Source organism: Sceloporus occidentalis, unplaced genomic scaffold (genome assembly GCF_023333645.1).
Source record: "Sceloporus occidentalis isolate IW3139 unplaced genomic scaffold, rSceOcc1.0.p SCAF_197, whole genome shotgun sequence".
NCBI lineage: Eukaryota > Metazoa > Chordata > Lepidosauria > Squamata > Phrynosomatidae > Sceloporus > Sceloporus occidentalis.
Window position 1 is genome coordinate 1,230,491 of NW_028317177.1, and position 55,709 is coordinate 1,286,199.

General features: G+C 41.3%; 2 protein-coding genes across 2 annotated transcripts; one reads left to right on the forward strand and one right to left on the reverse strand.

Moving 5' to 3' along the window:
• The first annotated feature begins 214 nt into the window (after nucleotides 1-214).
• Nucleotides 215-37,115, forward strand: LOC149278239 (trafficking protein particle complex subunit 12-like). Its single transcript, XM_089502176.1, has 11 exons — nucleotides 215-1,417; nucleotides 5,408-5,524; nucleotides 14,503-14,616; nucleotides 15,414-15,552; nucleotides 19,391-19,503; nucleotides 22,019-22,091; nucleotides 26,796-26,869; nucleotides 31,949-32,047; nucleotides 35,857-35,966; nucleotides 36,382-36,469; nucleotides 36,873-37,115. Exons 1-11 carry the CDS (start codon nucleotides 215-217, stop codon nucleotides 37,113-37,115), a joined length of 2,373 nt encoding a protein of 790 aa, XP_089358302.1.
• Nucleotides 37,116-41,989: 4,874 nt separating this feature from the next.
• Nucleotides 41,990-48,267, reverse strand: LOC149278240 (acireductone dioxygenase). Its single transcript, XM_089502193.1, has 4 exons — nucleotides 48,148-48,267; nucleotides 43,340-43,459; nucleotides 42,718-42,897; nucleotides 41,990-42,109 (listed from the first exon to the last, which is right to left on the reverse strand). Exons 1-4 carry the CDS (start codon nucleotides 48,265-48,267, stop codon nucleotides 41,990-41,992), a joined length of 540 nt encoding a protein of 179 aa, XP_089358319.1.
• Between the last annotated feature and the right edge of the window lie 7,442 nt (nucleotides 48,268-55,709).

A 55,709-nucleotide genomic window follows, 5' to 3' on the forward strand; every position in this document is an offset into this window, starting at 1 on the left:
TGTGTTTACATGAGATACATAAACATACCGAATATAATATTTTGAAACGAGGACTTTGTAAATGTCCTGATCAGGGCCCTTGGCTACTGTTGCCTTAGACCGTGTAAAAAAAAAAAGTGATTATTTTCAACATTAAAAAATAGATAAAATTGTTAAAAAGTTTTTTTTAAAAAGTGGTTGTAATTCCATTGGTGTTTTTTATCGCGCAGGAGCAATGGAGAACACGGATACCGGTAATGATGAGGAAGTTCAAACAAATCCGGTTGGTACAAACAAAGGTGATTCTGCTGCGATTACTGGGCTGAACCAAGACCCAGCTCAAGATGAACAGGAGGAAATACTCTTTAACGAAGAAACCATTGACCTTGACGCGGATACGTTTGGGTCTGAAGAAAACGTCACCCTCTCCGAAGATTCTGGAAACCTGCTGGATAAGCTGAACGAGCAAATGATGGAAAGCGTTATCATTTCCGATTCTCCCAACGTTAGTGAAGACGATGCAGGAGATCTGGGTTGCCTGCAGGATATTGTTGATGAAATTGAAAGCAATGATGCTGCAGGACAAGATACAGATAAACCATTCAATATAAGTCCTAATATAGAAAGCAGCTCCGAGCACGATGTCACCCCCGAAAGGTCTACTTCCAAGGAACTGCCTGCTGGGAATACTCTTCCCAGTACTCCTGACGGAACGGATCCAGAACCCGACAAAATTAAGACAAATAAACCAACAGCCAGCAGCCCTCATGAGGAAGAATTAGTTACTCCACCTAGTAAACCGCCCCGAGCAGATGAGAGCATCCCTGTTTGTACAATATTTAGTAAAATGGATACACAACAACCTTTTCTATTCAGTGATGGCTTTGAACCTCAAATGGTCAAATCGCCTAGTTTTGGGACTGAAATTAAAAGTGTTGTGAAGACTGGTGCTCAGGTGGTTCAGCCCAGTCCAAGTCTAAGCAACTTTTTCTCCGAGAACGTCATCACTCATTCGCCGGCCTCCGAGTTCTTTGATTCCTTCACAACGCCTTCCTCGTTTATCTCCGTCAGCAATCCGAACGCAGCTCCAGAACGTAGCCCCTCATCGGGTACCTCACAAACAGTAGCTCCCCATGACCCATCTCCTGTACCGTTCTTTGTGGGGGACAAGACGCTTGACTCTAGTGGGTCACCAACTTCTGCAGAGATACCGCAATCTCCCAAACTGTTCTCTCAGATTCACAGCGTGTTTGCTGGGAGCGATGACTCTTTTGCCACAGCCCTAAACATGAGTGAAATGGACAGGAGGAACGATGCATGGCTGCCTTCAGAAGACACCAGAAACATTCTCATTTCTGTAGCCACACAGCAGTATAGCACAGTGTTTATTGAAAAGGAGAAGCTCACCATGCCTGGTTTAAAGTTTGACAATATTCAGGTAAGGGGGATCGGTTATTGTGTGAAACAAACTATTTTACCCCTTCAATCCTCATTCAAATCTAGATAAGATGTAGAGCATTTAATGCCATTATGTTGGTTTAGGATGTCATGTCAGTTTTACACCATCTGTATATTGCTTAATTCAATAGGTCACTGAATAAACTATACATTATACTGGACCGGCCAAGCTATTCTGCAGCAGAAGCTCTCTGAGGTTGAACCTTCATAATGTATTCTATTGTCAAGTTGAGACCTCAACTTTCACCCCTTCAGTCCCCTATAGACGTACTGGTACGTCCAAAAAACGCATCTAAAGAAACCCCCATGGACGGACCGGTATGTCCTGACCTCCTTGCAGCGGCAGGGACACATCGTTTGACGCTGTGTGCAGGGGCACGCCTGGAAAGTCCTGCCGTGAATTTCAGCTGGAGCACTTTCCTGCCACTGATTCATTGCTTCAAGCAGCCAATCAGTGGCACAAATAGCCTAACCATGGTGGAGAAGGGAAGCGTCTTCTGTGTCAAATAAGCTTTATTATTTTTGTTCGGTTTTTTTTTTCCTTTGAAAGAAAGCTTTTTAATGTACTCACGGGGTACTCTAAATTCTGATATAGTGGGTGTATCTGGGCCACCATACTGTCCTTTTAAAAATTGTCATTGAACTGCAGTAAAGAAGATCATTCTGAATGGCCCTATGGGTCCTAAGTTTGGGCTCCCCCAGTGGCCGTCTCTGGCATTGTTCACGGTAGCCATTAACACTGAACATGCCAGATTGTTGAGAATGTTATTTGTGGCTAGCCTGTACTAGACAGCTTAAGAGTGAATTATTACATCAGACAGACTGCTGCAGGGAAACCCGTGACATCTTACTGCACATAATGCAGGGCTTGACAAATTTGTTGTGAATCTAGGCGCCAGCTAAAAAAGTTATGAGCCAGGATTTTTTTTTTTAAACTAACAGTTGGTCAGGAGTGATCTGATCATCAGCCCACTTACTAAACTCACAGCATTTGACCTGGAAGCACCCTGGACTTTCAGGTCAGTGCTGTTTTGTTTTTTTTTAAATTATTATATTTTGGGGGGGGGGGGGTTTACTCTTTCAATGCTGATGTTCCATTGGAGCACAGCATTGCATGATATTTAGTCCCCACAAGCTTGTGGGGACAAATGTTAACCCCTGCAATGCCACGAATGTGCATACACAATTGTGGCATTGAAGGGGTTAATGCTGCTCTTTCAGGGAGCGATCAGGCAGCAGGGGGGGTGTTGGGGCTGGTCTCCACACTCATGTGGAGACCGAAGAACCCTCTCCCCTGTCCCTGAAGCTGCCTCCTGAAGCTGGGATGCAATTGCTGGTCTATAGACCAGCCATTGCAGGGGGAGTCTCTTTGATGACTGCTGTAGGCTTCCATGCCTACAGGAGTCATCAAAGGGCTTGTGGGGGCTCGTTTTTGCTGTTGCTGGTCTGCCTGGCTTCCAGGCAGACCACCAGCAGCAGAGCCCCGTACAAAACGGGAATTAACCCCTAAATGCCGTGATCGCGGCATTGAAGGGGTTAACGCTGCACTGTCACTCTCATGGAGCGATCAGGCAGAAGGGGGATGTTGTGTCGGGTACCCCCAACACATCACCCCCTTCCCTGAAGCTGCCTGTGGCAGCTGAAAACGCAATTGCTGGTTTTCCTGCAACCGCGTTTTCAGCCTACAGGATCACTCCGTGGGAGTGATCTCAGGCTTGGGGGCGGGCTCTGAGTGGCTGTGCTGTCTGCCCAGACTCCAGATTCGCAATTTTTTGTGAATGTAACAGGCTGACAAACACCTAGGCGCCAGGACAAAATTCTCTGTCACCATGGCGACCTGGCGCCTGGGATTTGTCGAGCCCTGACATAATGGATTGTTTTAAGCTTGAAAAGGATGATTTCTGCTAACCCCTACCTTACATTGACTAATTAATGGCTATATAAAAAAATATATTTTTTTGGGAGATTGGGCTAAGCAAATTGATTTTCACTTAGGGTTTTTGTCCATAAAAGATTTGAAGAGCTGAATTATATTGTGTACTCCAAATACTAAAACTAGATTCTAAGTACCTGTCTGCTTCTACTGGCTGCTATGCTGTTGTGCAAAAGTTTCTTTGTTGGGAGATTCATTGGTTTAGCAGCTCGTAGACCCTGGGGCTAAAAATGTTAATACTTATCGCTGAAATTTATATACACAAGTCGACAAATTTGGTTTGGATCATGTTTTTATTTTCATATATCACCGAACCTGGTGCTTGGGGTTTGTCAGACTTAGCCATACAGACGCATTTACACACTCTAACCCTATACAGTAACAGACACGCTAACGCGCTACAGCAACACACACGTTGGCATTTATTTACATGAGCACAGAATGTTAATACCATTTACTTACGCGTACACTCTAACACTATATGCCAACATACACACTCATGCTAATTTTCTACTGGAACATAAACACCACCATGTTCGGAAGCACCAAACTCTTATATACACACTATGCATATATAAAAATGCTATGGACACATACATTGAATCTGGCACTACAATACGGAAGACAAACTCACTGTGGTACTGTACATTTACACACACGCTCACTGACTCTAGCACTATACATATAGCACACATACACACTGATACAGTATACACACACACACAGAGTCCAGCGCTACACCTATGCACACTGGCCCCAGCACTACACATACCATTTCTATATATATATATATATGTGTGTGTGTCTGTGTGTGTGTATTTATATTTCTGAATTTAAATTCTTGGAATTCTTGTATTCAAAACATATTGTGAATATGACTGGCAGCAGCCCATAATGCTCTATAACAGATTCTTTGCACAGCCACGTTGGTCTTTTGATATTGCCGTCCCATTAATTACAGATATAAATATTGTTAATAGGAAACTGTTCATCGAACCCCCTTTTTGCTGGTAAGTTGGCTGGCTCGTTGTACGGATGAGCTACAGAGAGCCTGATGAGCCACGATATATATTTTTGATGATAGTGGGGAAGTCCCAATGAAAATGGAACATTTTTGTGTACAGGGCTCTAGAATTTAGCAGCGAGGGAAAACTTGTTTTTTATTTCATTTTTTCCCAATAAATATCTGCAGACCTGAAAGCTGCCATTGTCGTCATCGGTCAAGGGATATTTTGGATAACTTTGCTCAAATACTTGTCTGATTCTTTATAGCACTGCTAATGAAGTCATGCTTGTATGTCCTGCTGGGTTATTCAGACTGAGCCATTCTGTTGTTTACCAAAAGGATAAATATATTCTGGGTAGAGTATACGGATGGACTGCTAAAATTGTGAATGGGTTGCTGGGTATAAATTATGGGGAACAACTAAGGATCTCCATATGTATAACATACAGGAGATGTGATAGAAACATTTAAATACTTAATAGCTTTAAACAAAGTACAGGAGGGAAGCTTATTTCAATGCAGGAGAAAAGATAGAACAAGAGTCCATAGTCTAAAGCTGCAGGGACAGAGGCTTACAAGTTATGTCCGGAAGCTTTACTTTGCTGAGAGGGTGGTAAATAAGTGGAACCGCCTCACAGCAGAATCGGTAGAGGCTAAAACACTGTTTACTCATGCATGGGGTAGGCATAAAGCCTGAATCTAAGTCGAGACCAAGGACTGATTTAAGGTCCAAGTCTTTACTCTTTTTAAAGAAAAGCACAATATTAAAAGAAAAAAAAACATGACTGACCTACGCATTTAACAACCACAAGATAAAGGGTCAGAAATAAAGCAGTGACACATTAGGTGGTTTTATTTTTTGATTATATATAAAATCACAATTTATTTGCGCTTCACTGCTTTGAATATCCTCCATTACTTCTGTACTGATGTGTTTATATGGAAGGGCTTCCTATAGATTATTTTCTTTTCTTTGTAGTGGTTTTAAAAAAAAAAAAAAGTCATCCGTAGTTTTTTTCTTCTATTTCCAGGGGGATGCGGTTCGAGATCTAATGCTTCGTTTCTTGGGAGAGCAGGCAGCAATGAAGAGACAAGTCCTAACAGCCAACTCGGTAGAGCAAACCTTTGTGGGATTGAAGCAGCTCATTGTAAGTATCATTGCTGGCATCGTGTTTGCAGATGACCCGGCCCACCCCTTGCACCCCCAACTCTTTAGCCTTTTCGGCTGTCACTGCACCCACATGGTATCCTGCACAAAGTGGGATCGCTTTCCTGCTGATTCCATTGCTGGCTTATTTAAGCAGCTAGCATTGGAACAAAAATGGGACAACGGGTGGGCAGAGTGTAAATTTTGAAGTATGAATATTAACCCATTAACAGTCTTAGGGTGTATTATTAAGTCATATGCAGAATGATCTAGATGGCCATTAGGACGTAATAATACGTCCTAAGTTTTATGCACTGTCAGGGACCATACCAGTACATGGGAGATCAGGCTGACCGATCCAGTGTAATGACGGACTCCAGGGCGGATTCCATTCAAGCTCAGCCAGTGTGTCTGTGTGGTATGCTCACCGCCAGCTAGCTCAAGTGTGACTATGTTAATTGGGAATTAGTATGGCGCCATCAGAGATTCCACAAAGATGTACAAAGGCTAGAGAGGATGTGACAATTAGTATATAACACAACAAGAAAACATGCAAAAACAGGTGACGAGGGCTCAAATGAGCTTACAATCTAGAGGGAATGATGTGTGTCCAATCATATATATTTATCATTCATTGGATAATAAGCACTGGCAGTAATGTGCTAGGTGTTTATAAATATAAACATGTTCCCTGGCTGAAATTACCGATATAAATATTTTCAAATCATCCTTTCTGTATGCCAGCGGGAGCAGCCACTCTAATGACTTGTCACAAAACTTGCGTGATTATTCCTCCCCAGTAAGTTATTCCTCCCTTTTGTTCACTGTGTCACAAGAAGTAATGAGGAGACTGAGGGCAGAGGAGTAATTAGACAGCTTTTATCCCATGCAAAGAATCAACGCCTTGATGAGTGCCAAGTCCTTAACTTTCAAACCCAAAAATCCCCGGGCGAGAGGTTGTTAATAGGAGTGCGTTTAATGATGCTGAACGTGAGGCAGGTCACAGGTACATCTTAAACTTCAGACGCCATCTCTTAACGTGAATTGTTTGTATGTGTTTGTGTGCTTCTGTGTCGCACGCTTCCTGAAATCGGCAAAGGGGGGGAAAAAAAGTTAATGACCGGAAACTAGATGCAGTGATATAAATATAAGATTGGGTTCTTCCTTTTAATCATACGGGGAAATCATCATAGAAAATAAGCATTACTTTTTGTCATTTAAAACTAGCGCTGCAAGAACTAATCGATAAAATCGATAATGAAAATCGTTGCCAACGAATTTCATTATCGATTAGTTGAATCGATTTTATTGAATATAAGATGAGGGTTTTTCAGAGCAAATGCACTGAAAATACCCCCTGTTTTATAATCCGACCTCAAATGGGGCGGGTGGTATATAGGGGGTTATAAGGCATATCAGGGGGCAGAGTGGCATATAGTGGGTTATAAGGCATATCAGGGGGGCACAGTGGTATATCAGAGGGCACTATGGCATATGGGGGGAATAAGGCATATCTGGGTGGCAGGGTGGCATATCTGGGGATATAAGGCATATCTGGGGAGGGCAGAGTGGCATATCAGGGTATATAAGGCATATGTGGAGAGGTCAGAGTGGTGTATCTGGGGGTATAAGGCATATGTGGGAGGCAGTGTGGCATATGTGGGAGGCAGTGTGGCAATCCTGGGCTTAAATGTGCATAACTGGGGGGGGGGTAGGTTGGGAAATAAAAACAAGAAATCCATTTTTCTCAGTTTTTTTTATTGTGCTGTTTGTTTTTAACAACTGTTTGTTAAATTATTTAAAATAACTTTACATTTTTTTATACGATTAATTGATAAAATAATCGGCCAACTAATCGATTATGAAAATAGGTGTTAGTTGCAGCCCTATTTAAAACCCACCGGCACGTCGACTCGTTAGTTCCACTTCTATCGGGCGACGGGGCGAGTGAAATATTAAGCGTGCGGCTTTGAGTCGTGAGCGCGGCCGGGTATACCGTGACCTGCTTTTCATGTTTACCGTGTCACTGCGAGGAAGACCGCTGTGGATAAGCAGCGTCCGTTTATTACTCTCATGCCCTATATTTGATATATTGTGTGCACAGAACCCCTGCTGCTTTTTGTGTAATCATTCATAACACAGAAGACTTTTGCAGGGAGGATTTTGAAATAACATTATTATTTCTTGGAGCCTGTTGCTCTCTTTATATATATATTTTTTTTTATTACAATGCAGGTATTTAAGATCCAATCATCACTGCGTAATAAATGTGATCGTGTGTGTGTGTGTATGTATGTGTATCTAACAAAACACCTAGTAGTTATATAGCGCCTTTCTCCCAGCGGGACTGGAAGCGCCTTTTAGCGCACGCTCTTATAATTAACCGAACCGGCAGCTGACTATGGTCTGCAGTAGGGCTGCAACTAACGATTATTTTAATAATCGATTAGTTGGCCGATTATTTTTTCGATTAATCGGATAAAAAAATGCAATTTTTTTTTCAATTTAAAATAATGTCATAAAAAACGTACAATTTACACTTTCATCTCTTTATTGCAATGGCCTCTCTCTCTCTGTTCACCTTCTTATTTTACTGACATAATAATAAAAACTACAAGAACCCAAACACAGTGTTTCTCAAACTAGGTTTTAATACAAAGTTATTAGTAAATATTAATTCATATGTTAACTATTTTTCATATTTAATAAAAACTATGAGAAAAAAGCCTTGTTTAAATTTTTTTTTATTTATCAAACTGCCCCCGGTTATGCACATCTGGCCCCCAGCTTGCCACTCTGCCCCCATATATGCCTTATACCTCCTAAATGCCAGATTCCACTGTGCCCCTGATATGCCTTATACTCCTTATATGCCAGTGATATGCAACTGAGCCCCCTGATATACCTTTTACCCCCAGATATGTTTTATGCCCCCCCTGATATGCCTAATATCGATATGTCTAATAGCCCCTTTATGCCACTGAGCCCCCTGATATACCTTTTACCCCCAGATATGTTTTATGCCCCCCTGATATACCTAATATCGATATGCCTTATACCCCCTATATGCCCTGAAATTCATAATACCCCCCATACACCACTATAACTCACCCATACACCACTCTGGCTCCTCCCCCTCCCATACACCACTCTGCCTCCTCCACCCTCCCATACTCCACTCTGCCTCCTCCCCCCTCCCATACTCCACTCTGCCTCCTCCCCCCTCGCATACACCACTTTGCCTCCTCCCCCTCCCATAATCCACTCTGCCTCCTCCCCCCTCCCATACACCACTCTGGCTCCTCCCCCCTCCCATACACCACTTTGGCTCCTCCCCCTCCCATACACCACTTTGGCTCCTCCCCCCTCCCATATTCCACTCTGCCTCCTGTCAGCAACGGAGGTTCACAAGACACCAGGGAGCCGGGTAGAGAGGCAGAGTGGCGTATGGGAGGGGGAGGAGCCAGAGTGGTGTGTGGGAGGGTGGCTCCCATACACCCCTCTGACTCCTCCCCCCTCCCATACACCGCTCTGCCTCTCTACCCGGCTCCGTTACTGACAGTAACGGAGGAGTCAGAGGGGTGTATGGGAGGGGGGAGAGAGACGGAAGTGAGAGACCGGCCGACAGTGAGGGGAATCCAGGTCCCCTGCAGCGTTGCGGGGGATCTGGATTCTAGTATTATAATCCGATCTCTGTTTGAGGTCGGATTATATAAGGAGAGGAGTTTTTCAGAGCATTTGCTCTGAAAAAAACCTCTTTTTATAATCGATAAAAATCGATTCGATTAATCGATAATGAAAATCGTTGACAATGATTTTTATTATCGATTTTATCGATTAGTTGTTTTAGCCCTAGTCTGCAGTCGGGGGCATTTACCATCTGAGCTATCTCACTGGCATATATACATTATATAATATATGGTTAGAATCGTCCACTGAGTGACAATTCTAATAGCGTTCTTCTTTTTTTAATGTGTTATTGTTATTGTTTTATATGTGATGTTGTATGTAATAATCATTTATTTTATTTTTTTTAAATGTGTTTTGCCACTCTTGGCTATATTTTTCACCCAGATAATGATTACCCGATAATTTACATATATATTCCTGCTATCCCTTGTAAGAAATATTGTTGTTTTTATAGATATGCAATCCATTTTTGTTTTAAAACTACAATTTTTCTTAAAAAAAAATGATAAATCGTGTGTGGTGTGTATGGATGAGTGTTTTTTTGTGTGACACATATTGCACCTCCCTCTCTCTCACCTTTTGTTGATTTCAGACCCCAGGATCCCTGCCTTAACACCCACCCCATCCTCTACTTGGCATATAAATGAGAGAGTATTAGCATACCTGGGTACTATCTGGGTTTGACCGCCCATTTCCCCTTTAAATGGGGGTGTTTCCCATGACCTCAGCGGGACCGCCCAGTGACATCAGTGGAATGCCCTGGCCGTGTCTTGGATAGGTAGGCTTTGGGTAGCCTAGAGCCCAGAAGTTCCAAGTAATCAATATTGGAGTTTAAAACAAACAAAAAAGTACTGTATTTATAAGATGACCCTGATTATAAGATGACCCCCCAAAATCTGAGTATTAATTTAAGAAAAAAAAGAAAAAGCCTGAATATAAGACGACCCTATAGGAAAAAAGTTTTACTAGTAAATGTTACTTCATGTAACCAATTTTTTTTTTAATAAACCAATATATTTTTTTGTTTTTATTTCCTTTTATTTTCCAACCTGCCCCCCAGTTATGCACATCTGCCCCCAGAAGTGCCTTATACCCTCATATGCCACTCTGCCTCCCTGATATGCCTTATACCCTCCTACATGCCACTGTGCCCCATGATATGCCTTTTAACCCTCTATATGCCACTGTGCCCCATGATACGCCTTTTAACCCCCTATGTGCCACTCTGCCTCCAGAAATGCCTTATACCCCTATATGCCACTCTGGCATTTAGGGGGTTAAAGGCATATTATGGGGCAGTGGCATATAGGGAGGTGTAAGGCATTTCAGGAGGCAGAGTGGCGTATAGAGGGTTAAAAGGTATTTCTGGAGGCAGACAACCCCCGCTGCTAACGGCACCTCCTTCTGGCTGCAGCGGAAGATGCCTACGCGAATCGCGTAGACGTCTACACACTGCCCCGACAACAGAAGAACCAGCAGCGGAGGTTACCAGACAGGAGGATCCAGGTCCCCTGCAGGTCATAGTCAGACCTCTATTTTAGACGACCCTGATTATAAAACGAGAGATTTTTTTTTAGAGCATTTGCTCTGAAAAAAACCTTGTCTTATAATCGAGCAAATACGGTAATTAAAATCCAAGCCCTCCATTTGGCATGGAAACTATTGAGGATGAAATCTTTTGCGAAGCATTATGTATTACTGTATTGGTAAATGTTTCTCGTCCATCATCCCATATATTGACAGCGAAGGCAGGTGTGTAGGTTCATGAGATACTGTCGCTGATAGGTGGCACCTCAGCTCCGTACGGTTTACTTTTTATATATTTGTGTTTATTTTTACGAATGATAAGGTACAAGCCAAGCTCGGGGATTAATGTTTCATACTGTAGGTCCGAAGACGTCTCTGAAGATTTCAGACACCTAATGTCACTCCAGATCATGTGTTAATCACCCAGAAAAGTATTCGTCAAGGACAACAAGACCAATTAATGTGTCTGAGACACGCAGGAGACACCTTGCAGAAAAGCTTTTACTGATCTAATGTATAATCTCCCTGCGCTCGTTTCCGTGGCAAAGGCGGACCCCGGCAAGGGTTAATAAATGCGTTTTCCAAAGCTGTACCAGTGTGTTACAGCAATGTAATTTATGATGAGAAAGAATGTCATAGCTAGTGGAGGAGGACATTTTAATCACTTTAATGGTGTCACACGTAGAGTTAATGGCCCCCTTTGAGTCTTTGTTTCAGAGGAGGAAAAGGCCTGTGTGCGCTATTAGCAGCGTCTCCGCTAGATTCCCACCTATAGTCAAATGAAAAGCTTTTTACATGTAATGCCATGTTTTTACATATTTTTTCAGTAAAGAGCTGTTTGTCTCTTCGTATCCTGACATTGATTGCCTTTTTCCTTTGTCCTACTCCCTGTTTTTGCAGATGTAGAGTGTTACAGGTTCCCGACGTGTTCCTCACCGCTCTCCTGTTATGACCTTTTAGAGCTTTCGTTCTGTGCATAGATTTACGAGGCTGGCTCTTTCTGGAGCCCTGTTCAGGAGGGTATCACACACCATCTTTTAGGAGCTGGAATCCATTGCTTATCCAGCAGTCTCTTAAGTATTCACTCATTTTTCACTAGCACCTGGATTTAGGCTAGAAAGCCACGTCACTGTAACTGTAATACAGTCCGGGGCACCTCTAGGTCTACCTACTCCTTACAGGGCAGAGACCTCCTTTCCTACCTTCTGTACCCCGGATCAAAGTATCTGTATGGGAGGAGCACACGAGTTATGTATGTCCACGCTTGGCATTGTAATTGTAAAATGAAAAAGTAAATGTGCAGTTTTAGGGCAGCAAAAGGGGCTTCTTGGTCAAGGACGGGCCATGGCCATGTTCTAGAACTTTCTGGGTTGGATAATATGCAGATTTAACTTTAGAATCGATTTATTTGGTGTTCTCTTCTTACTTCTCTGTTATTAATAACTTTAATTTATAAAGAGTATGGAGTGGTTAACAAGAACATAATGGGGGGGGGGGCAATTATACGTTTAGATACTAGAGTTGAAGACCCTGCCCATGAGTCCCTAAAACATGGGTACTTTGGACTTAAACCGGTCAGCAGGCATTTTTGTTTGGCTAAAGTAGCGAGTAAAAGATGAGCCCGGAGTAAACTGAGTGTGGGCACTCAATAGCTTGCCGAAGTGTCGATCTTGCCCATAACATGAGATTAGTTAGTCCGTTCTTGTTAAGATCTACGATATTCTGAGGGTTGGGGTCCTTCTCCCTTACCTCTCTGACTTTATTAGAAGGCAGCGGTTACCATCGTTAATTACTTAGCATGTCAACAACCATTAAAGGCAAGACCAAAAGATTCACAATTACAGCTAAGGTCGGGAGGGTATTTGTCTCCGAAATGATCTGTATCGTCTGTATTTTTTGTTTTGATTAGTAGCTTAGATGTTTTACAATTTCGTTATTTCCTTGTATCTGAAACAAAGCAGGAAGAACGAGAACTTGATATGACCTCATTGTGTCTGTTTTGAAATCTGTTCTTTGCACCTTTACTTTAGCGCTTCAGTTGACAGAACAGAATCCCCATTTGAAATAAGAATGTCCCGAAGGAAGTGTGGAATATTTAAATTTGTGTGAAATAAACAGTAGCCCAATATTTCCTCTTACTTCATTTGCAGGGAAAATGCTGTTGTAGATATTGAAAGCTTTTCATGTTATAAAGCGTCGGTAACAGTGGTCTTGGCATGAGATGAGCCCGGTCATGACGCAGCATGCCGCAGCATGCCGCTTATGATATGGGCTGGCCCACGTTCGGAGACCCAGGTACCAGTGCACAGCCTTACACGCGTGTTAAGGCCCAATGATGGAGTGGTTGGAAGAGCCTAAGCCGGAGCTAGTTAAATGATAACCTTTTCTAGTTGTGATAAACTGCCATGTAGAATTCTGATGCTTATATTATGGAGAAAAGTTGACATCTTTTGTTGGACCAACAATCAAAAAGAATTTACAAGAGCCTTCAGAACCTCATTGCTTCACCGAATTCTCGCTCTATGGGGAATGTTTCCTTTAGTGTAGTTGATAACACAACACAAATACTAGTTGGGATTAGTAGTCTTAATCAATGTTTTGCTCTCCCCTCTGGTATGCAAAATAAACGGCAGAAAAAAACCTACAGTGAGCAGTTTAGCAAATCGCATACAAGTCAGATTTGGGAATCTCGTATATAAACCGTGATGATATAATAAAGAAATAACAGCTAAAAGGCTTTACATGCCAGTCTCCAGGGTTTTGTATGGGAAAGATAACAATAAGCATCAGATCTATAAATACGTTTATAAAAAGAAATAACACACACAACAAACATTGTGTTGCTGTCATAGATATGAAATGTGACTATATGTTATAATATATATGTGTGTGTGTGTGTTTGTGAAACTGCTTTGTTATACTTGTCTAATATGAAATCCTTCCATTCTGAATAATGAGTCCTCTCTGTAGTGTCAGTACGAGGCCATCATGATTTAATGTCGCTTATAACTTCTTTCGATGTAAACGTTTCCCAGGGCAGCATGGATTAGACTGGCTGGTAGAAGACCGCGTCCCTTGGCTTTCTGCACACACTCTAATGGGTTCAGTAACTCGGGCATAGCAGACACCTTATACGCCTCTAGAATGTAAACCTGTCCTTCATGCTTGTTTAGTGTTTCCCGCAAGCCGTATAGCTGTGTGGGAATTTTGCAAATGAAATCAAACCTTCAGCTGAATAATTTTGAACTTGGGATTGGGTGTTATAAGGTTACGGAGTTATTTATTAGCTGGCATCAACTATTTGGTGCACTCAGTGCATGCTGTACGGCAAACTCGCCTCGATGAGATGAACAGATGCACAAAGGACTCTACCAGCGTTCCTTGAAGCTCCAACAGATCTGATTATTTGACAGTAAAGGGTTATATTCTTCTAACGCATACAAACAACAACAAAAATCCTGAAATCTAAGAGTATGTGTGCTGAATAAGATATAAGCCATTAACATCGGGGGAAATTGATTTTGTTGTGCTTGTAACACTGCTGGTGTCTTCAGACAGGCGTACGCTGAGCCCCATGCATGGCTTCACTTACTGCCTAATTATACACATGGCTTTGACAAATGACATGCCTGCCATTTGTGGCCATCTTTACTGACCTTGTCATCATTACTGATGACTAGATAGAGGTGCTTCAAGCAAATTATCCAGCCGAGTGTTTTTATTGCGATCATTTGTTTACCTTCCCGGCTTTTCTTCCAACAGAGCAGCAAGAACTGGAGGGCGGCAGTTGACCTGAGCGGGAGGCTCTTGACTGCCCATGGACAAGGGTATGGCAAGAGTGGTCAACCAACAAACCACACCACAGATTCTCTGCAGGTGGGACGCGTCGTCTTGTATTGTACCAAACCTTAACCTGGATAATAATGTTAGATGTATGGAGAATTGTTTCGGAATGTTCTGCCCACTAAATAAACTTGTATAACGGTGTAAGCAATGTATTCATTAGAAACTCAGCATGTGTGTAAAAAAGGAGAGAAGTCATATTAATGTCCTGTTCTCAGGCTCTGCGTGATTATCCCCCTATTAGGTTATTTCTGCCCCATTAAGTTGCTGATTGTTATTGATTGGTTCAGACGGTTGCAACTAAGTTGAAATGTATAAAGGAATGGATAGCACACATCAAGTAGGGTAAAAAAAAAATAAACAATACTTTCTCTCTAATTCTTCAAATATAAATTTCTCGGGGGGAAAAACACAGAACAATAAAATAGCAGTGGATGTAAATGAGAGAGTCTCTTATCATACCCGGAGCAGGCGCTGCTCTAACATGCAGGCACAGAATAACCCTCAAGGGTATGGCTGGAAGTGTTTTGTGATCCATCCGATTCAGAACTGATAACAGTACAGTGAAGAAGGCAGACACCACGATTAGGATACATTATGTTGCCTTAGTGAATGATATCCATTCTTACATGGAGGTTCCAGGTCTGGAGTTAGAGTGGTGGTAAGTTCAAGCCATTCAGATCGCGGCAGCACTACATTGATCTTCCGAATCGCTTGGACTTTAAAATACTGGTATATTCGGAGGAGATTGTATAAAATGCATGGTTTCTATTGAAAGTAGGTGATCCTGGTAATATGGCTTCTAATGCTGCTGTATGCGTTTTTCTCAGCTGTGGTTCGTGAGGCTGTCATTACTGGTGAAACTGGGACTCTTCCAGAATGCGGAAATGGAATTTGAGCCATTTAGAAAGCTCGATCAGCCCGACCTCTACTATGAATATTACCCTCACGTATATCCTGGACGCAGAGGTAAGAACCTCTGTTTGTTTACATTTTTATCTCTGTTGGGCGTTCAAAGCTTCTCGCTTTAATTTGCATGCCAGCGTGTTTCATTTTGAGCCCAGCGTTATTCCGCACATCCTCATGTCACTCGTAGGCACGTGTTTTACAGATTTTTTTTTTACAGGTTTTACTTTGTTTCAAGAAATATCCTTAATTTTTTTTGTCTTGCCTTTGGTGTCCCAAGGAGCCTCCTAAAGAAGCAATGCATATGCAAGTACGGGCAAAGGGTCAAAAGCATATGGAGGATACTGCATACATTTAAAGCACCTGTCGGCTACCGTGTGCATTAAAGTGCATATGATGGCTGGCGTGTCCTTTAAATGCATATATATATATATATATATATATATATATATATATATATATATATATATATATATGTGTGTGTATATATATGTTGTGGTTACCCGAGATGTCTTCCAGCTTTTCTGGTACTAAAATTCTCATGATTCTCATCCAGTAAGCTGTCCAGCCAGAATGTAAATGTAGATCATAGGGGCCCATGCAGGCAGCCTATTTTTTGTATTGTATACACACTATAATGTCCCAACATAGATCCCAAACAGATGCTTGTGTTTGGAAATAATAGCTTTGATTCAGTTAACCTTCTGACCCACTGTCTCTTGGGCAAAACATGTCTTACTTACAACTCATGGTTTTGACACTTTATAATTAATTTTTATATTATGGAAGTGTTTACATTGACCATAGCCTTTATTCCTTCATTTTAATAATGGTAAAAATGGAAAATATATTAATCAAAGCTCTAATACCTAAAATTATATTGTAAAAATTTTGTCTGTAAGCACCAGTTTAGATACCAATTTCCATACAATTTTGTCTTTAAATTTAGTAAATTTGGCCATTGGGACTTACATAGATCTATTCACACTACGATCCCAGGATCCCTATGTATTTATGGTCTTTACACATGAGAAATTACTTTAGATCCCTTTTTGATAAATTAAATTTTTTCCTCCCTCGGTATGTCTCCCTTACCACCATTTAAACTGCTGCTATTAAACATATATATTTCCCCTCTATGGAGGACCTCGGGTACCGGTAGCTTGGCTTTTTAATGCTATCTTTATGAGGTTTCATTTTTGTTTTCTCACCCCAGGGTGTACATTGTTAGCTCCTAAGCTGCTCCATCTCCTCCTACCATCTGTTCCATTGTCTATATTTTTTCTAGAGACACACATATCCCTATATATATAATATATATATATATATGTGTGTGTGTGTGTATATAAATTTCAAACCCCTTTTATTCATATCTCTGAACACAGGTTGCGATGCATCCGTAATAAGTGGTGCCTCTCCCTGTTGCACTAATACTACCTTATGGGAGTAATTGCCTTTTAGTTTTATTCATTTACCTCTCCCCATCTCTTATAATTGCTTCCCCAGCATTTCCCCGACCGCCTCCCTACACTGAAGGAATCATTTCCTTTCACGTCTGTTCTCTTTTCTCATTCTCCTTCCTGACAGTTCAGACGTACCGTATCTGTGTCATGTGATAAAGTAGCAATGTCAGATCATTCCTCCGTTCACGTCAACGTCTGTTGTGCCGTGAATGTGCAGCGGTACTTTCTGATATGGTATAAAGGGATGTGACGTGTTATACCTGATTTATATTTATAGCCGTCACACATTCAATACCTAAACTAAGAAAAAGGTGAGGACGGGAGTGGTGTGTGTGTTAATTCAAGCACATCTAACCCTCAGAAAAAAGTACAAAAAAAGCTAATTCAAAGCACAAACTAGTACATTATTTATGTATAGAGCATCGTCAGATTCATAACAATGAAGGAAGAATAGAAAATTACTAATACCATTAAATTTAGTAATATGAATGTGTAAGTCACATATTAGCAAAGAAGACCTTGCTATTCTGAGTTTGAGGAGGAATGAAACGAGTGTTATCGTGAAGGTCACGCAGAGATCTTGAAGGTGGTAGTAAGTATGGATTGGATACTTCTCTGAATGAGTAGGTTTTCATTAGGTGTTTAAAGTTAAAATAAGAATGGGAGAGTCTGACAGAATTAGGCAAGGAATGGTGGAGAATATGTGCCAAACTTCTGAAATCCTGGAGATGTGAGGGCGGAGGAATGAATGATTAAAGGGACAAGCAGAGCAAAAAGATGGTTAGGAGGAGGGTATTTTAGGGGGTGCTGTGTTGGTAAAGGTTCTGGTATTTAAGTAATGCCATAAGGTGATAATTAGGTTGAGAGATACTTTGCAGGTCAAGATGACAGGGTTTGTTTAGCGACTAGATGCTAAGAGAAAACTCATCACTCACCGTCCAGGGATCCCCAATCCTTGGACATAATATAGATCCTTAAACCCTGAACGTCACTTTTTTTCAATAATTTGTAATAGCAGCTCTCAAGATTGTTAATTAATTTTAAGCATCTTTTGATAAATGTAAATTTGGAGACTCCCACATACCAATCTGTGGTCGGGCTGCCTCTATGACCATGCTCCCAGCTGCAGTATTATATGGGTAAAGAAGCCGAGACTGGCTCCAGGTGCTGGGGTAGTCTGTGCAGTGTGTAGGTACCGGGAATCTGAATATTTCATCTAGGAAAACCACATTAAAATAACATGATCTACATCACCCAATGCACTATTCTCCCCACTTCCTCAATTGCTCAATTTTATTTTTCATTATTATTATTATTATTATTACCTTCATCTGAAGATCTGCTTTGCTTTCACTGTATTAAACCCTTTATTCAAAACGTAGCAACGCGATACACTCCATATACCGTTAATGTATATGTATATGTCGTTAATGCTGTATATAGAGCCTCTGCTGCCAAGGGCAAGCACATCGAGAAGGGGGCTACTGCCCATAAACGTTCCTGCTATTCTGTGTTATAAGGACACTAAAGCTTAGCGACACAAGTGGACCTTATAGCGGGTGCACGTACTAAAGTTACATACATTGCATTAAATATTTTACATTTTCTGGTATGTATTTTTCACATTCCTGCTACTTTTTTTTTTTTCCCCTTACATTGATGCAAAACGGCCCCACGTCCCAAGCGAGCGTCTCGGATGAAGCTGTCATTATGAATGTGGCAGTCGTATTCCTGGAAGCTCTAATTAGAATGCACACAGCCTAGGTGGTTGCGGGACTGCGGGCCGCCCTTAGGTCAGGTCTGCCTCTTCAATTTTGCCAGGAAATCCCTTGTGTTTGGCAATATTTATCATAACCGCGTCCGCTTTGTTATTCTGCACGTTGTGCGCCTCGCTCTGCTCGCTCGGACCTCCATTGTCCCGTCTCTGTCTGGGAAAAAAAAAATCCTTTATTCTTAAAGCCACTCTTGATGAATAAATCACCTGCCCTTTTTACTTGTAATCGAAGTAACCACCCAGGAATTAGTCCTATCCGAATCGCCATAAAATTAAGAAATAATACATCCTTCATGCGGCTCGGCGGAACCGTACGTGCCGAGAGACTCTTAATGCAATTGTAATTCTTAAGTTCCATCTGAAACCCCCAGATAACTGTTCTATGCTAATAATGCCGCTATTCTGCATAAAAAGCGCATTCGTTTATTACACATAAATGCTGTTTGCTGGGAAAACTTTTAATAATATTAAATATTGTAAAATAATCTGATCCTTTTTTTGTTTAAATAAATGGGTGCCCCTTTTTGTTTTATGCTTTGACATGGGACATGCTAGCAAAATTAGGTTTAAAAAGTACTTTTTTTTTTTTGTGGGTGTTTCCAATATTTTTGCAACTTGAAAATGAATGTGTAATTTAAATGCAATGTTTTAATTTTATTTTTAGGCTCAATGGTTCCGTTTTCCATGAGGGTTTTGCACGCCGAGCTCCACCAATACCTCGGGAATCCTCAGGAGTCTTTAGACAGACTGCACCATATGAAAATGATTTGCCAACAGGTATTTAAAATACTCGTAGGAAGACCTCATGTGGCAGTCGCTGGCGCTTTTAAGATGGCTGCCACTTGTTTATTCGACTGGCGTATGAAAAAGTTTGCAAGTTTTTCTTTTCTCATAATAAATGTACAGATTGTATTTTTTTTTTGTATTGGTATTTTTTTTTTGTGTGCCTTTATGTCTGATTCAGATTAGCAAGGTTTATGTACAGCGTGACTGTGGAGGTGAGAGACGCGTTGTGCCGGCAGAATTGGGGATGTTGGTCAGGCATTGTCTTTGCCGGTGCTGGACTGTTATAATGAAGACTAATTAACATTTGGGGAATCATGGTGAAGGCGTGGAATGGTCACTGTCCCCGCAGGAGGTTTAGTTTTACTTGACTTCTACCCAACGTGGAACATTGTTGCCATCTGGGACATTGTTCCGGTGGGCGTCAGGACCCACACCTTCTGGAATGGAATGCCTGATCACGGAATCGCGGTTTCTTATGACAGGTTACTGGTGCCATCGCACACGATTGGGGGAGAGTCCATAGACAACCTGATCTCCTGGGTAGCGACCGGGAGATGTCCAACAATTAGGATGCACTAATATGTCCCAAGTCCTAATGGGTTTCTTGGCTCAGGTTTTACAGACGTACTGGCATGTTCTAAAGGACCTGAAAGGGTTAAGAGTTTTTTTGGTTAATTTGCATAGTTTTTTTATTTCCTATTTGTTTTTAACTTATTCAGAGGACTTTTTGCAATGAAAAATAGTAATATAGCTATTATATACACGTCATTACCACATAAACATGTATCTAAAACAATCGAAACATTATTATACTGATAATGTTTGGGGTTTTAAAAGTATCTGTAAAAGTTTAATTTCGTATCAAGGGGATCTGGACAATTTTTACAGGTAGTTTGGGTTAATTGAACCTAATTGTTCAATTACTTTGACCTGGATTGCCTGCCTGGAGGGTTGCTTTGATCTGCTTAGAATAATGCTGATTTTTGTAATTGAAAATGGCATCCTTTTGTAAGCAAGGTACATTCACTAATTGTGTACATTAGCCTGGGAGCCGTACATTATACATTTTTCACATTTATTTTGAACAGTTTGAGCATTGAATCTGGCCCTATGTCTTTTACGGGTGTAGAGCATCTAGAATAGAAAAATATCAGAAGTAGGACAGAGGGATTAAGGTCCAAATGAAGGACACTCTGGAGGAGTGAAAAGTGGTGGTACATGAACGAAGTACAGCATGGTCCACCGGCTACTTGTACTTGGGTGCTCATCATCCATGATCAGTCTCTAAAGTAAATATTACTGATATACTTTGGCCACCATAATTGCTGCTTTTTGTCATGCCTATTCGGTGGTGGATCAAACACTAATAAACCAGGGAGTGTGAGATGAGGAAAGGGGGTGATCTAGTACTGGGGGGAATACAAGCTGGATTTGGGGGTCTAGGACAGGGCAGGAGTAATTGTTCATTGCCATTCATTCTATGAGCCTTTGATTTGGTGAGTTCAGGAAGCATTTTTGTTATTAGGATGTACAAAGAGTGACATCACCTATTTTTAGGTGATGTCACTCTTTGGGGCTTGTATTTTGTGGAACAATATTAACCATATTGTATCAAATTAACATCATGTTTAAAAATCTGTTTAAAGGAAAACTGTCATGAAACAAAGTGATAAAAAATTTCCATAGGGAAATTCTTTCTGGTGTTTAACCTTTCTCCAGGTCTTCAAATGAATTGTGTATAATACCATGTCCCTTGGGGTCCTCTGTGCAAAGTAAAAGCTGGAAGAAAAAAAAATGCCTTTGTTTTTATATCCGAAATTATAACATTTTAATGACATTTTTATTAATAGATATATTTTCTGTGTGACATTTTTCCATTAAAAGCATGTATTTTATTTTTAACAGTCAATGGCTACATTTTAGAATAATTGTATTTTTATTTGTTTCCGTTTTCTTCGCTGATTTCTTTATAGATTTTTGGCTTTTTCATCCAGCTAAATAGCTAGAAGGGGATTATTTGTTTTAAGGTCAATGGGTGGAAATTATATAGATATATAGATATATTATATATAACACCTACCCACCATTCAAAAGTTTGGGGTCACATATAAATTTCCTTGTTTTTTATCCATTAAATTTTTTATGGAATATCTTCTACACTCCCATCACTCTTGTGTTCCAATGGCGCGTTGTGTTCACTGATCCAAGTTTAAAAGTATAACTGATCATTAGAAAACCCTTTTGCCATTTTCCATGAAAAACAGCTAATGATGAATGTGTTCTGAGATGTTGGTGTTAGGACTGTGTGAAATATTCTATACTCTGCCCTTTACAATGTGATGTGCAGTGGATGCATCTACCTACTTTATGCAATACTTCCTAACCCCGCAGAGAAATACACAGGTCGGAAATCCTATATGAGACTCGGCTATATGGGATACATTTCCACAGTTAATAGACAAATTACATTCCATGTAGTGATTGTTTTAAAATGCGATTATTTCAGATATTGGACAATTTGGAGAAGGGCCTGGCAGAAGATGGAAGCATGATCACCATGAGTCAGAGTAACCAGAACGGTAAGGGTATTTTTTTCTTCTTTTGGGTTTACATGTAGGTCCATTTGTCATCAAAACATACTTGTTAAGAATCCAACTTTTTTACCCCAGGTTAGACTTTATTATGAGTGCATGTTGTCCGCTCATATAGCACTATGGCGTTTTTTCTAAATGAATCTGCCAGTCCATTATCTTGCTACTTTTTGGTAAACACCAAAATGTCACACGGTGTTCATTATTTAGAATTATAGACTGCCATGCCAATTGCTTGCCTACTATTTTAGGTATGACATGAGATGTCTGCAAGGACAGAGCGGGGTTGGATTTGCATTGACCACGACCTCCACTTATGTACAGCTATTGTTGGGGCTCTTCAGTGCAGGAACATTTCTCCAACGATGGCAGCAAGCCACAGATTCAAACCATAATTAGCAAGGAGTCAATCATAATAATGTATCAAATTAGGACGGGGAGCGATTTAAATGCATCTTAAAGGGACCCTCCAGCCAGTATATTCTCTTTAATGCATATGATAACTGTGTGGTTCTTTTACATTTCCGTGGTGTCCCCCTCGTATATGTATGAGGGTGTTCTGCAGAATCCATGCATTTGCCAATCCGTCACCCTTGCCCCAAGGCTATTTTCCATGTGAGAGAGCGTAACACATCTCCCTGCGCATGATATACTTGCCTCCGGTCAGCTCCAGCACCAGCTTGGTGAATCCCCTTGCGCATGCGTGGAAATCGCTCACATTGATTTCAATCTGACCACAGAGGACGAAGGCAGCCTCAGTTTCCGCCACAGATAAATGTTGGCTTATGTATTAAAGTGCTCTTAGAGAACCAGAATGTCTTTTTGTGATGAGTCAAAATCCAAATGTAATCATTTAAAGATTCACTATGCTTACAGTGATCACAAAGTGACAGAAGTGTGCGTGCGTGTGTGTGTGAGCGTGCCTGAGCGTGCGTGTGTGTGAGCACGCGTGTCTGTTTCCTTTTACTCCAGATCTCATGAAAGTTACTGCATTTACTCCCAGCCTGATATATCACCAGATGCTAATAATTAGCCATTTAGAACTTTCTGTGCATATATGGCAGGCTGAAATGGTAAAACTGTTTAGAACATTATTTGCTAATAGGTTAGTGTAAGCGTGTTGTACTGATGGCCTGCTGAGACCGTGCAAGGGGCATGACATAGATCCTAGAGCGAACCACAATAACAGTCTGACCCGTAGAGAGTCACAAAATAGATTGGAAGTCATTTTGGAAGACTTGTGGATTCAGAAAATGAGTTCTGGGTCAGCCAAGTATTGAAGGTCAATAAATTATCTAGGAAAGTGTTCCCCTTGTAAACCAGAGGCTCAGCATAGCTTCAAAATTGAAATCTGCTGTGTGTATATCTCTCATGTTTGGCTATAAATTATAGAACATCCTTCCATTCGAGGTCTGGTTTGGCCCGCTGTCACTTAAATCATTCCACTAAACTCATCCCTTAAGGACATAGTAAAGCTAAATGCCAGGACTCGCTGCTTCCAAATATCTCAATCTAATTGGTAAAATTGGATATGTGTTTCAGGGAAAGTTGCCTAAAACATATTTTAATTTAGATATGATTTATTGAATGAAACATAATCATCAGAGACTGGATTGGGTTTAAATCGCACATAGGCGCAAAGCATACCCAAGAGAGTGTGTGTCTGTGGGCTTGCTCTAAAAAGTTACGTTAGGCTTTTGTAGATTTTAGAAGCTCAATTTCAATCAGACATTGAATTTTTCCCAGTATGCATTACAGTTCTGCAGAATCTGATGGCGCGATATAAAACAATAATAATATGAACGCTAAGTAAACGTCTTAGAATACTACAGAGGGACCTTTAGTTATTTATAAAATTCAGCCGCGTATGTGGACAGCCCCTTTAATGGAATTATTTGCTGAGAAGATCTTCACGTTATAACATGTTACACTGTTCTGTTGTAGACCAAATACTGTTTCAAAAGCCACAGTTTGAAAATATGTAACGTTTCTTGTCGAAGAATCTGTACAGTCGGCCAAATAAGACTAGGAGCCAGGATCTTTACCAGCAACCTTAAGACAAAAGTTCCTTTACAGCAGGATCATTTACTCTAAACAGAAGAATAAAACTCCATAGTTTCTCATGTTATTAGTACAACTGAGGTACTTGTTAAAAAAATATATATATATATAATATATATATGTATCATAAAGCAGCTTGAATTGGGAGGAATAAGGAAGCCAAAGGAACCACCTAAACATTCCGGTCCGTCTGGCTTTTATTTCCTTTATTATTCTTTTTTTTTTATATTTAATGCAGCGGTTCAATATCAAAAGGTTGACCCCTGTTCTGGCACAGACTTTAATGGAGACTGAATTAGAGTAATTCTACCTTGGCATCTCTTTAACGTCAGTTTTTTTGTGATATTAACATTCTGTATTTACAATAGATGGATGATTTTAACCTCTCGTCTGCCATCACAAAAAGGAGAAGGTTTCTGTTGGGGTTGTTTTTTTCTCATCCATAGCATGGAACGGCCACGACCGAAAGGCTGCTACAAGGAACAAAGCCCTTTGATACGGGTCAATTAACGCGGTCGTGAAACTATGTGCCGCACAGCAGGTCTGCTAAATAATACATGCTTTAGAGCAAGCAGAAATTGAAGTGAAAAAGGCAAACCGGTCGAGGTATTATTTCATAACCTGCAATAACAAAGTGACATCATTAACTGCTCCTCACTGAAAACAATTGAAATCCTAGGCATGTGCCTGACAAAGGGGGGAAGAAGACTTCCAGAAGCATTGATTTTTTTTTTTTTAATCTGTGGAGAAAGAGCAAATAACCTGGAAATGTCCAATATGCAGTGCAAGCGCTTTCACAGCCGTCAGCTCCGAGCCAGCCAAGTGTGCTGTGATGTGTCTGAAAGCCTTTGGCCTCAGCTGCCCCCTCCTTCCAAATGACCTTCCATCACAGCGTCTCCCACAAAATGTCCCCGTCTCCACTGAAGGCTCTCCGCCACTTGAAGGATGCTCTTAATTAGGTCTGTAGCAGCCTCTGCTGCGCAGGAATGCTGAATCCTGTCCGCTCGTCTCTCATTCCTTCAGCCTTTGAGCAGCCGGAGTCATCTCCTTTCTGGGGTCTTCTGTGCTTTATTTTTTACTCTTGTGACAAAAGGCTGCTACAAGAGCACGTAGGATATACGTTACAAAATAACTATTTGGCGTGTGCAGATTCACGTGCTTTGGGTATATTTTGGCTAATATGAGAATTCTTCTATTATAGCAGATTACGCGTGAATGTAGGTCGGTACAAATGTAGGATGAAGATCTCCTGCACAATCAATGCACAGGCTTTATTGAAAACAGATTGGCAGTTTTAGGATATTGCTGATAAATGGGTTGAAATACCATGTTATCATGTGAGTATTGTAATAACAACTTTAATTCCTAACATTTCCCATTATTAACCCTCTTTCACCAGGAAATAATCAGGAATCCAGTCCCGGGGTATTTATTTCAGAAGCGTGTCTCAGCAGCTCTATCATTAGAGGCGTAGAGCGGAAGTTACAAGGTTATACTCGAGGCATTGGGGTGTTGTTTAGTTGAGGTAGATCAGATAAACTTTTAAATGCAATGTGATGTGTTGCAAGAGTTGTGAATGAACACTTCATTTATTGAAGGTAAAGAAATCATCAGAACCTCTATCACCCATGTGAAAAAGTTAATTGCCCCCCTAAACCTAATAACTGGTTTAGCCACCCTTGGCTGCAGCAACTGCAATCAAACGTTTGCCACAACTAGCAGTGAGTCTCTTACATCGTTGTAGAGGAACAATGGCCGTCTCTCTTTGGCAGAATTGTGTTAATTCATCCACATTGGAGGGTTACTGAGCATGAGCTTTATTTTAAGGTCCTGCTGCAGCTTCTCAATCCTATTCAGTGTCAGGACTTTGACTTGGCCCTCTCAAATACAGATACGGGGGTCTGCAGAATCACCATGAAAATGTAAAGGGACCATGCAGCTATCATATGCATTAAAGATGTGGGGTCTTACAACTGGAAGGAAAATGGACAGATTAGATGGACAGTTAATTTGTGTGCAGAGAACGCAAGGGGTGGATTATTCTGGACTAGACACGTAGTTGCTGGCAGGAAGCAGCTACAATTCCAGCTGCTGGATAAAATGCACATCATGCTCAGCCAGCCTTGGGAGTTAGTGTGTAGCGGCAGAGGAGCGTGCACCTTGCCCTCTATTTGGCCCAGTCAAATGGGGTTCTCCGGCATTGTGGGATAGCCGAGCTGTGGTCCCAGCAGCCCTGAGAAGATTAGCGAGGCTCTTTGATCGTGCGCGCTGACAGCTGCTTAGCTCTGTGCAGGCTGCCTGCTAGAGAACAATAGGGAGATGCCGCTAAGCTGAGTGGCTTCTCTTGTGTTTCGTACTGCCAGAAGCTGACAGCTATACGGCTCAGACGCCCCCATCTTTGTCTGCGCCGACATTACAATAAATCACGCACAGCAGTGAAATGTCCCGTTTTAGTGTTTGTTTCCATCATAATGTGAAAACGGAACCTCTTCCGATGTGCGCATGCTTCGAAACCCCAGCCGTGCTAACAAGGGGGATGTTTGAAATCAGAATTCCTAGGTCCAGTGATTGATGGCTAGAAAGACCCTCTAATTTATTTGTGCACATTCACGTACTGATCTTATTTTGCAGCCTCTGTTCAGCTGTGGAGGTCACGTCTGGGCCGGGTGATGTACTCCATGGCAAACTGTCTGCTAATGATGAAGGTACGTGGGCGGCGGCAAGCTGCAGAGCTACCGTATATACAGCAGTAGAATGCCAATAGGAACGCGACGTTCTAGAATGCTGCCTGGCGCTACACGCTCGGAATACAGACAAAGCATGGATAGCACCAAGGTTGTCTGCGGTCCTTCCGTCTCGTTCTAAAGAAATATTCAGATTCTAAATATAAATAAGATGCTGATCTGTGCAGTTGGTGGCCCCTTTCTCCAGGGAAGGCTACGGAATGCATCGCTTTATTCGCATATTGGTAACATTTATGAAAAATGACGTGTTTTATACGTGGCTTCCCCTCTTCTTACTGCTCCCTCTATTTTTATATATGTGTGAGAAAGCAGGTGCTGCAAGAAGGAAATGCTTCCGGCCATCGCTTTATTTGTAGGAGTAATATTTTCATTTTGGGTCAGTATGAGGTTTCAGAGTGATCGGTTTTCCCCATTTATCATATGTGCAGAAAAGGAAAAGACTGCAAGCTACAAGAGAATGGATAACATCCAGCCGAGTGTGGATGTTCAAACACACGCACACACACTCTGAAAACAAACACGTGTGCACACACACTCTGAAAACAAACACGCGTGCACACACACTCTGAAAACAAACGCGCGCACACACACTCTGAAAACAAACACGCGCGCACACACACTCTGAAAACAAACACGCGCGCAAACACACTCTGAAAACAAACACACGCGCACACACTCTGAAAACAAACACACGCGCACACACTCTGAAAACAAACACACGCGCACACACACTGAATGGTAGGCAGCTGAGCAGCCAGCATCTGTCAAGCTGGGCTAGTGCTTGCTGGCACACTGACGTCTAGCAGTGCTCGAGGAGGCTGGAGTATTGATGGGTACCATTGCTGAATTTGATATCTTTAATTTTGCCCTATATGCTTAGCTTTAGCTGGCTATTTACTAATATGACGTTGTCTGTAACTCTCTGGGCAGTATCCCTCAAGCGCTTCGATTCTCATTGGCCATTTAAAATTATTTTCTGTATCTTTTTGTTGTACACTAAAGTCCATTTTGCACGGTCTGCAATCTATTTTACTGCAGGCGCCGCACTCTTCCTACGCAGGCGTTATTTCTTACTATCTTTTCCATTAAATACATTTCTTCTCCTATGATGTTAGCCTCTCCTCCGGATCAGGTTCTCTTTTCACGGTGCGTATTTTTTACACGCTCCTGCATGCTAACCAGCTATCATAATGCTGAACACAGATACTGCCGCAGTATGTACATCTAGGTATCTGACACGTCACGTGGGAACCCTCGTTTCCTAATTTGTGTGGACATTTTAATATATCTGGCTACTAACCCACAGTATTAAAGTGCTGCTGTCTCCGCGAGAAGTTTGGAGATATCTTTATATTTACCGGTAATTTCTGCAGATGGGACCTGCGCTCTGTTTCTGAGTCAGGCACCACAAGTGGGACATTGATACTAATAAAAGTGAATGTTATGTGCCGTCGCTGATGGATCCAAGTCCCAGCTGTGCTGCCTTCCTGCTATTATTGCTAGTTATCATGGGCTGCAGAGAAATGACAATCACAGCTAAACCTTGGGGGCACTACAACACCTATCTACAATGGGGTTAATTCACCATAGCTATTCATGAGCTGGCCCCGTTCGCTGATTAAACTATACATTATCAGGGCCAGCCACACTGTCACTACTGCAGAAACCCACTGGGACTGGACGTTCATAATGTATGGTAAAGTCAAGGAACTAAAGCCACATCTCTCCTGCAAACTCTCCATTTAGTTAATAAACCCCTAGAGATCACACTGTGTTACTTTTAAGCAAATTGCAACACATGGTTCACTCTTTAAAGGTCAGAAAGTCCATATAGTATTAAATGGACATCAGAACATAATATACACACACAACCACATACATACATACATACGCACACGTGAGCCAAAAAACAGCTTAAACAGTATTAACATTTATTATAAGGCTTTCTATGTAAATATTGCTTCTGTCCTGCGATGTATCATTGTTAGTAAGCCTAACACGGCTGCGGGTTTTTTTTTTCCATTCTTGCTTTGTTTATTACAATATTCTAGCAGGAATTGAACCTGGTATAGTGAGATAGCAAGGTGTGTGTAATTGGCATTGTGTACTAACAAACTGAAGCAAGTGCCTTTGCATAGCGATCCCTTGTTCGCACGACAAAAGTACTTGTGAATTGGTGCACTTTGTTGCCATCTAGAGGCAGGTTATGATATTGCAGCTCACGATGCCCTGATCTATAAAGATGCTTTTGGGATTATTTTCATGGCTAAATCATTTCTTATTTGTGTTTTCAAGCAGACATATAGGTCAGGCTGGGGAAGGTACAGCACAGGTTACAACGTAACTTAAACTGAAGATGCCAGGTACAGTGACCATATACAATATTCTCAGCTATTTACGCCAGGGGCCCAATATAGTATTATATGCCATGTGTTAAAGGAAAAAGGGAGTGCATGAGCAAGAAAGGCATGGGCGGGGTAGAAAACAACATGAGGACACCTACAACCCCCCCCCGGCCAGCCACAACTCCAACAAGTAAAACCATGTGTTACGGTATCACTCCGCTACAGCAATTCGGAACAACTCCTCCAGCTCAGGCATCCGCTCAACCTTCCCCAAGGCATTATTTTTAAATCCATTCATTAGTATAGAGCCCTGCGTGGGACTGTTATCTTAATCCCGCTCCCGCTGAATTTCTGACCATTACCGCCCCCTCCCGCAACGTGTGTTCCACTCCAGCAAACAACATTCACAAACATTAATTCCCTCATTCATATACTCATTCATTCCCTCATTCACAGATACTTATTCATTCACTCAATCACACATACTCGTTGATTCACATACCTGAACTGCAGATTTCCTGCGCATTCCCGCAAGCTCGCACACAGCATCTCTTCTACTGTCCCGCCGGAAACGGAACAAAGTCGTGTGAGATGAGGTAAATGCATGTGACTCACCTGGGTTCCTGGGCGGAACAAGAGAAAAGACGCTGTGTGGGAGTGAGCGGGATTACTGGGACCTGGAGGTACATTGTCTGACTGCCTCAAATACATGCATTCATTACGTATTTCAAGGCTGTACTAAAAAATAGATTAATTTTCACAATTCAAGAAATGCCTTCTGGCATAACCGTATGTACGCGGGCGGACAGGGAATTCTTAAGTTTAATTTTTATACAGATATGACATATATCTAGTTTCTAATATTAGTTTTGTGTTTTGAGAGTTACTCCCCTGGAATATCTCTTCGAACTGGACAAAGGTAGATATCAGTTTTTAGTAATTCTGTTTAGGTGCCTCTAAATGTTTCAGTTCATTCATCTAGTTTTGTCGGACCCCTTTGAGTATTCATACTGTAAGAAGCGCTGTAGAAATGAAAAAAATACACTATCCTGCTAAACTATTTGCTGAATTTAACACGCCGAAGAGGAAAGAAATTTGGGGTACATGCAAATATCTGGGCATCCTATCAGTCGGTAACATATTTCTGTTCTTGCGGAATGCTTCTGTTAAATATTCTTAGGATGTCTTGCATACACGGAGTGTTTAAGAGCTACCTGCAGAATTTGAGTCCTATTAAAGTCTAGGGACTGTGAAGGCCATTCCTTTAAACTTTGGATTATTAAAGTGATTAATGGTTAATGATGAGATATGTATGTTTTGGATCATCGTCTTGTTATAGTTTCCAACCTCGCTTCAGCACTGGCCGTAGGACATTGGCTTCCGCTGTTGGTTGCAGGTTATAATAATCATTCTTCCTCCTTCCTACACAATATGTGCCACTGGCTGCCACGCCGTAGGATAACGGAGGAACCTATGATTGTTTGAATGGAAGCAGAACCTCCTGAATGCTTCCAAGCGTTGGAGGATTTATTAAGGTATGGATTTGTCATCGCCCAACACAGATTAAGGTCTAATCCCTGCACAAAGACCAGTGGATCGGCTGGAAAGCAGCGCAGATGTTGGCACGCGCCACGTATTTTGCTTTATTTTTTCAGTTATGTTAATTCAGCAAGAAATAGTAAGTGCAAGTTTAAGTTTGTTGCAGAGTTTGTCTTAACTTCATTTCACTTGGAAAACAAAACCTGTGATTTGGCCATAAGTGCCCGCAATTGTGTACGTATGTGTATATATGTGTGTGTGTATGTATATATATATATATATATATGTATATATATATATGTGTTTGTGTGTTACAAATCCACCGCTAGTGTATACCATGGGAGCAGCAATCTTATCTCCCCATTATCTTATCTGCATCATCATTCCTCCGTATTGTGATAAAGTTGAGTGGTTCAGGCAGCGTTTGTAAGGCTAGACAAGGAGAAGATGTGAGGACAGGATAATGATTAGAAAATGCTTTTTTGAAGAAAACGTTTCAATGAAATATCTCCAAGCTGCTTTATTGATTGGCAACCAGACTCAAACTAAGGGTGGTTTTATTAAACCAGTTTAGTTATTCAGAAAGCCAGCGACTATTCCCGTTTCTCGTGTATCTGAGTTTTCCCCAATTCAGTAAAAAAAAAAAAAAAAAAGGTCTTTATACCTTTTAAAGCAGCGTTGCTCCAGCGTGCACCAGGGGGACAATCATTTTAACATAATGTTCTCAGCATCTGATTATTCCACCCCATTACGTTTTTCTTCCTGCTCTGTATCTTTCTATTTGTATGTTTTTCCCCTTTGGTGAGAGGTGATAGATTCTGGCAACCTTTTTTGTAGAGATGGAGAAGAGAAATATGTTCAGATAAATAGGGGGGGCTCTAATTAAAAGACTTCCTTAAACAAAGACCTTCGTTAGATTCCTGAAGGTAAATTTCTGGATTCTGTTTGGATTTGCACAGTAAGCTTAAGTCCCGGTATTTCTTCTTCTTCCCCATTTGCATTTCTAAATACGTTGGCCTCCTAAACTCCCTCCAGCACAGAAATTTGTTAATTCTGTGACAGCAGAACCTAAATAATTTAAGTCGGATTACGAATTGCAAGTAAAGCAAAAAGTCTTAATATATAGTTTTTTCTTCTTTTCTCTTTTTCTCTCCAGGACTACGTTCTGGCTGTGGACACGTATCACGCGGTCATAAAGTATTACCCAGAGCAGGAGCCTCAACTGCTGAGTGGCGTTGGGAGGATTTTTCTTCAGGTAATTGCGCTGCAGACAGCCGAACCAATATGTTTTCTTTGATTAGTTATGTGGTCATTAAAGGAAATGAAATATTGAAGAAGGCAAAACCCAACAGGGACCTCATTTGTTCTGGTCTCAGCCTTCTAAATTGGACATTAGGATTATTAGGTAATGATTAGTAGATGCAGAAGCTTGCCGAAAAGTGATGTGGCGATGCCAAGATCCGTACAGGTGCACTTTATAAGACAATGAACCGTCCCAACGGAGACCTGAAATATTTGTAAGGCTCAGCTCTTACAGAAATAAATTAACCCCCTAATCCGTCAGGCACAGAGCAGAAACTCTCTCGGTGGAAAACATGCCAGGGATTCACGGAACCAACACGTATCTCCAGTAAACACCGATAAACAACTAGTAAACCTGAAAACAACTCGCATGTATCTCACGTATGTTCTGAAAATGTTTTTTTTTTATTATTTATTGATTTATACAGCACCATCATATACTGCAGTGCTGTACAATGTGCAAATAGCAAAATAATAATGACATCATACCCCCAAAAATGTAAGGTGTCCACTGTCCCTAGTAGTTATGGCTAGGGATGGGTACTAACAAACCCCAGAGGGGCCTGGCTGGACCAGGCAGAATCAGAGCTTCATGAGTTGGCCGTGGGGAAATGCAGATGTTGTTTTGACACCGGAACTTAGTTGTATTGTGACCCAAGTATAAAACTATGTAATCTTCCAAATCACCACCAACCCGCTCCAGCACTGGCTCATGCCAGAGACCCGGGGGACTTCCAGAAAAGCTTAAAAAGTTGCCTTCAGGTACATTAATATTGTTAACACCAAGGCATTAAATGCTATGTTGATAAGCGTTTTGTTTCAGTGACAAAAATACATTGAAGCTGGCTTATCAGCTAGAAAAAGTGTATACACATTGTTCCATAGCGGATCACATATCCAGAATGATTCATGTTAGCCTTTCAGGAACCGAACTTTAAAATATTGTATTACCAGTATCGCATTAAAAAGAAGTTACACAATATTGTTTATTTTAAAGCAATTCTAGTTTCCAGTTCTATTGTCTAATCTACCAGAAAAACACTTCATAGCCCGGTCACACCCAAAGGGGACTATATATACACTCACTGGCCACTTTATTAGGTACCCCTGTTCAATTGCTTGCTAACACAAAAAGCTAATTGGCCAATCACATGGCGGCAACTCAATGCATTTAGGCATGTAGGCGTGGTCAAGACAACTTGCTGAAGATCAAACCAAGCATCAGAATGGGGATTTAAGTGACTTTGAACGCGGCATGGTTGTTGGTGCCAGACGGACTGGTCTGAGTATTTCAGAAACTGCTGATCTACTGGGATGTCAGAGGAGAATGGGCAGACTGGTTCGAGATGACAGAAAGGCAAAAGTAACTCAAATAACCAAGGTATTCAGAATACCATCTCTGAACACACAACACATTGAAGCAGATGGGCTACAGCAGCAGAAGACCACACCGGGTGCCACTCCTGTCAGCTAAGAACAGGAAACTGAGGCTACAATTCGCACAGGCTCTCCAAAATTAGACAATGGAAGACTGGAAGAACGTTACCTGGTCTGATGAGTCTCGATTCCAGTTGCGACATTCAGATGACACGGTCAAACTTTGGCATAACCAACATGAAAGCATGGATCCATCCTGCCTTGTATCAACAGTTCAGGCTGGTGATGGTGTAATGGTGTGGTGGATATTTTCTTGGCACACCTTGGGCACCTTAGTACCAGTTGAGCTTTGTTTAAAGGCAGCCTACCTGAGTATTGTTGCTGACCATGTCCATCCCTTTATGAATACCGTGTACCCATCTTCTGATAACTACTTCCAGCAGGACAATGCACCATGTCACAAAGCTCACATCATCTCAAACTGGTTTCTTGAACATGACAATGAGTTCGCTGAACTCGAATGGCCTCCACAGTCACCAGATCTCAATCCATTAGAACACCTTTGGGATGTGGCGGAACGGGATGTGCAGCCAACAAATCTGCAGCAACTGCATGATGCCATCATGTCCATATGGACCAAAATCTCTGAGGAGTGTTTCCAGCACCTGGTAGAAAGTATGCCGCGAAGAATGAAGGCAAAGGGTGGTCTGACCCGGTACTAGCAAAGTGTACCTAATAAAGTGGCCAGTGTGTGTGTGTGTGTGTGTATGTATGTGTGTATATATATGTGTGTGTGTGTATGTGTGTATATATGTGTATATATATATATATATACCATTTAAGGCTGCCACACACATCTTAATCATGCCTGTTCCATGAAATGTGGCTTTAGTGTCTTTGAAGAAATGACGAGTTGAGTTAATAAGTCTAATAGGACCCTAGCAGGCTGCTTATTACCTCATTAATCTTTTGTGTTCTTGTGTGAACCACCCCTGCTCCCTTCTGATTCCTCCTGAAACCTAATATTGGTTTAACACTTTCTGATATATTTTGTATCGCTGTAAAGTGTGGGCAGCACAAAAGCAATTTAACCCTTTCCATGACCTTGACTACCACGAGATTTTACTGTAAGTGAGCGAAATATTAAGCAGCCTGCATTTGGAATGATCCATGCCATAGGTATAAAACCTTTCTGATCGTTTTTCCCCGAGTAACAGAGGAAATTTACAAGTATATAATTTGTATGCGAGTTCAGTTTTGAAAATGATCTTCTGTAATCATAGAATTATAGCTCAAGTGGGACCTGAAGAGAGAGTAAAATCTGAAGGCCTCGTGCAGCTTGTGATACAAACGGTGTATGTTAGGAATAGGGTTTATCAGAAATGGGGGACCTAGGCCGCGTCTTCATTATATAGCCATTTAAAGAATCACTCTAAAGTGGAATCTGTAGACTACACACATTCTTAATCCGATAAGTATTCTGATAAAAGGCACGTTATTCCTTATTACCCAGGTATGTTTTCTGTTTGCTACTTAGGAAAAAAAAAAAGCATATGGGCCCAAACGTACGTATGAGTGCACCTCTCCTCACAAAGACAATGGATGTCTTTTAAAAGATATTGTGGTTTTATTTTGTAATTTGGGATTTAACAATCTCCATTGGAATTTCCAGTTAAAAAGTTTGATGGAGGACGGATAATGGTTTGGGGCTGTTTTGGGGGTTTGGGCCCCTTAGTTCCAGTGAAGAACCATATGATTCCAACCTTGTGACACCAATGTGGGGAAGACTCTTACTGTTCCAGCATGACTGTGTCCCTGTGAACAAAACAAAGTCCATGAAGACATGGTGTTTCATGTCATTGAACACCTTTGGGATGAACTGGAATGTAGATTACAAGCCAGACTGTCTTCAGCATCGGTGCCTGACCTCACAAATCCTTTTTTCTTCGCCTGAAGTGGGAAACAAGTTCCCACAGACACATTCCAGAATCTTGTGGAAAACCTTCCCAGAGATTATTGTAGCCGCAAAGGCCAACTCCATGTTAATGCCGGTGGTTTTTGGAATGGGATGTCCAACAAGCTTATATAGGTGTGATGGTTAGGTGTCCGCGTACTTTTGGTCATAGTCTAGGTAGGATTTTAATTAAATTGCATTCAAAGCAAATGCTATTCACTAAGTTGCTGAAAAGGTGCTATTAAAGAGGACATCTGGTACATTGTAGCTTCCAGGTGGGAAATATTCTCTATTATAAGAATGGGCTGAATATTTAAATTTTTGACTAGGTTTACATTTAAAAATTCACATATAACAACCTTTATGTGCTTAACAGAATTTAGAAAATCCTTACGTTTTGTGTGTTCTTTTTTTTTATTATTTTCATGCAGATTGGAGACATAAAGACTGCAGAAAAATATTTCCAAGATGCAGAAAAAGCAATTGATGATTTGGGAACACAGACCGAACCTCCTTACAAAATGTTGCTTTTGATGAACAGGTATGTACTGTTTTGGCGGCATTCTCCAACATGCGGGACCAGGCATGGAGACCAATCAGCAGCCTCAGTAACGTGAAAATAATAAAATAGTAATGTTGAAAAAAATAATAATAAAAGTTAAAAAAAAGTCTGCCTGCAGGTTGCCAGCTGATCTATAGTTAGAAAACACTGTCTGTTCATGCTGGTGATCAAATACTATGATGTAGCCAGATCCCCCCCCCAACCCCCTCCCCCCCAACTTCCACTGTCATAGTGTTTGAGTTATTGAAGCCACCTATAGCTTGTGTGTTTGTGTGTGTATATGTATGTGTGTATATATAGATATATATATGTAACTTCCAACATCCATTTGGTGATTGGCATGCTTTATTTTATAAGTGATAATTGACTTTATTAAAATGTGTTTGTATTTTAGGGCTTTTCTTCATCTTGGCCAAAATAATTTTGCAGGAGCTCACAAGTCCTTTACAGAAGTCTTGGCTATAGATCCCACAAATGCCGTGGTAAGAATAGCCAGATTTAATTATTTATTTATTTTTATTATTCTTAAGTAATAGGGATTTTTAATGATACGTCTACATTAACATTGTATGGAAAAGGCTTGAGGTTCAACAGAAATTCCGATTTATTTATTGGCGTAGGTTAGTTCTATTAGTTCTAACTTTTCGCTCTTTGTATCGCTGAATAAAGGGACCGTTTGTAAATGTTATAAATTATCACCTTATGGCAAGTGTTTGTAGTTGCCGAGGAAACCGCTGTTGTATGTAATGATAAAGGTTCTTTAAGGACCAGGTATATTCATTTTGTTAATGTTGATGATTTGCTACGTTAAGCACCTTAATGAAAGGATATTGACTTTTAATTCTCTTTATTGTGCCATGTGATGCCAAAACTGTTATTTTCTAGGCGAATAACAATGCTGCAGTTTGCCTGCTTTATTTGGGCAAATTAAAGGATTCCCTTCGGCATTTGGAAGGATTGGTTCAGCAGGATCCCAAACACTATCTCCACGAGAGCGTTCTTTTCAACTTGACAACTATGTATGAGCTGGAGTCATCTCGGAGTATGCAGAAGAAACAAGCTCTGCTGGAGGCAGTAGCTGTCAAAGAAGGTGACAGCTTTAACACTCAGTGTCTGAAGCTGGTATAATTCTCTTACTGCTAATTTCTCTGCTAGTGACAGACTCAAAAAACTCTGTATATATTTAAGCTTTAGATGTAAATGCTCTTTGGAGATTCCATCAGATTTCGGTCAGTCAATAAACACATATCCTTCGAAAAACCTTTCCTTGTCAATGTAGACCATGTAGGTCTAACTCGGTCATTAATAAGCCACCATTTACTGGGCATTCAAGAAGCTATCCAAGCATCGGTCCTCATCATCCTCATTTGCTAATGTCAGTTTCCTGTATGGAGTCAAAGTATAATAGAACTATATAGTATATTTGAGTTCAAGTCACTAAGCCTCATTTTGAGTTTAAAGGTTGGGTGTCATGAAATCTGCGAAACATTGTACCATGTTGGTCAAGGCGCTCTGTTTTATGAGTTTCTCCTGGACCAGTTCTGGGTTGGCCTTGGACAGGTCATATTATGTAGAATATTCTTTCCCTTTGAGAAGTAGAATTAACACAAAAATATATTTGATCTTTTATGGAAACGGATTAACTGTTTCTACCACCAATCGTTATTGTTATGATTTTCTTTTAAACCAGTTATCTCTAAAATTATACTGGTTGAAAAAGCAACAAGCTGTAGGTGGTTTTAATTCAGCGACCTTTAAGTATCTTTCTCTGTCTTGGATGTTGTATTTGGGATCCTTTTACGCAAAAAGTGAAATCCTGTATGAAAAGTTGCACAATATATTTTTTTCCGTTTTTTTAATTCATCAAAATTAAGTACAGACTCAAGAGAAGATAGTAGAAACCCAACTGGAACAGCGATGAGTTTATTTAGGAGATTCCAGAAACGCAGTAAGATGAACATATGTTTATTGGCTTCATATCAAAATAAACACAAACCCACAACGTAAAACACAGAATTAACCCCTTCAATCCCATGGGTTTTTGGTATCTCAAAGCCCGGAGCAATTTTGCCATTTTTGCGCTATGTCGGTTCAGCGATGATTCTCTTTTCCTGTGAATAGTGTACCCACGTAAACTATATATTGTTTTTTCAAGGAGAGATAGAGCTTTCTTTTGATACCATAGTTGGATAATTAGCTGAAAATTTAGAATTAGAAATTTAGTAAAAACTAGCAAAAATTAGAAAAAAAAAACATTTTTTTTTTACATTTTCCCTCTGAATCCTCACAAAATTAGGTAAAGAGACAGAAAATTCCATCCAGATTTATCAATTCAGGTCTCCTGATTTCAGAAATACCTAATTTATATAGAATTTTCATACTTTTCCAGCACATAAAGCCAACATACTATAAGGTGCACATTACTTTATACAAAGCCGTAAAATTTTTACATTAGGTATGATGGGACTGCAACTCTAATTTTAAACAAATAAAACAAAAACACCCACAATGGTATGTATTTCTGTAAAGCAGACAACCCAGGCTATCCTATCAGGGGTATTTGGGCACTCTACATGCAGGTATTTGGCCACCAATCACTGTCAAAGGTGGCCACAGAAATGAGTTCCTGCGCATTTTTCAACAACGTGTCTTAGTATTTTGTAGTATTCTTAGGAATTTTTGTACAGGGTATATTTTACGGCAGAGAAATCTATCCTAAATTGTTCAGCCGCCTCTCCTGATTACGGAAATACCCCACATGCCTAGTTTTTTTGTTTTCTGGACATTACAGGGCACAAACGGGACCATGTGCATTATAGATTCCAAAAATTTTCACATTTTGCTTTAGTAGACCTATGTTTCATTTGGGGCTGCTTAGCACCCCCCTAATTATAAATACCCCCATAAAAGTATATATTTCCGTAAAGCAGACAACCCAGAGTATCTCATCAAGAGCATTTGGACAATTTTCGTGCAACCATGTGGCCGCCAATCACTGCCAAAGTCAGCCGTAGCAATAATTTCATGCGCTTTTTTCGCCAACACATCTGTGTTGCTGAGGATATTTTGCACATGGTATATGTTATGGCAGAAAAATCCAGCCTAAAGTGTTCAGCCGCCTCTCCTGATTACGGAAATACCCCACATGCCTTGTTTTTTTGTGGTTTTCTGGACATTACAGGGCACAAACGGGACCATGTGCGTTATAGATTCCAAACCTGAAATTTTCACGTTTTGCTTTAGTAGACCTATGTTTCATTTGGGGCGACGCTGGCTTCTGCTGCCAGGGGGGAGTCCAGGCTGTCAAACGACAGCCTGGTCTCCCGTGCAGCGGCAGGGATGTGTCCCTGACACTGCACGAAGGGCTAGACGCACCGGTACGTCCATAGGGGTTTCTTATTGGGCGTTTTTTGGACGTCCCGGTATGTCTATAGGGGATTGAAGGGGTTAAATATATTCCAAGTACACACAACCAAGATCCGCTCTGTACTTGTTACAAAGTACACAATGGCTACAAAACACTGGCCTCCGATTTCGACTCATTTGTTCGACATCCATTCACGGCACGAAGGTGTCTGGTTTATTACTGAGCAGCAGCAGTTAAACCCGATAGGTCAGCAGCTTAACATTGATTTCACATTATCTTACAAAACAGCATAGAATTAGTGCCAATGACACCGTCTGCTTTTACCCAGCTCCCCATCTTGATAACCTACCTTAGTATCTTAGGCCCGCCATGTATTTGGGGTCTTGTATTAGGTGCTAACCTTGCAGTTTAACAGTAAACTGATTCTATTATGAGCTTGAATGTTGTAACTGGATGCAGGAACAATTATTGCAAGCGGTGTCAAAGGCGCGGATATATCCATACATAGGTTTTTGGAACTCTATCACAGAAGTTAACCCCCGCCGGAGTGAGAGTATTTCTCTGACGCTAGAATTTGGTTTCATGATCCTGTATACTAGGTGGTGGTAGATATCCATAAAGACTTGTATTAACTCTGATTGTAGAGAAGTGATCACCAGCTCTAGAGCTCGGTAAGCGCTTTCTCTCTGGAAGTTCTTGCAAATACCCAGGTTGCTGACACGGATTCACCTTGCCTACATATAACCCACTGCACATGTGAGAAGAATATGGACTTTATATGCAGTCTGCTCTTCCATTGTTAATGTGGTCAGCTTCAATATATATGAGGGAATGGAAATAACCAGTCCACAAGCTTACAATACCTACAGTGTTCCTTCTGAGACCATCAGTCCAGCGTGGAAACAGCTGATGACTCTTTGCTGGACTTTCACTGCCTGCAACTTCTATAGCAACCGTAGCCTTTTATTTTCTGAAGAGGCATTTCTTTTAATGGAGTTTCCATAACCCTCTATATCTAGCAGATACAAATGGATCGATAAGCATGAACTCACAAAACCAGATCAAAAGACATATGTAATGATCTTGAAAGTGACCGGTTTATTTATTAATGGATGCAAATTAATTGACTATAGAATACAGCCATACAATAAAACATTTATTTCGTAGAAGCAGCAGAAATTTACCAGTGTTTCTGGACCAAAACTTTGCTTTTGATTTGTTTTCTGCACACACTGCATCCGCAGAGCAGGCTGCCGTTCCGTGATACACGGTGCCGTCATTACTCTCTGCCACGGAGCTCCAAAGGAGGGAGCCTTGCCTAATCACACCCTTCTTCATGCTGTCATTAGTAAACAGGAGGCTGTGCGGCTTCGTGTTATAAATGGATTTGTGGAGTAAAGCACAAGGTAATTTGATCACGTGACCCACATTATTTTCCAAAAGCCCTTAAGAAATATCCCCGTGTACGGTATGGGAGTTTGATCACATTTTCGGAAGACGGGTTCCTTACAGAACATTTGCAGCAATCACATACAATGCCGCATCGGGACAATCTCCAGTTTCTTACATATTGTACCATCGGGCCACGCCAGCTGTTCCTGTACGCAGAAGACAAATACCTGAGCTGTAGGGCTTGTCCTAGTTCTGCAGAGCAAACACAAATAGTTTTGTGTTTCACAAAGCACCACATTCTCTATTTTTATTATTCACATAGCCTGTTACCAATGGTAGTCCTAGCGGTGTTACAGGGAGCTGACACTCTACTGAATGTCCTTACACCAATGCGCATTCCTATTAACAATCCATGTTGGGCGAATGGAAACAAACTGTTTTATGTCTGAAGTGGGAGTTCGCTTGAGTGGTGTACGTTATGCATTATGAAGGGCTAACAGTGGCAAGTTTCTTCCATAATAAGTGAGCTGGCCCCAAATAATGCATAGCTCAGTAAGTGAGATGACCAAAAAAAATCTCATAGATTGAACTATACACGGGCCAGCTTATACCTTCTCCTCCTGGAAGCTGACAATTTAGGTATAGTGGAGCCAGTGAGCAACTATCATATAGCACCATCATAGTCTGTAGCGCTGTACAACAGGTAGACACATAACAATTTGACTTACAGAAACAGGCAAGGAGGGCTCTGCTCAAACGAGCTTCCAATCTAGAGCCTACATCTGGAGAAGGCCTTGAATGTCCATCTTTCCCGTTACTTGTTTTATACTTGAAGAACATAACTGTTTTCAGATTAGGATTCTGTCTTTTTTGGGAATCCTACTCTAATCTGTCACTTTACAAAAACTCCAGTATACGTGGTTATGATAGCATATAGAACATAGAAAAAATCATCATCTCATCATCCTCCATCAAACTTTTCTATCGATTAGATGAGATGTAAACGCACTTGAATTATTTAAGTTACTGAGGCACTTGATTAGAGAAATCATAGACTTCGTCAAACGGTCTGGAACTTCCTATCACATCTCTATTGACCCGAAGCTATTGGATTGTTTGCGATATATCTCAGCCTTAGTGTTAACAAGATGCAAGTTATCTTTTAAACAATTTCCACGAGCTTAATTATTGTAGCTAAACAACTGTTATGTAATTAAAAATATATATTTTTGGAAGATAAAAATTATGCTTTTTGTTCCAAAAACTGAAGATATTTTGTTCGAGCATCAAAGTTTTCAGCAGGCCGATTGTACGGCGTCCAAATGGGCTCTCCAACAAACAGCCTCATGGCTTTCACGTAATTCTAGAAGAGAAGACAGAAGAAGGGACAGTGAACTAAACAAGGCAGCTGGCACTGTACTGGTGAACCTCATTCTACGTATATGTCACAGAACAGTTTATAACTTATAGAATCAGGTATATTTACATATATTTGTACCACATGCATGTTTGCCCAGACTTGCCATCCTAACAGAGCCTTTGGTCCCTTAACATCTCTGTTAGAATGTTTCACCCGGAAAGTACGAGGCCCTTGAGGGTTTTCGTGTGGTCTTCAACCCGCCTGAAAAGTTTAGATTGTATTTATGACATCACTGGTTTAACAGGATGTTCAGTCACAGCCAACAATATAAGTAAAAAAGAACTTTGTACTCTTCAGGGCAATATCTGATCAGTAATCCCAATACTCAAGTGGAAATAAAGCCACTCATTTTGTGTCACTCTCCTTAATGATCAAAACTCTGCCAAGTATTTACGCGAGAAAAGTTACAAACGGGATTAAGCCTGTCTCTTCCCGGACCCGGTGACGATGCACATACACGTTTTTTTCTGCATGAAGATTAGAACATAACCGGAAACGTAGCGTTCCACTTCTCAATATATCTATATTCATTTTGTATTTTCAATACTAACGTTTTCGTCCAGCGTGAATCGATGGTAGATGCCGGCTGGGAGCGTGATCATGTCCCCTTTCTGCATGAAGATCCGGATCCAGCGCTCCTCCTTGTCCCGCACATCAAAATAACCGCTTCCCTCCAGAATGTAGCGGATTTCATCATCTAAATGGAGGTGTTCCTCATAAAAGATTTTCAGCTATATGAACAAAGGTTTCATTTGATTTATTGTATGTACCAAATCGCTTTTGGTATAAATCTTGATACTGTATTTATCCTAAAGAATTATGTAAAAATGTTAAAAAAAAATGGCAGACAAAAAGGGGTAAATTTATATATATATAGTTAGTTCTGTGGGGAAACCCAAGTCTTCTGGCTTGTCTGGTGGATGTAGATGAGCTTTTAATAATGCCTCTGATGCATTCATACACATACGTACACACCTATTGCCAGGGCCAGACTCCACAGAGCCATGGCTTCCCTTTCACGCTTCAAACTGGCTTCTAAACTTATATGCCGGGCTCTTTAATTCTTTATAAGCATGTCTAGACCTGGTCATCATTTCCCATTGGAGATGCCATATTTCCCACTGTTGCACCTGCATATAAGACCTCAAGTCGCTATAAAATACAACAAAGTACCTTCTGCTCGTAATTTGGCAGCGTGTCTTTATGTATGGTTATTATATCCATCCAAGTGTAATTATTTTCTTTGCGAATCTTGGCCAGTTCCGGATCGCTCTCATAATTATCTGCATCCAACTGCAAATTAAAAAAATAAATAAAATAAATGAACATATGTATAGCTGTGAAAGCGTGGTATGTCCAAGTATCCATATATTAACATATGCTTATAGAAAAACAAAATATTACATTTTCGGATTTCTACAATTTCACAAAATATATTAAAACTAAGAGATGCGCAATAATCCATATGGTTACTTTAAATAAATAAAAAATAAAAATCGATCCACTTATGATATCACCCCACAAGAAGCAAATTAACTCTTCCAAACTGCATACATGCCGGGCTTTCTGTATGTTCCTGCCTGCAAACAGGTGAGCTAATACATTATAATCCATGTTTTCCTAGGTTTCATATAATACGTATAAAATCGTATCTGAAATCCCTGATAAAATCCCGAAGTGTATAATAGTCAACAACTGTACCAAAGATAAAATATAGGGCATACGATAACCCCACAAACATAAAGGTCTCCGCCCCATTATTTACCTCAACAGAGGAACAGTACAGGACAAGTCCATGACTGATCCCTGACGTTACCCAAAGGGCATAAAAAAAACCCACATTGAAAAGATTCCCAATCGTTCCTCAAAAATGGGACCCAATGGATCGCCGAGCTATTAACCCTGTCCTTACAACCAAAAAAAAAAATCATCCAGCCCATATTTAAAAGCCATCTATTGAATTTGGCAGCACAATGTTTACGGCTAGTGAATTCCGCATCTTTACTGGTCTTACTATAAAATACCCTTTTTGCTGCTTTAAGCGAAAATTATTTTCAAGTCTGAATGGATGACATCTCGTTCTTTGCCCAGTCCTGTTAACGAACAGGTCATCAGAGAGCGGCTGGTGTTGTGTATGTATCTGTATAATGACATCATATCCCCCTCTAAGACACCTTTCTTTATAACCGAGGTGTTCCGTTCCTCTTACAAAACCTTCCACTTTAAAAAGCTTTAGAAAATACATTTTCTGAATATATATCAGGAAAAAGACAAGGTGCTGCCATTAGAATGAAACGTTTTAATAAAAATGCAAGAATTTCCCTTTCACAGGATTCTCATTATTCCTCCCCGCGCTGTTAACATGCCGTCTCGCCCTCCGGCACAAACCGTTATTCTTAGCACAAGACGGACATTTTGTTTTGAAGGAAAGGGAAAGGAAAACACAAGAAAAGCAGAAAAACGCAGGAATGAAAAATGAGATCTTTGTCTAAAATCATATTAGATGTGGGTGTCCCCATCGGCCTTGGGACTGAGCGCACATTGTATGGGAACAGCGCTGACTGAACGGCAGCAGTAAATGATGTTGGTGCCAAAATGCCAGGTAACTCGGAACCTCGGCTAATGAGCCATCGATGGGAAACTCATTTATTATATTTAGCCTTTCACAGTCAATTACTTGCCATCCCCAAGCAAAATAAAGAAGGTCGTTTAAATTAAGTAGACTCTACAAACGAGATTTGTACTTCTCCCCCGAAAGCACAAGTCATAATTGGTCTGCTCCATCTATATTCAGCTTTATCGTAATGTAATTATATCAATCCAGCGAACAGGATATGCAGGGCCCGGGCCCCCAAGTGAACTACTAACTGCCAGAACACCTTTTCAGCTTATTGGCCGAGTAGATAATATGAATGATCAGCAGGCATTCTTGCTTGGGATCATGTTGTCCATAAATACATTTACCTTGGGTGCTAAGCCTTAGCAATGCTCCCGACACCCCCTCGCTGTAGACTGCCAGGATATGACATCATATTTCAGTACTCTGACACGCCAGAGTCTTTAAAGCAGTCTATGGAGGATGTACCGGCTCAGTTGGGGAGATCAAAGTTCCCCTTGTACCCGGCCCTTTGAGCAGCAGCGCACCAGGGTGTGATCTTCCAAGGGGGTGATCTGCGCCACAGTTTTGCTTTGGGGGTCTGCCACCCCCTGGAGCCTAGGCTAGAAGACATTTCTGGTTATATGCCAGCCAGTGCACTTAACCGATGCCCGTGTCCTCAAAGAGTTTAAGCAGAAGCATTACCATCATAGCTTCTAGAATCTCTTAATTCATTCACCTTTAATAACTCGTAGCTTTTGGTTTTTAATGGATTTGAAAACATCCAAGGAGACACTCCCGCTATCACAAGCATCTTAATGCACAATATTATTGCGTGTCCCCTAAACATCTTCATGCCGCCCCCTTGAAATAGCTCTAGGCTCTATAGCTTTGTCTATATCCCCTCTGCATGGTTTTAACCACGTAGACGATAGTAATGGTAAATAAGTGGTGGGTCACAATTGTATTGGGGGGGGGTTACCATTTTTTTTTAGGGGTAGACCCCACGCGATAATTTCCACAGCATTAATTCTCCTTCATCAGTGCAGGTAAGATTTGTGGCAAACGTCACATGCCTAATAGCGGAGTAAGCGTTGCTAAATCTCTGACGGCTGCTCGCTAATGTACCTATGAATTATGTGGGGTTCGCTTTCTTGCCCCCTGCAGCCGGAGAAGCGCTGGCTAAAAAAAATTAAATAAAAATTAAACAGTTGTTGGAAAAACAAGAATCATTTCTAAAGTCACGTTGTTACTTCGCGGTTACTTGATACCGAGCAAACATCCCCAACGTCCAGGAGAGTATGCAGACACGGGGGAAGTGGGGACATGACGTTTCATTTCACCTCCGAAGCCCTTCAAGTCCTTTCATCGTATAATATTTCTGAGGTCCTGTTGTTGGTGTCATTGCCTGTCTAATGAGCTTCTCCAACAATATAACGAATGTCCTCTAAGGTCCTGCGTTAAACGTGACGCGCCACAGACGTCAGTCGGACCAGGACAGCCGGAATCCACCTCTCTCTCTCCTCGCGGTAGAAGAAACGAGATTACGCTGCCCTCTGTACCTCTACGCGAGACTCTCTCCATCAGCAGCAGCTGCTCGAGAATCAGCTCTTTAAACCCATATCCAAGACCTACTGAAATTACCGAGAACCACAATAATCTCGCTTACTAAATGTCCATGTGCCGAGCGTACGAACTGTGAGAGCCGCTGCAGAACGCTCTCTTTAGTTATGTGAATTGTAGAACTTGCGCATTCAGATTCATACAATTTATTTTTAACTGAATATGCCAATTTTGTGCGAAGTTCCGCAAATGAGGAGGGACCGCCTCTCTCCCCTATTCCTCCAATCAGGTGAGAGGTGTGCATGGAGGCTTCACCCTTTCGCAGAAGCACTTCGGGAGGCCTGGTTAACGAAGCAGATACCGGGGAGAAGCGGATGTAGAAGAAAGACAGAAGAACAAGAGGCAAGAAAGGACACAGGGACAGACTGAGAGGGGCGTGAGACAGCGCGAGCGAGTGATTGAGCGACAGCGCATATCAAATGGGAAAAGCCTTCTAAATTTCATTGAAACCGAAAAAAGAAGGAAACAAAATGCGATGGTGACGGCAGAGCCACGGATCGCTGCATCACAACGTGGATCGCTGCATCACAACGTCCATCGCTAAATGAACCAGAACGCTGCTTCGCATCAGATGATTCTACGGGAGAACGTCGGATCATCCATCGACGAATCAAAGCACAAAGGGCCGCAGAAGACCACAACCCAAAAAAACAAGAGCGAGTTCACAGCAGAGCGGTGTGAGAACATCCAGGTCAAAATACAGACCCAAGGCCCACTAAGACCCGGCCGGAGCCAAAACACGGTCACCGATCTACAACTGCGGGAATCGTTTGCCGATAAATGGGGTGTAGGGGGGGCATTACTTTCTCATACAAGGGCTTTGGGGGCTGCATACATTTTAGAACCATCAATAGTGTGTTTCTTCACTAAACGTAATGTAAGGAAGTTTTATTTTACTGAGAGGGTGGTAGATAAATGGAATAGCCTCCCAGCAGACGTGGTAGAGGCTAATAGAGTGGGGATAGGCAGAAAACCATAAATCAAAGCCGAGACCAATGACTGATTAAGAGTCTCCACACCAGAGAGAAAGCTGGTTATCTGCCAAGATTCTGCATTTTATCGGGTTTTGGGATTACACCAATTCACTCCATTATTCTTGATTTTGGCAGCCAGCGGACGAGGATACCCCATATGGTTTCATCATGAGCAGCGCTACGGAATACGATGGCGCTACATACAAACAATCCGTGTCCCGCGGTATATGAGCAGAATTCCTCCTCCCTAAGCGGTAGATCCCGTTACAAACGCTGGAAACATGCATCAGCACGTCTTTGCCTATACATGTGCATGACACACAACACGTCACATATCGCGGAACACATCACATGTCCCAGAATGCGTCACATGTCCCAAAACACGCCACGTCACGTCACAGAGCGCACATTACAGAACACACGTCACTAAACAAGTCGCAGAACACGTGTGTTATCGTTATCAGTATGTTAATGTTTGGATCATGTGTAGAGCACCGTTGTTTTCTGTTATGAATAATACTGTAGTCCTCGTGTTACTGACACTCGGCACTGTGTAATCAGTATTTCCCGTCACAGCCGCCCCGAGTCTCCAGTCACAGATAAGCTGCTATTTCGTGGAGATTGGAACTAATTTTACATTAAGCAGCCGCTCTGTTACATTCACTACACGCGTGTACCTGTGCTGCAGGTGTACATGCGTGTCGCTGTCAGTGTGCATGCATTCTCCGAGGCTCAGGCACTAGAGCACACAGAGGGTGCCCCGGAGCCCTGCCAGTCCGGTCACTCACTTTGTATGAGTGCACTCCGAGCTCACTCAGCTGCTGCACTGTGACGGGCTGATCAGGATCCAGCCGGTGAGGCAGCCTCTGGTCCTCCGCGGAGTCGTCCATATACCAGGCCTGCACCATGTCCGCGGATACCGGGCTCTTTAGTGTACAACACAGGGGGTTGGCGCGGACACAGCTGCCTAGTGCGGCGCAGAACAGCAGGACACGCCTACCAAACGTCATCCATAAATACCGCAGAGCTCTATACACTGAGCGGCTCTCACATGTGTCGCTATAATGGACGAAACGCGGCCATTTTCTGGGCTAGACTCTACTACCAGGAGGATAGACGTTAAAGCCAGCAGCGCCGTACACGCAGTTATTTCTTGCACTTAAAGATTCTTTCTGATTTTTTTTTACTTTTTGGTTATTTATTCTCAAAATTTTTGTCACAAAAACTGCACAACCTGAAAAGCGGCACTAAAGTCTCTGAACGAAACCCAAGTATAACGATCTGTCACTCCTGCAGTGTACAGTCACCAGCTGTATACCTGCAGCCATGCGCTGCATCACTAAAAATGTACACCATGTGACCATACCTGGGAACTCCCCGGGTTTGACCCAGAGATCGCCAGGTGAAGCACAGCTTCTCCGGGTCAATACCCAAATCCTCCGGGTCGCGGGAGCGGGGTCTTGACACGCCCAGCTCCCCGCCCATTTCCCCTTTAAATGGGGGTGTTTCCCGCTGACGTCAGTGTGCAGTCCTGGCCGCGTCTCTCAAGGGAAGGCTCCGAGTAGCTGGAGCCCAGAAGTTCCCAGGTATGCGCGTGACGGCTGCTGGCCTTAAAGTGCTAGGGCCACTTCTTCATCCCCAGTCCTGTTTGACTCCCACATGGATATGGACTTATTCACTCCGGCTACCCGGAGCCTTCCCTTGCGGGACGCGGCCAGGACTGCCCACTGACGTCAGCAAGCGGTCCTGTGACGCCGGTGGGCGTTCCTGTTGACATCAGTGGTAGTTCCCGCTGATGTCGGGGGCATTCCTGCTGGGAAACACCCCCATTTAAAGGGCAAATAGGCAGGGAGTGGGGTGGGTCAAGACCCCACTCCCGCAACCCAGAGGATTTGGGTGTTGACCTGGAGAGGAAGAGCTTCACCCGGAGATCTCTGGGTCAAACCAGGAGAGTTCCCAGGTATGCACATGGACTAAAATATATATATATAAAATCTACCCACCCTTGGGCTGTGGGAGGAAAGCTCTACAACTTTTTTAAGTGTTTTCCTATTTCACTCTGCAAATGCTTTATATACTAAAGACAACATTAAACTATATATTTTGTCCTATTTTTTCTTTTTATATATATATATGTATATAACTAACGCAGTTGTAGCTCATCATCTGGGGATATCAAGTTGTAGTAAAGTGTGTCCTGTTTATCGATCACTTTTTCTTGTTTGTATAACTATCTTCTTGTTTATCTAAAAGCGAAGACTCTTTTACCCTGGGAACAGCCCCGTGGTGATATAACATGTGAGAACGAGCAAACCTCCCTATGATCTACAAATCCTGTCCTTTGAAGGCAAACAAAGGAAAGTAAATACCGTATTTGCTCGATTATAAGACGACCCTGATTATAAGACGACCCCCCAAAATCTGAATATTAACTTAGGAAAAAAAAGAAAAAGCCTGAATATAAGACGACCCTAAAGGAAAAAAGTTTTACCAGTAAATGTTCATTCATGTAAACTATTTTTTTTAATAAAAGCTATGATTGAGAAATATTTTTTTTGTTTTTATTTCTTGTATTTTCCAACCTGTCCCCCAGTTACGCACATCTGCCCCCAGGCTTGCCACTCCAATATGGCACTGTGGCCCATGATATGCCTTTTAACCCTCTATATGCCACTGTGCCCCATGGTATGCCTTTTGACCCCCTATGTGCCACTCCATTCTGGCATTTAGGGGGTTAAAATGCATATTATGGGGCAGAGTGGCATATAGGGAGGTATAAGGCATTTCAGGAGGCAGAGTGGCATTAAGGGAGTTAAAAGGCATTGTATAGAGCACTCTGCCTCCAGAAATGCCTTATACCCCTATATGCCACTCTGGCATTTAGGGGGTTAAAAGGCATATTATGGGGCAGAGTGGCATATAGGGAGGTATAAGGCATTTCAGGAGACAGAGTGCTCTATTAAATGCCCCCTTAACGCCACTCCAGAAATGCCCTATGCCCCCATTTAACTAACACACACACACACTCTCTCCCCCCCCCCCTCTCACCCCTCTCTCCCCTCTCAGCCCTCTCTTACCGGTGCTTCCAGCCGGGACAGCGGGTTGATGTCGCCTTCCGCTGCAGCCGGAAGGAGGTGGAGTTGGCAGCGGGGGTTTGTATGCGTCCGTCGCGTATACTTTCCCCGGCTGTCAGAGATCAGAGTTCCCCGCACCGGTGCGGCACCGGTGCGGGGAACTCTGATCTCTGACAGTCGGGGAAGGTCTAAGCGACGGACGCAGACAACCCCCGCTGCTAGCCACACCTCCTTCCGGCTGCAGCGGACGTTGTCTACGCGGATCGCGTAGACGTCAACCCGCTGCCCCGGCAATACAGCAGGAAGCACCGGTAAGTGTGTAGGGAGGGGGGGGAGACAGGAGGATCCAGGTCCCCTGCAGCGGTGCGGGGGATCTGGATCTTAGTCTCCTAATCAGACCTCTATTTGAGGTCTGATTAGAAGACGATCCCGATTAGAAGACGAGGGGTATTTTTCAGAGCATTTGCTCTGAAAAAAACCTCGTCTTATAATCGAGCAAATACGGTAGTAAATCACCACAAATCTAGAGAAATTTACGATTTAGAATGCTAGTAACTCTGTATATGTATGGTAGGGGATTCATTTTCTTATTTCACCAAATAAGAACTAAAGTAAAATCTGAAATTGGAAAGACGAGGCAAGTTGGCATTAGAATTTAGGCAGGTTTCATATATGGTGGGAATGTGATTATCTTCAACCAATTAACGAAAAAGTAATTTCCTTATTTTGTTCAGTTACAGGAACTAATATTGTTCTTACTCCACAGATTTTCCTGTTCCATCCAGACATACCTCAAATTTCGAAATATAATAAAATATTATTAGTCAATATATTATTGGCATGTAAAATCTGTATTGCACGTTTTTTGGAAACAACAGGAAATTCCACCATGGAAAGAAATTTCCAATCAAATTAAAGTTCAATCAATATCAGAAAAATATTTTTTCCGAAACAACTTAGATTTTTATACTAAAATCTGGGCTGGATGGAACCAATTTAATCACTCTATTTCTTAGGGAAAAAAAAAAAAGGAAAAGGAAAAAAACAGAAAAAAAAAATTAAAAAAAGGGAAGGAAAAGAGACAAAAAAAACCCAAATCATAAATGTTTAACCCTATCATAATAAGTACTCGAAGCTAGATATCCCTAGAGTTCCAGGGTCTCATATGGATCGTTATATAGGGCATTTGTTTTTGTGTTTTATTTTATTTTTAATTTTTTTTCCCGTTTTTGTTTTTTGTTGAAGGTAATTGATATAAACCTGTTAAACTAGTGGTTGAAGATATTTTTAAAATAATAATAACTTCATTAAGGATCTTATCAACCATATATAAATTGTGTATCAAATATCATCTTGTCTTTTGTAAGTTTTAGAGAGAATATGACTGTTAAGTTTTTTTATGTTTTATAAAAGAAGAAACTTTAATAAAGAATAATTAAAAAAAAAAAAAAAAGAATTTAGGCAGGTTTGTAGAAGCAGGCAACAGTAGTATTCATAACCAGGAACTTTTGGGCTCTGACTACCCGGAGCCTACCCTTGCGGGACTCGGCCAGGGCTACCCTTTGGTGGGCGGTCCTGACGACATTGGTGGGCGGTCCTGATGACATTGGTGGGTGTTCCTGCTGATGTCGTGGGACATCCCCCATTTAAGAGGGAAATGGGCGGAGAGTGGGACGCGTCAGGACCCTGTGACCCGGAGGATTCTGGTGTCTACCCAGAGGAGCAGCACTTCTCTCAGAGTCTCCAGGCCAAGCCCAGAGAGTTCCCAGGTATGGTAGTGTTGGGAAGGTTCACTTCACAATGTAGATCACCTCCTGTCTTTAGTAAAAACTTTGCTTTATGTCACTGCGATAAAAAAAAATCACCAATTATCACATTTTCATTGGAAGCTAGCCATGTCTGTCCAATGCGGCCCATGTAAGAAGCTTGGAAAGGGTCTATCCGTAATCAGGGTCTCATTCAGCTGGTATTTAACCAGCCAATTTAAGGTGTGTCCATTAAGAAGAAAATACTGGCAGCAGTTTTTACAGGAACCACCTTATGAAATGCCAAACCAATTCCTCATCCTGTCAGAGTTCGCATTGTAGAGAATATCTATGGCCAAGACACATGGTAAAATCATACTAGGAAAAAAACATGAACTTCACAAATGCAGGTACACATTTAGAGAGTGCCGCTTCCTCTTCCAACCACTGCGTATCTTCAAAGAAATACTACCGTAGCAGAAGCTCATTAATACCAAAACAATAAGTATCCTTAGTTCTTTTATCTTTGAAATGGGTCTGAAGGATGTGTCTTGGGGACTCCATGTTTAAATAAAAGTGGTATTTCTTTAGTAATATTTTTTTACATTATTTGGTATTTCCTTTTGCTTTCTACTGAGTGATTGGTAATGTAGTTCTACTGAAAAGATGAAGATTCCTGCAGTTTGCCAGCAGCATGGCAGACAAGGTAAGAGTAAGCACCGCCGGGCACCGTTGCACAGCAGGGACAACGAGAACTGGATCTGCAGATTACTCATTTGATTTAGGTTTAGTGCTACGTTCTCCTTTATATTAGGTATGTGAATGCATTATTGAAGGTACACTCCAGCACTTTACTGCATGTAAAATGTGAGGCTTAGTTATCAATTACATTTTTTACATGAAAATTTAGGAGGATTCCCCTCTATACATTTGGCATGATCCCCCCCCTCGAGCCCAAGTCCTCTGCAGGAGACGAATTTGGGGCTTACGTGCTAATTTGGCATTGGTTGCGATTGCTTTCCTGCACCTTGATTGGCTAAATCAAACAACAGAACCTAGAGTGAATTGTGGAAACCTTAGAGGTTCCAGAGGAGCTCTGCAGATAAAAGCTTTTGGCCAACGTAAGTGTTTTAATTTTGAAATGTTATAGTAAAGTACTTGCTAATGTTTGGTTAAGGTATGTGAGGCAGAAGATTGTTCCTTTAAAGGGACACCCCAGCCATCATCTGCACTTTAATGCATATAGTAACAGAGTCATTTAGGTTGAAAAAGTCCGTCAAGCCAAACAAGGCTATTGGTCCAGAAGAAGTAAATAACCCACATTGAGAGATTTCTAATTGTAATTCGAAAAAGGGGGGAAATCCTTCTTGACTATAAAATGGCATCTGGTTTCTCACTGGATCAACAAACTATAACTAATCCTGCCCTTATAGTGAGTTATATCCCAGTATCTTCTTCTTGGATATAAGCAAAAAAAACATCAAGCCCATATTTAAAAGCATCACATTTTTCACCCTTGTGTAGTGGATTCCACATCTTTATTGTTCTTACCGTAAATAAACCCTTTTCTTGCTTTCTTCAAGGCTGAATTGAACATCTTGTTCTTTCAGGTCAGATTAATGAACAGGTCATCAGAGAGCATCTGCTATTGTCCCCATAAGTAGTCACCATAAGTAGTCCAAGTTCAGTACTGGACTTTTTAAACATCTACATCTGCACTGCATATTCATGATTGGGTCTTATTAAAATTATATTTTCTGTTCTTATCGTAGACAAAAAGAGCAAAATATGCAAATTATTTTCCATTACAATATAAAGTTGATATTACAAAGAGCGTAATTTTGATTCTCGCACACGTGACCTTCTAATCCAACTTTTTTTTTAGCTTTTCATTCCCTTCACAGATACCAAGCAATATGAAGCAGGCGTCTTGGCAAATTCGATCTATGTGGGAAAGCCTTAATATCCATGACATCGCATTTAACAGATTAAAAGAAAACTCATTAACTTCACACTTAACAAAGGGTGTAGCCAAATCCAACCGACCCTTCCACTTCCTTTCCTAAGCGTCTGTTGTCGTCCAGTTGAGTTACTATAGTCCGTGTGAAGTATACGTAATATTATGTTACTGCACATTATATTTTTTGCCACTAGTCCTGATACGAATGGGGCAGTCTTGACCAGGAGTTATGTAGCGCTTACCTAATTCACAGCGATCAGGCCTTAAACATAATATGATGCCAATGCGTAACATGAATGTTGTGATACCATGAAGAAACCTAGAGGAATCTGCAAGAAACCCTTCTTTGCTTTATTTTACATTATGTTCTTTGACATGGAAAAAATAGCTGAGATCAAGAAAAGAGGGGTCCTTTTTGTATAAACTCCAGATCTGCCCAAACTCCTTAATCTGGCCTTGCCTGAAAACGGGGACATCTGGTCATCCTGATAAAGTGGAGTGTGATAAATAATCTATTACCGAGAATTAACTCAGCCCTCCAAAACATAATCCATCTCCAAAGTGTAAGGAATACCGCATCTGTGTTAATACATTTATCTAGCATGAGTTATGGCTTTTTTGAATACAGACTATATAAATTTAATATATTAAGAGACAATGCTTTTGGAGGCTGTATTTTACGATTACATAGTAATTGTCGGCCTACCTGTCATTCATTTATTCAAACACAGATTCACTAATGGTTTTAACATAATTATCGATGGATATAATTTGCCTAATACTTCTCTGTCAGGGAAAAAGTATGTCAATTAGACTGGAAACTGAAAATGAGCACTTATTTTACATTTAGTGAGAATTATTTTTTTCTAGAAGAAATGGAAATAATGTAGATGATATGGCTTTCTAAAATTTAAGTCTCTGTCTTCTTAACATACATGCACAGGCATTGGACTCCATTAAGCCCAGTATGATAAACAGACTCACTAGCATCACATTAACCCTTTAAGGGTAGAGATGTTTATTTTTGTGGCAATGGCTATTTAAACATTTTTGTGGTGTTGCTGTTTAGCTGTAATTTCCTTTTCTCTCATTTACTATACCCACATGTGTTGGGTTTTTTTCAGGATAAGAAGGGCTTTCTTAAATACCATTATTTGCTGATCATCCCTTGGGACTTGTGGGCTCCAGCTACCCAGAGCCTACACTGCTGATGTCAATGGACAGTCCTGCTTATGACGATGGGCCTTCCTGCTGACATTGCGGGCATTCCCTCTGACTTTAGTGGGCGCTCCCGCTGACATTGGGCATGTAGTGGGGCATGTCAGGAAGACCTGCAGCCTGGAAGATTCAGGTGTCTACCTGGAGAAGTAGAGTATTCTGGAGTGTCCAGGTGAAACGCTGAGAGTTCCCAGGTTTGCATATCATGTGATTTACTATAAAGAATAATAAAATATAGTGAAACATTGAAAAAATAATAATTCTAATATTTGCCCTGGGTTTATAAATACTAGACTTGTGCATTTAGATTTGTACAAATTGCAAATGTAATGAAATTTGCTGATTTCGTCAAT

What these genes read in the sequence shown, in the direction of transcription:
- LOC149278239 (XM_089502176.1), top strand. Translation starts at nt 215, where the DNA reads ATGGAGAACACGGATACCGGTAATGATGAGGAAGTTCAAACAAATCCG. An exon ending in CGTATATCCTGGACGCAGAG is followed by an intron (nt 15,553 to 19,390) that starts GTAAGAACCTCT and finishes TTTTATTTTTAG; the next exon opens with GCTCAATGGTTCCGTTTTCC. An exon ending in TAGATCCCACAAATGCCGTG is followed by an intron (nt 36,470 to 36,872) that starts GTAAGAATAGCC and finishes GTTATTTTCTAG; the next exon opens with GCGAATAACAATGCTGCAGT.
- LOC149278240 (XM_089502193.1), bottom strand. Translation starts at nt 48,267, where the DNA reads ATGGTGCAGGCCTGGTATATGGACGACTCCGCGGAGGACCAGAGGCTG. An exon ending in TCGGAGTGCACTCATACAAA is followed by an intron (nt 43,460 to 48,147) that starts GTGAGTGACCGG and finishes TTTAATTTGCAG; the next exon opens with TTGGATGCAGATAATTATGA. An exon ending in TGCCAAATTACGAGCAGAAG is followed by an intron (nt 42,898 to 43,339) that starts GTACTTTGTTGT and finishes TTGTTCATATAG; the next exon opens with CTGAAAATCTTTTATGAGGA.